The following is a 72,089-nucleotide window of genomic DNA, read 5'->3' on the forward strand; positions in this document are numbered from 1 at the left end:
AAGTGACCAAGGTGTCGCTGACTCAGTCTGCTCTGCTCCCAACAGCTACCACCCACCACTACACACTCACTATCCTGCCAAGACAATAGTCTTCCCATCAATCCAATTAAGCCGTTCGGAAATCGCTGTCTTGTTAGATGGAGCCAGTTCCAGTTCTCTGGAAAGCTTCTTGACCACGATTCAAGACACTCTTTACTGTGCCCTAGACTGGGGTTTTAGATGGAGCCCCAGGAAGCATTCTGATGACCACTGTCTTGTCTCTTATGTCTGCAGCATTTGCTGCCTGTACAGAGAGTTGGAAGATGTTCTTTCGTGTTATTGGGGTTGTTCATTATGAGTTCAGCACAGGCTAAAACGCAACCTTCCAAATGCTAATTTTTGTCTAAATTAGTTACAAATGGGAATATATCTAACAGAACTCATTTAAATGCTCAATATCACCACCAGAGGTGGGGGAAGGAGGGAGGGAGGGAGAGAGAGAGAGAGAGAGAGAGAGAGAGAGAGAGAGAGAGAGAGAGAGAGATCCAGATGTACTGATGCAAGCAGAAACCAGTGACTATAAGATGTTCAGTCAGCTGAGTAGCGTGTGGTGAACCCCTCATTCTCAATGGTCACACTCAGAATGCTCTCGAAGGAGCAAGAAAGCAAATGAATAAATATGAAGTCCTAACTATCATGTTCTCTAGGCTTGGCTACATAAGGCATTGAAATCGTTATTTAATTTACTTATGGTTCTGGTAGGTGCTGTGTTGTTGCTGTGCGGTTGGTTGGTTGGCTTTTCGTTTTGTTTTGTTTTTGCTCTTGCTGTCTGTCAACTTGATACAACTTAGGGCCATTTGGGAAGAGGGAAACTCAATTAAGAAAATGGTCAGCAGGCACTTTCTGGATTTAGAATTGTTGTGAAAGGGCCCAGTCATTGTAGGCAGTGCCATTTCTAGGCAGGAGGCTCTGGGTGATATAAGAAAGCAAACTGAGCAAACCATGGAGAGCAAGTCAGTAAGCAGCACTCCTCCATGGCCTCTGCATCAGCTCCTGCCTCCAGGTTCCTGCTGCCCTGACTTCCCTTCATCATAGACAATAATTGTGAGATGAAATATACATTTTCTCTCCCACTTGCTTTTGATCATGGCCTTTATCCTGGCAATAGAAACTGTAACTAAGACATTTGTATACATGCATATCTCCAAGATAAGGAGCAGTTTCAGATACTAGTAATAAAAGCTTGTGTATAACAATGTTCCAGACCTTTAACCAAAATAAAGGATGATTAAGAAGTTCATGAAGGACCGGCAAGATAGCTTAGTGGGTAAAAGCACATGCTGTTAAGCCTAGGAACCAGAGTTCTCAGAGTTAGATGAGAGAACCCACTCCTGCAAGTGGCCCTCAGTCCCCCACATGTACCCCGTGGCACTGGCAAGCTAATGCACATCCACATGCACAATAAATAAATACAAAAAGTTAAGAGAAAGGCTGTGCCATTTTTAGCCATTCTTTAGTGCTCCTCTGTGGCAGAGCTGTGTGAGTTTATAGAAGCTTCTTTAACCCTTATACACCCCACTTTCCTTGTTTGCAAAACATGAACACTAATTGTACCTATCTCGTTGGAATTAAGAGGCTGATGCTCACTCCAGCAGCACATATACTAAAATTAGAACCAAGTGGCTAATGCAAGTCAATGGATCTAAAGTGCTCAGAACAATGCCTGGCGTATAATGAACTCATCTGGGTTTTTGGTTTTTTTGTTTTTTATAACAACAACAACAACAACAACAACAAAAATAGCTGTAGAGATAGCTCAGTTAAAAAATGCTTGCAGAGTTTGATCCACAAAACCCGAATTTTAAAAAGCCCTGTACAGTGGCTCGTGTTTGTGATCCCAGCACTGGGGAAGGCAGAAGCACGTGGAAAGGAGAAGCACGTGGAAAGGAGAAGCATGTGGAAAGGAGAAGCATGTGGAAAGGAGAAGCATGTGGAAATAGACAAAGAAGCAAACAAATGATGGACAGTGTCTGAGGAATGGTATCTTTCATATAACACAGGAACACACACACACACACACACACACACACACACACACACAAAGGGTCTTTGAAGAGCTAGCAGTGTGTGGTTCATTTGGATCATAACCCTCAGGAGTCAGAATGAGAGCTATTGACCTCCTGTTCTCATCTAAGAAAATGGCCATTAAAAGCATTGGTCGTAGACAATCAATCCCTCCGTTTATGTCCACGAAATAAATATCTGTGCCGGTCCCTTCTGTTATTATGACGTCAATGTCCAACTATCTTCGACCTACAGCAAAGAGGGAATATCTAAGTGGTTCAATGAAACATTAGCGGAAGGAGAAGAACAAGGTTCTTCAGGAAGTAAACCAGTTCCCTTTTCACTTGGCTGAGAACAAATTCTCTGGGATGTTTTGGACACGTAACGACTCAGGGACAGTTATGAGAACTTACCTGTGAGTTACCCCCTAGCCTATAATGATAGAAAATACTCTAAATATACTAGATATAGTATAAAATACTCTAGCCACAGCATTACCTGGAGTTTCACACAAAATATAACGTTTTTCATGTCGTTCTTTAGTTTGCACCCTTAAGGATGCCAAGCTACCTTGGCAGTCCAGGCACAAACTTTAAATGCTCACCAGTGTTAGGTTAAAAAAAATACTGTGTCTCCTAAACCCTGACCAGTTAGAATTATATCCTGATCACTGGGCCAAGTGTCCTGCACACATTGCCTCCTTAAATGCCCTGGGAAGTAGGATCTCTGCCTCTGAGTCACTCAGAGGGGTACAAACAGGTGTCCATGACACCATGTGAGAGATTGGACACAGCATGGATTTTAATGGCGCCAACTCCGTATAAGGGGTTCTGCATGCATATAGACCTCATCTACAATAACCTATGCTCACCTCCATCGGCTGAGGGGAGACCAACTATGTTACCGCTTCATGGGGCACATGAGCCCAGGTCTCTCCACTCGACCCGTGGTGTCCCTAAGACACCTATTGATCCTCTCTTCCTTGGCAAGCGCTTATTTTCCATTGCCAGATTCCTTGTTTTCGCTTTTGTTGTTTTAAGACATAGCCTGCTCTATAGTCCAGGTTGGCCTCAAACTCGTGATCTTCCTCAGACTCCCAAATGCTGAGATTAGAGCTATGGGCCACCACATTCAGTTCGGCGAACCTCTCCATTTTCTTCATGCTTCATCCTCTCCCTTGCTGTGGTTTCTGCCCCGCCCTGCCGTCCAATGGCGACTGCTGAAAAGCCCTGAACAAATCCTTGTCCTAGAAACCTTCCCCATTCTCTAAGGAGAAGGTAGCAGAGTAGCTCTCATCCATCAGTTCAACAGCAACATGCTGCTAATCTTTACCAGCTGTGCGACTCGGCCTCCACTCCTACAGATGTGGACACCAATGCAGAATGAAACACTAAGGGGGTTTCTGAGGGTCACACGCAGCACAGCGGGGATGAAAAGTCACAGGCTTGGAATGCCTCAAGGATTGCTTAGGCTGCCATTCAAGCCTCTTGCGCAGGCATGAAGGGAGGGCTAGCTGTCTCTTTTGACGCGTCCATCACGTGCTTCTGGCTCGCCATGCTGAGGCCACATTGTACAGCGTTTGAACTGTGTGCACTCGCCCCCATGGAACACGGTGGAAACCATCATACGGAGGAAGCAAACTCCAGAAGCTGACTCCAAGATCAAGGCAGACACAGCGGGCTGACTGGGTTGGTGTTCTGAGCTTTGCTTACATTGCAAAGCATGCATAGCGCCACTCAGTAGAGGGCGAGCCCACAGGTAGGAATCTAGCTCAGTGCCCCCGCCTCCTCTCTAAGCCTGCTTCCACACTCTGCTGGTAGGAATGGAACTGCGCCCACTTGCTGGAGGCCAGCGCTTTGACATTTCAAAACCAACTCCTCTTCACTATGACTAAACCAAGATATATATATGTGAAAGTAAAGTGATTGCCATATCTTTGGAAAGCCCACACTTCTGAGAAAATGGTAAATAGGCCTCCTTTCTCCTTTAGCCGAGGATGCGGGGATCTGGGCAACATCACACATTCTAACTTTTGTTTGCTTTTCCACAGAGCAAGAGGGAATGCTCATGGGTTTGAGTTTACATCTTGCCCTAAGCTAGTATTTCCTCTAGGTAGATTCCTGCAGTACCTTCTAGAACTCTCACACACGGTGGGAACTACCCAGTAGTCAAGCTCCCTCGTCCTTCGTGTGGACAGTTTGACCTGGAGTAGGCATAGCTCCCTCACCCACCAGACTGAAGGTCTGAAGGCTCCTGGAATCCCTCGTGCACCCTATCGGTCTGGAAACTTCCCGTTGGTAAAAGGAAGCGCTGAAATACTAGAGTCTTGGAACAGACACAGCCATCGTAACTTCAGACTCAATCTTACTCTTAATAGTTATGTGACTATCTGAACTCACCTTCATGGAATACTTCATTTTTAAAAGCCCTGAGCCCATCCATACTGGATCATGTAACAGGAACGTTTCAGTAAACTTTTTTTTTTCATATTCTTTTTTATTGGATTTTTTTTATATATTTACATTTCAAATGTTATCCCTTCCCGGTTTCCTATCCATAAACTCCCTATCCCATACTCCTTCCCCCTTCTTCTATGAGGGTGTTCCCCCACTCATGTACCCACCCCTTTCCACCTCCCCACCAGAGGTCAAGTCTTGGCAGGACCAAAGGCTTCTCCTCCCATTGGTGCCCAACAAGGCCATTCTCTGCTACATATGCAGCTGGAGCCATGGGTCTGTCCATGTGTAGTCTTTGGATGGTGGTTTAGTCCCTGGGAGCTCTGATTGTTGGCATTGTTGTTCTTATGGGGTTGCAGACCCCTTCAGCTCCTTCAAACCTTTCTCTAACTCCTCCAATGGGGATCCCATTCTCAGTTCAATGGTTGGCTGCGGACAACTGCCTCTGTATTTGTCAGGCTCTGACAGAGCCTCTCAGGAGACAGCTATATCAGGCTCCTGTCAGCATGCACTTCTTGGCATCAGCAATAGTGTCTGGGTTTAGTGGCTATATATGGGCTGGATCCCAGGTGGGGCAGTCTCTGGATGGCCTTTCCTTCAGTCTCTGCTCTATACTTTGTCTCCATATTTCCTCCTTTGAGTATTTTTGTTCCCCCTTCTAAGAAGGACTGATGCATCCGCACTTTGGCCATCCTTCTTCTTGAGCTTCATGTGGTCTGTGGATTGTATCTGGGGTAATCTGAGCTTTTGGGCTATTATCCATTTATCAGTGAGTGCATACCATGTGTGTTTTCTGTGATTGTGAACTCTTAATGGGGCTGCTTACTTTTAGAAGGGAAGGGTTATTGGCAGAGCAGATGCTCAGTGGATTCTTACTCTGTGGGTCATGAACTTGTCAGAGAGTAAAAACATCAAGCCACAATTTTATGGTTATTGTGGTTTAAGAAACAAAAGTGTCTTGTGGTAACTTTATGCACTTATACAACATCACCATCAGACTGTAAATCTGGCAATGGGCTTGAGAGACAACATTCACTCTCAGACTAGGAGTCAGAAGCTTTGGGCAATCAAACAGGTCTACAATTTGTTTGTTTGTTTGTTTGTTTTGACCAAAGGATCATAAATCAGCAAACAGATTTGAGAAGCCATCTTTTATGTAGGATACAAATTTTTGGCTTAAGTCAGAATTCCCCAGTGACAAGACTCTATAATTTACATTAATTTTTTCTAATATAGGATCTCCCTATGAAGTCTAAAGTAGACTCAAAATACCTTTCAATAATCCAAAATACTCGCAATTCGGAATGAGTGACAAAAGTGTCAATGAAGCTATCTAGTCAGACAGCCCCCAGGTGCTAGAACATCGCAGCCTTTAAAACCTTTCAAACACATTGTTCATTTCAATTTTTGGTTAATGCAGTTCACAGAGATCTTGTTTCACTTTGTATTCTTTGAAACTGCATACAAGGTTTCAAGAGTTTCCTGAGACCTCAGATCCACCACCAGCCCTCCTCTGATCCACCCTTTTCTATATATAGCTCCTAAAATGGACTTGCTTGCCCGACTCTAGAATAGACTTCTACACCTTTCTACACAAGGCAAACGGAGAGCAGGAAGAGTACATGATATCTGATTTAAGACATTGGCTTTGCAGAAAATTATTTCATAGATAATCCCCTATCTAAAACCACCCCCCACACCCTAGACCATAATTATTCCCATTTTACAAATGAGAAAAACTGTAACCCCAGAGCTTAAGTGAATTGTTTGTGATTACCCAACATATATAGAGATATATGTATATGTATGTACAGGTATATAAATATATATATCTATGTGTGTACATATATGTATATTGTGCTAGATAATTTTATGTCAATTTGACACAGCTAGAGTCATCTGAGAGGAGGGAGCCTCAACTTTAAAAAAAATTGCCTTTATAGATCAACCTGTAGACAAGCCTTTAAGGAATTTTCTTAATTAGTGATTGATGTGGGAAGGCCAAGCCCATTGTGTTGTGGTGCCAGCCCTGGGTGGTATAAGAAAGTAAGTTGACCAAGTCATGGGAAACAAGCCCGTGAGCATCACTCCTCCCTGACCTCTGCATCAGTTCCTGCCTCCAGGTTCCTGACTGAGTTCCTGCCCTGACATCCTTTGATGATGAACAGTGATATGGAAGGGTAAGCCAAACAAACCCTTTCCTTTGGTCTTAGTATTTTATTACAGTGATAGAAACCCTAACTAAGACAAGTAGGTACCAAGATAGTGGGGTGTTACCGTGACAGACCTGACCATGTTGTTTTGGGGGAGGACTGTGAAGGAACTTTGAAACTTTGGGCTAGAAAAGACAGCAAATGTTGAGAGCTCAGTGAGCTGCTCCATAGGATCTTGGAAGACAAAAACACAGATCCTCCAGTGGCAGGTTGCACCATGGACACCAACATAATTTTGCAACACAGGTCATGGACATCAACATGGCCTCTGGTGGCAGACAGACAACAGACATCAACACTGGAGACTATGTGGAGGTCCAGGATCCATGCTGCCAATGGCTGCTATGGACAAGGAAGCTTCTTTTTCAATGGTATTCATGATTACAGGTTTATAGCTGATGGGACATTGAAGGCTTCTGTGAAAAGCCCCTAATCCCCCTCCCCACAAAAAAAGAAACAGCCCAGACAGGAAGCAGTTGAGGAGAGTCCTTTAAAGCTGTGCTAAAGATGCTGAAGTATAGGTTCTTCACAGGTGATGGCTTCTGGCAGGGGGTGGAAGTCAAAGGGGAAACTCAGCTTCATATTAGGGGTGTGCCACTGAGAGCTTGACCATGTTCCAATGAGTATGTGGTCAACACAATTGGGGGGCAAGAGAGGGTGAACCCAGGTGGAATGGGAAGCAAGTGTGATCAGTAGCATTGAATGAAATTGCTAAATAATTAATAAAGATATCGTGTTGGGAGGGAGAAGAGTGTTGAGAGCAGAGTAGATGATAAAGGCCTGGCCTGTGAAGTCTTAGGGTGAAGCAAAAGTCCCTATCAGGTTTTTCTGTGCAAAGTGTCTGTGTTTCTGGTTAGCTGGAGCTGAAGAATCAGCTGTGATTAACAAAAGACCAGAACCACTAAAGTAAAACCTTTGCTTTGCTGGGACAATCCATGCTGGTCGGCTGGGGCTGAAGGATCAGCTATGATTTCAAAAGAGACCAGCATCACTGAGGTGAACTCTTGTGGGAAGTGTTTCCCGAGAGTCAGCACACAGTAGCTGTGTTGCAGAGGCAGCCAAGGCCGTACCTCCTGCTGGCAGCTGACCTCGGTAGTGTAAGAGTTGCCCAGATGGTTCTGAAGGCATGGAGGGGTCGTGGAGAGCAACTGAGGCTTGGCACTGAGAGAGCTCTGGAGAGGCCATTGGTGAAGTGCAGCTTCACTGGCAGTTGAAGGCCCAGGATTGAAGGGGTCATGGAGAGCAGTTGAGACTTGGCACGGTGACGAAAGCCTAGGAGAGGCTACTGGTGAAAGTGCAGCCCAGTTGTTGCAGAAAAGATGAGCATTTTGGAGATGCCATTGCCACGGGATGACAGCCAAGAACAGTGGGGCCAACCCAGAGCCTAGAAGGCAAGCTATGTGTGCTGAAGAGGGCAGAGACAGAAAATGACCCAAGCCACTTGGAAGAACCCAGAAGATAGTGAGTCCTGGTCAGTGAATCCCAGATATTAGGCATTGAGTTCTATATATTGGAGTTTGGTTTGGATTTGATTTGATTGGGACTGTGAACTGGTTCTTCCTTTGGAAGTAAGAAAGTATTTAGTTTATTTTTGATTTTACAGGAGCCCACAGATGAGAGAATTTGAATTTAAATGACTTTGGATTTTTAAAAGAGATTGGCTATTTTAAAGAGACTGAACTTTTAGTGTGTTCGAACTTGTAAAGATTGTGGGATTTCTTAAAGTTATTTACATTTTTAATGTAAAGATCTTAGGGATGAACGGGGGTTGGGGAAAGGTTGTGGCTTAATGGTGATGTGTTTGTGTGTCCAGTTGACAGGGGTCAGTTGTATCCAATAGTTTTATGTCAACTAGAATCATCTGAGAGAAGGGAGACTCAATTAAGAAAATGCCTCCAAAAAATTGACCAGTAGGCAAAGCTGTAAGGCATTTTCTTAATAAGTGGTTGATGGGAGAGAGCCCAGACCATTGTGGGTGGTGCCATCCCTGGGCTGGTGGTCTTGGGTTCTATAAGAAATCAGGCTGAGCAAGCCAGGGGAAGCAAGACAGTAAGTAACATCCCTCCATAGCCTCTGCATCAGCTCCTGCCTCCAGGTTCCTGATGATATAGAAGTGTAAGCCTAACAAATCCTTTCCTTCTCAAGGGGTGTGTGTGTGTGTGTGTGTGTGTGTGTGTGTGTGTGTGTGTGTGTGTGTGTAAATCTTAGAGCAAAGCCAATGTGGCTTAACCACTCTGGTGATCCATGTGTATTTGGATAAATCCTAAGCACCACTTAAAAAAAATACATTAAATTTGTGCCTACCACCACGGACTACCATCTAGTACCTTAAGTAACTAATTTTCAGTCAGGCAGTGGTGGTGTGCACCTTTAATCGCAGCACCCAGAAGGCAAAGGCAGGTGGATCTCTGAGTTTGAGGTCAGCTTGGTGTACAGAGTGAGCTCCAGGACAGCCAGGGCTACATGGAAAAACAGTGTCCCAATAAAACACAAAAACAAATAAACAAATCAATTGTCTAATTAATCCAATCAGTCACTCTTCTTCCTCCAATAAAGAGCCAATGAGAACCTTTTAGGTTGGAGATTCTGATCTGGATGCTGAGGAAATTATTAGGAAGCAAAAACAGACCTCGCCTTAGTTCTCAGAGAGTAGGGGAGACAGATATTGTTCAAGAAATCACACAAATAATTCCTGAATCACAATTTGAAGGCATTAAGAGAAAAGGCTAGGGAGTGGAGGGATGTGAGTCTTAGAGAAGGACTGTAAAGCTGAGGGAGATGACCTTTAAGATCAGTGTGAACACATCTGACTCCTGAACGTTCATAACTAGATGAGAGCTTGGTCCTCCTACCCAGTTCTCACTTTAAGAGTGACAACATGGAGTCGCTACCTAAAGATGCTTGGTTAAAAATTCAGACAGAAGTCAATTGCTTCTGGAGTTGCTCAAGGCACTGGATTTCTTTCCTTTTCCCGATCTGTCATCTTCTGTCCCTGTCATTTATCTACACCAGTACCGGCCAATTACATCTCTTAGTAGGGCTTCTGTGACCACTTCCCTGCTTTTAGGATTGGCAAAAACTGTGCCAGTGCTGTCGCCTGCTCTCGGCACAGCGTGGCACTGCCAGAGCAGTTTTCATTCTTCCTCTGGTCGCCCCTATCTATCTCTTAGGCTTGGTTAGGTCCCTTCAAGCACAGGACCTCAACCTCTCTCCTGGGCTGCCTTCAGGGTAACACACTGACACCATATATATATATATATATATATATATATATATATATATATATATATATATATATATTACATAAGATCTCTCTCTCTCTCTCTCTCTCTCTCTCTCTCTCTCTCTGTGTGTGTGTGTGTGTGTGTGTGTGTGTGTGTGAAGACCAGAGAGTTGACTCTCTCTATTCTTGTTGGTTCCGAGGATCAAGCTCAAGTTGGTGGGCTTGAACAGCAAGCCCTTTTGCTCAGTAAGCTGTCTCACCAGTCCCAAGTTCATTTATTAATGGGTAAATGTTAAACTTTTCTTAAGGTCTTAAGCCCAGAATACATAGCATTAAACATTAAGACCTGAAGATGAGGACTGGAGAGATGGTTCAGCTGTCAAGGGCAACGGCTGCTGGCTCTCCCAGAAGACCTGGGTTCAATTCCCAGCACCCACATGGCAGCTCACAACTGTCTGTAACTCCAGTCCCAGAAGATGCAGCACTTTCACACAGACACACAGGCAAGCAAAACCCCAATAAATGTGAAATAAAAATAAATAAAGGGTAAAAGCCTGAAAGATGAACAAAAACAAAACTGTAAGATTTTAAACTACTTTAGAAATAATATGTATATATTTGCTATATCAAATATTTGGAATATTTAGAAAAATGGGCACATTCCAGTATATACTTTAAAAAACTCAATCCAATTTCACAATTCATTTTAATGTAACTTAGCTAATTTGATTTATGATTATAAATGGAAAGCTACAATAAAAGCTACGAAGCTTATAAACAATGCAGTCATTTAATCTTTATGGTATTAACAAATGTTTACAGGGGGAGCACTCATGCCGCTGTGAACATGCAGAAAGTGGAGGGCCACTTCTAGGGGACAGCTCTCCCTTCAGACTAGGCGGGTCTTGTGCTTCAAACTAAATCAGGCTTTGCGGCACGCGCCTGTACCCACCGAGCCAGATTGAGATCCACTAATGTGTAAGCTCCTTCTTCATTACATTTAAGGATATATGAGAAAGTTTTTTCTCTCAGACGATTGAAACATTTTTAAAACGCATCATTATAAATACCTTTAAATATTTAAGGCAGTTTAGTTCGGAAGTGAAAAAATCTTGAATGCAGCTGGTAAAAATCTATACAATGTAGAAATAGAGTAACAGGATGCCTTTGTTAAACCTAAGGGCTTGAAAAACTATGCTGTGAATTTTGTAAAATGTTTCAATTTTGATAGATCAAGTATTCCTTTCTCAGACCTCCACAAGAGCCAGAAAGATATTCTCATTGAGAGCTGTATTGATGAGTGATCTGTCAATCTTCCTTACGCTATGAGTGCTGTGGGAGGCCAGGGGTCAAGTCTCACCAAAGTGTTATTTGTGCTTTTTTAAAAATTATTATTAAAAGGTGTTTCCATCAACTATTTTACATTTTTCTTCTGCCGAGTGACTTCCTACTTTGCCCTGCATTTATTTTTTTTTTGTCAGTTCTTTTTTTTTTTTTTTATTAACTTGAGTATTTCTTATATACATTTCAAGTGTTATTCCCTTTCCCGGTATCCAGGCAAACATCCCCCTCCCCCCTCCCCTTCCTTATGGGTGTTCCCCTCCCAACCCTCCCCCCATTGCCGCCCTCCCCCCACCAGTCTAGTTCACTGGGGGTTCAGTCTTAGCAGGACCCAGGGCTTCCCCTTCCACTGGTGCTCTTACTAAGATATTCATTGCTACCTATGAGGTCAGAGTCCAAGGTCAGTCCATGTATAGTCTTTAGGTAGTGGCTTAGTCCCTGGAAGCTCTGGTTGCTTGGCATTGTTGTTCATATGGGGTCTCGAGCCCCTTCAAGCTCTTCCAGTTCTTTCTCTGATTCCTTCAACGGGGGTCCTATTCTCAGTTCAGTGGTTTGCTGCTGGCATTCGCCTCTGTGTTTGCTGTATTCTGGCTGTGTCTCTCAGGAGCGATCTACATCCTTGCCCTGCATTTATAAAAAGGAGAATTAAATACTGAGCTGCCATCGCTTGTTTTCATATTTGAGAAAGGCGAGGCACGTGTAGCCTGGAACCTTGTTTCTTGAAGACGTTGGCTCAGACCCTTGAGAGGAGGAATCCCACAAGGTCCTCCACCTAGATGAAGAGCTAAGCTGATTAATAGCTGCTAAGAGAGAGAGTCAATCTCTTCCAAGGACAAGTCTCTAGATAGGTTATCAAGTCCCAAGTGGCCAGCTTGTCAGCCCTAAACATGTGTGCATATGAGCAAGACTAAACAGACTCACCAGGTGTGTGTGTGTGTGTGTGTGTGTGTGTGTGTGTGTGTGTGTGTGTCTGTGTCTGTGTGTATGTAAAACAATAATAATTGAATTTGAGAGGTAGGGGACACAAAAAGAGTTAGTGGAAAGAGAAGGACAGAAATGATAGAACTATAATACTCATATATAAAATTCTTAAAACATTCAATTAAAAAATAAGCATAAATAAATTTAAGGTAAAAAATTAAGTAACTGAAATCAGAAAGACAGACCTGTCTCAGAACTTGTGGGAAACTCTTTCAAATCAAGACATCTTGAGCACAGTTCTTACTTCTTGAGACCGCCATTTGAAGACAAGGTAGACTCTGAGGCCTGTTGTGGACATAGCAACTGTGAGCATATTTTTGTCTACTTTGTAAGTTCAGCACCCTATGCTGGAGGGCCAAAATAATTGAGCTTATTATCTAGTCCTCCCTAATAATATGCCCGACAGAACTTGCAGTTTTCGCAAATCACAAATAATCTAGACTTAATAAGTCAGGCAGGTCACTTAACAAGAAAACTCGACTAAGAACCTTTAATTAAGATACAATTACACTCAACTTTCCAGGGTCGGGGCCTGGAGTTAGGGCTTGCTTATCAGACATGAGGCCCTGTGCAAAATATTAATTAAATAAAATAAAATCAAATTAAAATGAAAAACAAAGTAAGTAGAATCAGACTTCATCATGACTTTTTATGGGTTCAGCCCCCACTTTCTTGTCCAGTCTCCTTTGCTGGTAATCAAAGCTCTATCTTTACAAGGTTCGGGGTTAGTCTGGCCTCGCAAAGAAAGTGTGCACTGAGCCAGACCCTGTGGACATCAGACTCGCTGCTTAGCCAGGTAACTAAAACAACAGCAGCCAGCACTGGGCATGGGACAAGGTCACTTGTGACTGGCAAGGCGTGGCTTGAGCGAGCTCTTAGAATGAGAGAGTGAGTGCACAGCTCATGCTGGGCTTTGTGGGCCGGATGTGTGCAGGGGGCCCCTGGGCAGCTGCTCAGTCGGTGCCAGAGCAAGTGGGACAGCTGCAGTGGACAGGCCAAAGAGCCACCTCAAAGGCACACTGTGCCCAACTTCAAACATACAGCCTCACGCAGACAGCTGAAGAGCAGCAGCAGCAGCAGCAGCGGCAGCAAGGACAACAAATGGACCCCCAGTACCCTGGCTGGGAGGGTGGGGTGACTCTATTGTGCGGAATCTCCTTTCTGGGCAGCTGCACAGCTCAGAGAGATTTTTACATGTGAATGGCCTGGATGGGGTTCTGGTCACAGGTCACAGGAATGTTTCCTCAGCTCAGACAGGGAAACCGACAGCTCTGGAATCATATTAACTGGTGTCTGGAAGAACGAGCTAGACGGTTTTGCTATGTCCCTCTTCTGCCTGATTTCTGGACAATCCTGTGCAAATCTGCACCTGCCCCCTTGTTTTGCTGGTGATGACTGTAGCCAAGACTCCAGTTCCAGAGAAATGGCTCAGTCAGTAAGGTGCTTATCATCCAATCACATGGCTCTGAGTTCAATCTCCAGCACCCATGTAAAGGTCTGTGACCTTATGAGGAAGGCAGAGATAAGAGGATCCCTGAAGGCTACTGGCTCTGGGATCAATGAGAGACCCTATCTCAAAAATATAAGGTGAAAGGTCATAGAGGAAGACATTTGACATCTGCCTCTGGCCTTCATGTATACATACATGCACAAATGTATGCTTACATATACACACACTGAGAGGGGAAGGGGAGAGGAAGAGAGAGAGAGAGAGAGAGAGAGAGAGAGAGAGAGAGAGAGAGTCCAAGACTCCAGCTCTGTGGCTGTCAGCCTACGTAAATAAACAGAGCCAGGTACGAACACTGTTCTCAACCCCTTTGGGAACCCTCTAGCTCCAAAAGCTACTTACATCATGGTTCATAACCATAGCAAAATTACACTCATGAAGGAGCAACAAAATAACTTTATGGTTGGGGTCGCCACAACGTGAGGATCTGTATTAAAGGCTCATAGCTCTAGGAAGGCTGAGAGCCACTGCTCTGTTCTGTCCACTTCACTTACTAGGATGCAATTGTGTCTTCCCCAAAGCTGCACCCCAGGAGAAATGAGACTTCTTGGTAGATCCGTACCTGCCACTCTGAACTCTTGTGGGGAGCAATGAAAACTTGCAGGAATAAGGTACCCAGGGACTCCACCACTGAAAGATCACTTTGATGTGACTTACTTGGATATCGCTAAGAAGGTGTCGGCCCCCGTTCTCCATCACTGCCCTGTTATTGCTGTAAGCCCTCGGCACCATGCCATCCATACCAAATGTGTGGTGCCAGGGTCACTGTAGTTTGAAAGCCCCTCAGACATTTTTTGTCAGCCTTTCCATCTATGCACTTCCTTGATGCCTCTGAGGATACCTGAGAACAGCTCCAGTTGAGGAGGCAGGGGGGTTTGTTATTGTTTAGTTTGTCCATATTGTTGGACCAAGCTGATGGACTTTGTGGCAGTGTGTCCCAAGTGTGGGAGTCCCCCCACCCCCCACACACTACAATCAACAACAGGAAAAGGTTGGGCCATTTTTTTTCTTCATATTGCAGTCACTTGGCCAGTCAGCACTCAGGAGAAGACAATACAAATTAATCTCATATTGTAATCAAAGCCGAAAACACAGCTCTGGGCACTTGAAAGGAAAAATATGTTCAACTTCTCTTTTCAAGAGTCTAAGAAGAAATACACAGGCAGGAAACACTATCCCTATACACAGAATTTCTGATATCATCAAGTTCCTTATGCGTGGTTTTGTCAGTCATTCTTTGTTTTGAAACTGATTTTTTTTTCTTTTCTTTCTACTGTATATATTTTAACCCCACCACACCTCCCCTGCTCATTCATTATGCAGCTACCTGAGAGTCTCAGAAACAACTTACCTCAATGCCAACTCTGGGTTTGCTCTCCTCAGAATCCCCAGGGCATTTAAGGAGCAGGAATTTAGGAGTTTATCATTAGAATCCAGAGACAGCAAACACAGTTCTGTTCTTTGCTGGTTTTAGATGAGGAAGAGCAGAGGGCAAAATGGGACTGCTCTGTTTGCTTGCTTTCTTGCTTGCTTGGTTGCTTGATTGATTGCTTCCTGATGATTATGCTAAGGCTAAGCTTAACATTGTCACCATGTTTAAGCATACAGCCATGTGGCATTAAGTCTAGTCATGATACCCGGTCACCATGACTTTCTATATATCTGGAGGGTTTTCAACATTCTAAATGGAAGCTCTGGGCTTTGCTTGTTGTGGCCCTAGAGAAGTAAGTGCGGCAGCCACTGAACTCCATCCCCAGCCCTAAGTAGAAACTGTAACCACGAAGTTACATCCTCCCCTAGCCCTGGAGACTCTTCATTGTGTCTTTGTAACAGGTCAAGTCTCTCCTCTAAGTTGTTACACTGAATCTGTCCTTCTGGGAGTGTCTTGTTTCTCTCAGCATAAGGTTTACAAGGTTCATCCCAGGTTGGAGCTTGTGTCAGGATTTCTCACTTTGAGTGGCTAAGTAATATTCCACAGTGTGGTATGCCACAGAGTTCACCCACTTACCTCGTGTGTGGGGATGTTTCCATCCGTATTAGCCACGTTCCTCCTTGCCGTGACAAAGTGCCTGGCAGAAACACCTTAAAGGAGGAGAGCTTTATTTGCACTGAAGATTTAGGAGATCCATTGTGTCAGGGAAGGCATTATGTCTGGGAGCACAGCTTGTTTCAGCTGGCTGGAGCAGGAAGCAGACAGCTTGGGCTGCAAGGGAGGCTCATTCTCTCAATAACCAGCTTCCTCCAGTTACGCTAAAGTTAGCCTGTAAAGGTATTACAATACCCCAATACCCCAAAGCCACATTGTGATCTGGGAAAAAATGTACGGGAGTCCTTTGGGGGATATTCCACGTGCAAACCATGGTGCTGACCCTCTGCTTCTGTGTGAGAGCTGCCAAGTCAGGTGCCTTTTGAGGGAAAACAGCTTAAATCTTACTTGCAACAGAGGTATGTCTTTAGGATGAGGCTTCTTGGAAAAATTCAACTAAACTCACAGTGTGTGTACAGTCTTTAGGTCTATGCAAGTAGCTTTTCTCTTTCTGGCATTAAGTTTCAAATGCTATTAAAAAATCAGAACATAGTGGAGAGAATTTATATGAAGAGGCATTAGCTACAATTTCATGTCTATTAGAGGCAGTCAATATCGCAAGAAACAACATCCAAACATTAGCCTCGGGGCCCCGAGAGTTTTTTCGTGATGGGAGACAGGAGGAAGCCATTGTTTTAGTACAAATATACAATTTTCTGCATGAATTACATAATTCGTCCTGCAATGCCCCCTAATTTTGCATTTTGTGACTAAAACGGTACCTCATGGGTGGAAATCTAGTCCTTTTTCTTCTAAATCATAAGCACCGAGAAGTCTCATCTACTCAGCAGTGATCGCTCAGCTGAAGTCATCGGATTGTCTTCAAGCCCCACCATACCTCCAACCCCACTGAGCTGTTTTCTCAATGGAGGACTTTTCTTCTTGAAAGCAGTAAGCGGGTGGGTAATGCTAAGATATTCCCAGCTGCCTACTTTGTTTCTCTCTACTTCCTTGCCTTACAGCTCCTCTGAGTCCCCTTCCCTTCTCTGCCAGCCCCGTGTCCCTAGCAAATGGAAAGCAGGTTCTCTTACTCACCTGTGAACGGAGACCTTTAACAGCCTGGAACCTTGGGCCCTTGGGTACAGGGGCAGGGAATGCAGGGGGCGGGGCGTGCAGGGGCGGGGCGTGCAGGGGCGGGGCGTGCAGGGGCGGGGCGTAATAACATTCTCTTGACTGTAACTGGCATAAGGGTGGTGGTTTCCTAACCATGTACTTGAATTGTTTGTCTGGGTACTGGAAGACAAGGCTGCATATCTATGTCCCCTGATAGCAGGAGCCTCTCTGGTGGTTTGGCGTTGCATCCTGGTGTATAATGCCGTGTGGTAGGGATTGGAGAAAAATAAGAACAAAGATCTCTATAACAGACTCCTTACTCCTTATTTGGAAGTCACAAGAGTCACTAGTCAGAGTTCCCTGACAGAGCTGCTGTGTATCAATACCCTGCTCTCCCCAGTCCTGTAGGGCCACCCTAGTGACTCATATTACCAAATGCTGGGGTACTCTAAACATTTTACCCAATCCCACCAAAATTACAAAGGAATTCTATCCACACCCAGTTTTAGTGATGAAAAAACTGAAGCTTGACAAAGTTGACCTTTCTGTGGTTACCCAGCTCATGAAGGGCAACAGTGAGATCCAAGCTAGAGGGGTAAATTAAAAAAAAAAAAAAATCCAAGCTAGGTATAAAAAAAAAATCTAAGCTAGCTCAGCCTCCAACTTCTTGGGGGTCATTATTAATGGCTCTCTGAGTGTCCGAGGAACTGCACAATGCTCTGAGGGAGGCCTCTGTGTTTCCTTGTCTGCCCCTCACACTCCACCCCTCCTGTCACAGTCTCGGTAAAGTGACTCTGATCATCTTTTACACCAGGACTCACCATAACTCAGTTCTCCTTCTGTGGAGTCTGTTTTGGTCTTCATGGTTTCCTATGGGTCTGTCAGCCTGCCAGATATCCTACGATGTGAGCCCCAATCTCCTTACGGAGAGTAGAAATCCTCACTGTACCAGCCCTCACTCTCCCCAGGGCCTAGACCTCACCTCTTTAAAAAAAAAAAAATTCCCCTACTCTAACAGCCAAGTGGTAAACATAAACTAAGAATAAGTCAGGTGCCCAGTGAAACGGGCCACTTGGGATAAGAAAACATATTCTTTCCCCTCCTTTAATTTATTTATTTATTTTTATTTTAATAGTACAAATTTGGGGAGTAGTGTCACAATTTGATATATGGACATAGTATGAAATGATCAAAGCAGAAATATTTAATGATTTCCTTAAACTTTTCTGTTTTCTTTTTTCTTTCTCTTTTTCTCTTCCTTCCTTTGTTGTTGTTGTTGTTGCTAAGGGTAGATTCCAGGGCCTTTCACATGCTAAGCACACTGCTATACTGACATCCCTGTCTTGATGATTTTCCACGAGTATATAACATTCCTGTGAGTTCTTGTGAGTGCTGCCAAGGCCTTCTCAGCTCTTGATGAGTTTAACTCAAGGATCTAATGCTGAATAATCAAGCTCACCAGAGCCACCTCCAACCTGCAGCTTCTGAGTTCACACACACACACACACACACACACACACACACACACACACACACACACACACTAAATTAATTAAACTTTAAATAAAAGTGAGAAAGAACTCCTAAGAGTAGAAGGAGTCTCCATGAAGAAAATAAGGCCGTGAAACCCTGCCCAGTGGTCTTCTATGGATCTTACAGAAAGAGCAAGTTTCTCTTTCTGGTTGAGTCGCTTTGCTGACACTGCACATTTTTGAGCACCCAAGGGCCAAGCCAATGTAGAGACCTCACAACTCATCCATTCAGGGGATGGGCCCTGTATACTACCTGACTATCAGGGGGTCCAACACGAACCCCCTACTGTTACTGTACCAGGGGAGCCTAACTCCTACTTCAGAACTTGTACTTATTTACGGGTAATGTAATATTATCCATTCATGTATGCAACATACAAGGTAAAGTGTAAAGTTCATATATAAAATATATAATGACTGAGTTAAGGTAATGACATTTTCCTTTTGTTTCTTTGTGTTTGAAGCCTTCAAGCTCCCCTTTCTCATTATTCTTAGAACATACAACATGCTGTTGTCACCTCCAGTCACCTGCCGTACAGTACAATATGAAGGCTATTTGCTTCCCCCTAAACCACACTTAATACCTATTATCTAACGTCTATAGACTGCACCACAATTTTATTTTCTTTGGTCTACCCTCAAGACTGTGCCACCCATTTAGATGCCACCAACTGTCTACTGTCACCTCTCAGCTCCTGCCTTGCCCCATTACAAAGGTGGAGTGTAGAGCTGAACATCCAATAAGACAGAGAAATCACAAAAGTCTCCCGACTCCTCATACACTGAATGGCCTTAACTATGGAACTATGGTGGAATAGAAAAATCTGCTGCAAGACTTGTTTCACATTCCCTTCTTACAGCACAGATGGCAAGAGCGCACACATGTGTGTGTGTATGTGTGTGTGTATCTGTGTGTATGTGTGTGTATGTGTGTGTGTATCTGTGTGTATGTGTGTGTATGTGTGTATGTGTGTGTGTATGTGTGTGTATGTGTGTGTATGTATGTGTGTGAATGTGTGTGTATGTATGTGTGTGTATGTGTGTGTGTATCTGTGTGTATGTATGTGCGTGTGTGTGTGTATGTACTTCTGTGAGTGTGTGTACTCACGTATGTATGCATTGTGTATATTTCTAAAGCAAGGGCAATGGACTAATTATTGTCTGATCTTTGAATTCCACAAAGGAACGCAAGTGATTTCTGTCTCTTTCCGTGGCTTAAGAAAGGGTTAAGTGTGGGCCTTTGACCTATTGCTTTGTGGGTGGCCCCAGTGTCCACTGTGACCCAAGGTTGGCCCAAGAAAAGGGAATGAATAAGAAGGTAAGGGTTTGTGCTGAACTTAAGCTTGAGGCCCCCACCCCCCAAAAAATGAAGAGAAAAAGAAAGAAAGAAAAGAGAGCCCCGAAGCATAATTCTTCCTCGGTTAATTAAGCGCAGACAGGGAATTTATGGGTCAGTGTGTGGAAACCAGGCAGACATTTTCCATTTTTTCTTACCTATGGCCATGGCACCGGAATGTGGTGGGAGCCTGGTTGTCCATAAATAGTCTGGCTCCGGCTTAACAGAGACAATTTCTTTCACAGACACAGAGTTAGCATGTGCTAAAAATGACAATGCCATCCAGCGTCAATAGTTCCAGGGAGACCCTTCATTCCTAGTCACAGCAATGAAGCCGCTGGTGGGTGGTCCCTGCCGCTGGTCTCTCCCATTATCATCTCATTGTGGCTGCGAGGCCTGCTGCACTTTGGAACTCTCTGGTATGTTAAAAGCCTTTCATGCATTCGAGGGGCTTGACACTCGTATTTATATATCTCGCTTGCATGGCAGCCCGACCTCTATTCTTGGGATCCCCATCCTTTGTGTCTCCGAGGTCACACCCCATTTAAGCAAGAATTGTAATATACCCTGAGAACACCAAGCCGTCATAACTCAGCTCTGTGATCCAGATTCCCCTGGGGGGTTCACACTCTGACTTGTGATTCTCAGAGTCAAAGTGTGGCCTAGAGTAAACTCCTTCAGTTGAAAGAATTTTGAGTTTGACCTTAGAAAGAGGGGGTTTCCTGTGGAAATGGAGCAAATTTTGTAGCCATTACAATATGTGTATAGTATATAATTGTATATTATTATATAAGTATATATTGTATATTATTATATTAGTATATATTAGGTATGTGTGTATAGTAGATAAATTATATATGTCTGTATCAGAAGGCTGGACACCACACCAGACTCCTTACATTTGCTGGGTCGTGGATTTTGCTTAGTTTCGACCCCTCACCTTCATCTCACTGTGCTCTGGCCTTGCTGCTCCGCATTCTGTCCTTACTGACAGGATGAGCTTTTAGCAACAATCAGGCCAGCTTTCCCGCAGCCTCCACAATAAATAGCAGCGTTCACAGAGTAGTCTAGGAGAGTCTCCACTGCTTAGCCTCTGCCTTATCTTCCTTCAGATGGGCACACCCTGTTTTCTCTAACCTGAAAGGTTAGCTCACTCACTTATCTGGACCACACCTCAGATTCTCTTTGTCTTTCATTTCTTTGAGCTTCTATTCCTCCTTGAAATCTGGAGACGTGAAAGTTCTTCCCCTCCCAAAGCATTCCTTTAGGAGGCCTCTGACATTGAATAGGATATCCCTCCAGTATCCCAACATGGCCCTTCCCATACCTCACGACCTGTAAACTGCATTTCCCATTACGCACCAGTCCCTGGAGAGCAGGGATTGCCTCTCTTCTTTCTCTGGCTCTCTAGAGATTCCACAAGGCTGATCTATGGAGAATGAGGAAGACGTTGGTGATCAATATGAGTAAATCATACCCGAAGGAATCCTTCCAGGTGATCGTAGATGTCGAGTCTCAACCCAACAGGGTAATGAATAGGTTTTCATCAGCCCTTGGAAGGATATGACAAGCAGATGCCACTGGAGCCAGGGAGCTCTGAGACATGGAATGACCCAGCAGTTGTGAAATGACAGAGAGCGGGCTCATGGCTGCTTCCAATTGCCTGTGGCATGACATGCTGGCCACCGTTTGCCTGGGCACAGGTTAGTTTGTTTGCTTTTATAGTTCATTTACCATTTCCCTTGTACAGAGATGAGTGGTGGCATTAAAATCCTTCCCCCCTCCAAGGCCACCAAGAGTCCCAAGAAGAGTTTTATACCAAACAGTAGAATGAGTCCCAAGGAGGCCCCAGGAAGCAGGAAAATTACGGGTATACTCAAACTGTTACCCTTGAAATAGACCCTCCTAGTGCTCAGGGTGGTATTTTTATTGGCTGCCTATTAAATATGAAAGCATGCTCTCTTGCCCAGCCTCTGGGTGAGAGCCTGATATTTGGCCGGGTGAAATATTCTGGCAAGAGAGGGGGGAGAATGGGCAGGTTTCTTGATTCTCAAATGGGTGAGTTCCTGTGTCTTCCCCATACTGCTCCTTGGGGTACTAGGTACAACAGGCTGGAAACCTCTCTCTGTCTTTGGATGGCCTTTAAGGGTTACATGGATGCTTGCAAGATTCTTCTAATGAATTCCCACCATTTATTTCAAGCACTTACTGTAGGTGGCTTGGGGAATTTTAAGTAGCATATAAGCTACAGGCAGACCACCTGTCTCCATGCACCGCCTATACCCAGTACTGGTTTCACATTCTCACAAGATGGGATAAGGTAAGTACTTGAGTGTTTGTCAACTGCTCAAGAAGGCTATGGGAACATGGGAAATGCAAACCCTTTTGGTGCCTTCTTAATGCTATGACCTGACTGACTGTGCTCTGAACTTGCTCTGTCATAGATGGCCTCATCTGAAGACCCTTCCTGAGACACCTTTTGAAGGATTCAACAGTGGCATGTGAAAATACTTGGTAGGACGTTTAAAACTTAAGAGTGTAAAATCTCAAATCTCTTTTGAAGTCCATTGTCCTCTGGCAGTGCTGTAAGCAAACTCTGACTCACTTCCCCCCTTGGATAGGATTTCCTCCATGTGAACTCCTAATGCAGTGAGATTCTTGGGATGCCTTTGCAGTTATCCACCTTCCTCCAGTTTGACCGCCTCTGTGTTCTCAGGCTTCACTGAAGGGTTCTAACCACACAACACCATCTTTACAGCACTTGGCACTACCTAAAATGGCCTCCATGCTGGACGGGTCCAGGGGAGCATCACCCGGCACTTCAGATAGTTGTAGTCTGTGCCTGTAGGAGATCCATCATCAGAATGCTTCCTCAAATCTTACGCCTACACCCCAGGTAGTCCTGGATGCACCCTCCAAATCAGTGAAGGCAACCCATGACCCCTAGTGTTAACCAAACAAAAGCTTCCCTTTGGATAGGAGTCAGCCAAGTTTACGGGTCTCATGGGGCTCTCCCCTGACCCATCATGTACTTTGATCTAGTGCTGGCACATGAGCAATTCTTGGGGAAACCTTAGAGTCACTAAACCCAGTCAAAGAAATCGCCACTCTGCTCCAGACACCTGTTTTGGACAATTAATCAACATGAACTACAAGGAAGAGAAGTCGTGTGTACATTAACAGGTCAATGATCTCCTAATATTTCACCTTGAGTAGCACTCTGGAACATATATAGGCATACATATAGATATGTATGTGTTTATATATGCATACGTGCATATGTGTGCATATATATGTATGTATATGTATATACATTTCTGTGAGTACTTGTGATGATTACAAGAGACACATTCATCTTTGACATTGTCCCTTGACTGATGGAAAGAAATACCATCTTATCTTGAATCCATGGGCTATAACAATTTTATAGTGTGATAGAGATAAGGAGCAGATGTAGTAGACAAACCAATGTGACAGCTTTGAGCTTTTTTGTGCACCCTAACAGATGAAATAAGCATTGTCAGAGGGAGAGGCTGTGGGCTGAGGTGGAAACAGGGCACTGCTTGAGCAGGGGAGTCTGCGAGGAGGAGCTGTGTGTGCCGAGGCCTGAAGGAGAGTAGGAGGCCCACACAGACCCGAGGGAAGAAAGCTTCAGACCATCTGTGTAGCAAGTACAATGGTCTTAAGATGGGAATGAATGTGGCTGAGGACAGAAAAGCTGGAGTATACAGAGAAACATCGAAAAGGGGATGACAGGAGCAGAGCCGGGCAGCCATTTTGGATGACTTGAAGCCTACTTCAAAGGCACGGAGAACACTGAGCATGGGAGGCATAACCTGATTTATGCTTCAGGGAAATCTGCCCTGTGCAAGCCGAGCAATAGGCAGGTTGATAGAGGCAGGGGGGCAGGAAGGAAGCAAAGGACTGGATGATGGGGCCTGATACCCTGGCTATAGAGGTGGTGATACTGGGTTGAGGTCAGTGTGGGGATGTGGTTTGAAAGCAGCATCACTAGCAGAATCACTAGGATATATTCATGGGTTGGATGTAGAGTCCAAGGGAAGGAGAAGAGTAAGTAATGAACCCAAGGCTCTTAGTCTGAGCAGTTGGGTGGGTAATTGCTAAGAGGAGGAGAGAAAGCTCAGTTATATTGAGGAAGGAAAAAAAAAACACCCAAGGTTCAGTGTAGACACAGCCAATTGTAAGGAGCCTGCTAGTCATCTGAGAGAGGGTCAGGAGAAGGCAGTTGTGTATTGACTTGAGCTTGAGGAGTGTCAGCGCTGCATAAGCTGATATGACAGTCAGGAAGATTAGCTCGTCCTGAATCTATGGAGATGTGTGCGAGCTGCCTTGGGGGAATGCAAGTGGCCAGAAAGGGAAGGACAGAGTCCACAGTTGAGGAGCACAGCAAAAGAGCCAGGCGGTACAGCACCCTGAAAGCCCCAGGAATAGAGGATTCCAGAGGGAGCTTCGCCTGTGCCCAGCAATGCTGAGATGTCTGAGAGGAGAAGGCAGAGAGCTGATGCAGGCATTTGTGCTGGTAGCAGGGAACAGAGCTCTGCTGGTTCAGTAAAGGAAATGGAAGTTAGATTAGACAGTTTTAAGGAGAGTCTGTGGGATGAAGAAATGGCAATGATGAATAAGATCCTCAACTTGGAGACTTTCCTCTTATGGGAAGCACACAAGCCGAGGCATGGTCTGAGTGGAGATGCTTGTGAATGATGACATCTTGGATTTGGCCATCGCAGTTCAGGGAAAGTACTCATGAACAAAGGAGTTCAGGAGCCAGAGGCCAGGGTGCGAGCTGGATGAGCTCATCTGCTTCACAGGGTGGATGGAAGGAGGAACAAGATGTCAGCAGAGAGGCCGGGGTAGCCAGCCTCCAAGGGTGTGACACACAGATGTGGAGTTGCAGGGAAAACTGGGTCCTCAGAACATCAGGAACACACTTGAGTAGTAAAGTAGACTTTCAGACAGCAAAAAGAGATAATTGAGTTTTGTCAATATTTTTAAGGACAGCTGCGTGGGATACCTGAACATGCTCAGCTTTTACTCCAGTCACACCAGGGATGTTTGCCTGGAGGGCGAAACCTCCATATATTCCACAGACTCAAAATTTCTGTGTGCATGCATAGTGTGTGTGTGTGTGTGTGTGTGTGTGTGTGTGTGTGTGTGTACTTGTCAGTGTGGGCATGTGTGTGTGTGTGTGTGTACTTGTCAGTGTGGGCATGTGTGTGTGTGTGTGTGTGTGTGTGTGTGTGTGTGTGTGTGTGTACTTGTCAGTGTGGGCATGTGCACTCGTGTGCATATGGCAATCAGAGCTCAAGACAGTTGACTTCCTTAGTTGATTTTCACTTGATTGATTGATTTAATTTAACGCCTTTATTTGACAATACTGCAGGTTGAAATCAGGGCCTCATACATGTGAGGCAGGTGCTTTTCCACTGAGTACATCCCAAATCACTTATTTATTTATTTATTTATTTATTTATTTATTTATTTATTTATTTATAATTTAATTTTTTTTAAATTAAGGACTCTCACTGAACCTGAAGTTCATGATTTGTCTAGACTGGCTAGTCAATGAACTTCCAGGATCTGCCTGTCTCTGTCAAAACAGCACTGGGCTTGCAGGTACATGCAGCTAGTTTTTCTACACGGGTGCTGGAGATCTGAACTCTGGTCCTGATGCTGGGATGACAAGTACAACTGAACCATCTCCCTCCCCACTGGTACACACTTCAGACTTTATCTAATTCGTGCTAGACGAATGCTGTGGCTAGGAATTATCTGCACTACACCTCTCAACACACTCAAGAGTATCAGGAGAGCAAATGGTTCTGAAAATTCTGCCACTGGAACCACTGCCAGGCGGCCTGTGAGATGCTATTATCACATGGACTAGGTACACTGGTACCCACTCGAATTCACTGCCAAGGAAGGGAAGACCCCATAGATGCTTCAGGTCCTGGCAGCTGGCTCTGGCCAGGCTCTGTTCCTGGAACTGACCCCAGTCACTGTTACTCAAGCACTGTGCTTTCAGAGAACTCCACAGGAAAAAGAAGGAGCCCAAAAGTTGTTAGTTTTGAGGCCAGACAACACTTTAATGTTTTAGGAAGGTCCTGAACCCATCTAGCCAAGGAGACACTGTTCGTCAGCCTGGCTCTTCTGTTTCCTTGTCAGAAGCAACAGTGATTTTGCTCAGTCTAAATGAGGAATCTCAAGGTCACCGTCAACATCCTGAAAGTCTTCGATGATAAGGATGAGAAACTAGCCATATTTAGTCATAACTTGTAGTGACAAATCCATACACTTTCAACTGGCATCACGTTTCCAAGGACGGATAGAATCTAAGGGACAGAATATAGAGGAAGAACATATAAAATTTTTGCATAAAAGGGGAAATGTACAACAGTTTACCCAATATGATATAAGTCAGAAGTAACTTTAAAGGAAAGTGAGTTCAATACTGTGATCACATATATACATACACATATACACAAATACACAAAAACACACACATATCCATGCACATATATACACCAATGCATATATGTTTATATATGTACATATGTGCATATATATATATTCTTATAAATTGATGGATACATTCAGGCAAATGATCGGTCAATTCAGTCCAATATTTGACTTTAAAAAAAGTTGCTGTCCACATGGACGTAGCATCACGGTGGAGGCATTTGCTCACTTAAAAGGGATGGACCACTTCAATTTACATTAAGTAGATTACACTGATTTAGCCTAATTGAAGAGGTTTGGCAATGTTTAATAACAGTTTTCTAAAAATGGAGAAAGAAAACCAACAACTCTTCAGCTAACATAGAAAACGTTAGCACGCCAGCTCTTGGGGAGCAATAGAGAAGCAACAGCGTTTGACATTCGTGGTGATTTTTAACAGGGGAAAGGAGCTGGGGATGTGAGATCTGAGTCTCGTCAGGTTACCATAGCCGTAGACACCAAAGAGTCCAACAGATGCCACGAGTGTGCCTTGTATTTCCCCACAGTAGTCACCAGTTAGTGACTGCATCCTACAGTCTTTTGTGGGTTTTTTTTTCCTCTGACACTTGTGCAATAGTGAACAAGAATGACTCCCTATGCTAGCGAGCAGACGGTTCCTCCTTTTCAGTCTGCTGAAACTCAGGTTCCTTGGAGTTAGTGGGAATTTTCGGCTCTGGGAGGGTGAGAGCCTAGAACATATGAGCCCAAGGGGAAAGATGGTCTTCTGTGTCCCGTGTTCACATTCAAAGAGTGAGAGCATCTGGGGAGCACTTGAACTTGGGGTGAGGGAGAAGCTGAAGTTAGTTCTCCTAGGAGAGAGCAGGTTTATGCTCCCACCCTGAGCACACACAGAAAGGCATTCCAGATACCTTGGCCCAGCCACCTTAATTTGTTCTTGTTTTCTGAGCAATCTGCCAAGCTGTGTTTTCAACCCTCCCCCACCCCCGATTGCTTGATTCATTTTCTTGTCATATAAAGTTTTGATATAAATATTTTCTTTCTTTCTTTCTTTCTTTCTTTCTTTTTTTTTTTTGAGGCAAAGTTTCTCTGTGTAGCCCTGGTTGTCCTGGAACACACCTTGTAGACCAGGCTGGCCTCAAACACAGAGATCCACCTGCCTCAGCCTCCCAAATGCTGGGATTAAAGGCATGCACAACTAGCACCCAGTTTGAATGAACCTTTAAAAAGAAATTAAGCTCTCTGCTCTCTCTACGTAGCCCTGGCTAGGTCTGGAGCTCTTTGTGTAGACCAGGCTGGCCTCTAACTCACAGAGACCCACAGCCTCTGCCTCCTGAGCACTGAGATTCAAGGTGCCATCACACCCCACTGACTATAGCCTTTTGATTGCTTGTTTCTTCTCCCTCTCATCTCCCTCTCTTCCTCCCTCCCCTCCCACGTTCTCAATTTGTAGCCCTAAACTCCCATTTCTCCTCTCAGATTCCTGGGATGGTAGGAATACACTTCCACACTTGAGCTTAACTTCACCTTGTTCTTGCTGGAAGGCAAATGGAACCATAAACGCTCTTCTCCTCTATTCAGTTTCATGGTGCAAGGTCTCATGGTCCTCCCAAATTCTAGGTTTTGTCCCATTAGGTACAAGAGATTATTCTAAAATCATGTGCATCGTGTGTGTGTGTGTGTGTGTGTGTGTGTGTGTGTGTGTGTGTGCTTGTGTGTGTGCTTGTGTGTGTGCGTGTGTGTGTGTGCTTGTGTGTGTGCTTGTGTATGTGCTTGTGTGTGTGTGTGTGCTTGTGTGTGTGCTTGTGTGTGTGTGCTTGTGTGTGCTTGTGTGTGTGTGCTTGAGTGTGTGCTTGTGTGTGTGTTTGTGTGTGTGTGCTTGTGTGTGTGTGCTTGTGTGTGTGCTTGTGTGTGTGTGCTTGTGTGTGTGTGCTTGTGTGTGTGTGTGCTTATGTGTGTGTGCTTGTGTTTGTGTGTGTGCTTGTGTGTGTGTGTGCTTGTGTGTGTGTGTGCTTGTTTGTGAAGATTAGCCAGCATAAGCATTATTAACAGACATCATCTCTTGGACTTGGATCATTGTAACTTTGCTACTTCTCTGTGTCTTTCCTTCCCCTACATTGTAGCCAAAGTGACCTTTCAAACTTAGGAACTAACCATGTCATTCCACGACTGAAAAATACCAATGGCTTCCCATTGCTACTAGAATATGTTCCATGACTCACTCCATGTTCTCAGTGAATAAGCCCCTGTCTGACACCCAGCAGGATCATTACTCCATGCCCTTCTGGCCCTCAGCTGTGCCAGGGTCATTCTTCATTGATACCTTTGCCTCCTTTTTATCTCTTGCAGCTCTGCTGCCCTTGAAGAACACTGGCTGACTCCTTTCTGCTGATGTGGTCTTAGACCTAATCCTACTTTCTTAAATAATCTCTCCTGGTCAGGCCACTCTCAAGCACAAGGGACAGAACTTCCTAATAATAATAATGATGATGATGATGATGATGATGATGATGATGATGATGATGATGGTACTTTTCAAGGGTGTGAGATGGCCTCAGGGAATAAGAATGCTTTCTACACAAGCATAAGGACCCAAGTTTGAACCCCCAGCATTCCCATAAAGGAGCCATGGATACTCACATATGACTATTGATTACCCTAGTGCTAGAGGATGGAGATAAGTGGATGCTGGGAGCTTGCTGGCCAATCATCCTATCTAAACTCACACCACACTTCTGGTGCAATGAGAAACCCTGTCTCAGGGGAGTAAGACAGAGAATGGTAGAGGAAGACACCTGATACCCTTCTCTGGTCTCTGCATGCATACACATGATCATGCATATACATGCATGGACACACACACACAGAGTCACACAAAACCAAAAAGAAGTTCACGGATTAAAGATGTTTACCATGACGTTTGGATATACACTTAAGAGACTGTATCAGCAAGCTGATTGACAAACACATCACCTTCCATAACTACTGTGTGCGTGTGTGTTTGCATATGTGGGTGCAGATGTCAGTGGAGTCCAGAGGGAGGGTCAGATCCCGGAGAACTAGAGTTACAAGCCTGCACTATAGCTTCTGGGATCGGAACTGAGTCCTCTCTCTGCAAGACTAGCCAGCACTCTCAACCAAGCCATTTCTTCAGCCTCTGCAGCTTTCTGTGAGATAGTAATTTTATTTCCTTTGGATAGATGCCCAGAAGTGGGCCCAAATCCGTCTTGAATGGCTCTCCACCTCCACTACAATGTTCTGCATGTTACGGTTTTATTTCCCTAATAGCACTCTTGCCGTCTACAGTGATCTTGGGAGTCGATTTCATAGCATCCTTCCTCTAACAGAAAACAAACACCGTGAGAGCAGGACTTGGTGTTTGACAAAACAGTAGGTACTCAGTCAAAAGCTGCCAATGAAAGAGTGGATGAGAGGAATGCACCCAGGAGACACCACACAATGGTTACATCTTGAGAACAAGAATAAAATATATGTCCATTAAAATAGTGGTATCGTGTATGTGCAAGACAGAGATTTGTTGGATTTTTTCCTTTTATTTTTATTTTATGGGTATGGTGATTTGTTTGCATTAATATCTATGTACCATGTGCTCACAAAAGAATGCATCAGCTCCCCTAGGACTGGAGTTACAGGTGGTTGTGAGCCACCTTGTATGTGCTGGGGACTGACCCCAGGTCCTCTGCAAGAACAGCTAGTGTTCTTAATTCTTCCTCAAGCCCCCAGACTTGGGGGTTTCTGTTGTTGTTGTTGTTTGTTGGGTTTTTTGTTTTGTTTTGTTTTGTTTTTAGCAGATCTGGGTGATAAATAACAGGGATAGTAATAGGAGTGTTTCTTTTGTTGGTGAGTTGTTACGATTTGTTTCTTTTATCGGTGGGTTGCAACAATTTGGGTGTCTTTGGTTTTTGCTTTTTATGAGATGAAATCTAGTATGCTATGTTGCCCAGGATGGCCTTGAACTCCCTACCTTTCTTCTGCTTCCCAATTCCTGGTATCATAGGAGTGCACCACTGAGCTGGAGACAGCATTTCAAAATTCTAAGAAAACCAGGAGCTCTTGCACTAGAGGCCACAGTCATGGCAAAAGCTCTGTCTTCGATGTATGTGCTGAGCTGGGACTAAATTAAGACTTAGTGTGCACCCTTTGTTCTTGTCATGGCGTGGTTCTACACTCAGGTGAACAGTAACACCGAAGGGGAGAGCAGGGCACAGAGGACCTCTGCCACAGTCCTTGTGTCCTCGGGGTCTAGTTCCATTAAAGAGACAAAGGAACAGGAGGCTTTCTCCATCCGAGGATGGCTGAGCTCCCCCTGTTTCTGTTTTTCCAGTAAGCACACAGCCCCATCCTGAGGGAGGGAGGGACAGGAATACAAATCCACCCTCCCTCGGAGCCCTGTGGAAGAGAAAGAAGCTCAAGGGACGAAGCTCGCCCACGCGTGGACTTGTCTTCCAGCGTGTGGTGTCTCCTGCCTAAATGTACAATGACCTCTGCCTCTTCAAAGGCAAAACTTGATCCATTAATGTTCTCCTGTGTTGGTTTCATAAAACATTTGGATGGGCCCTTCTTCACAAATGAATAAAAATGAGTAAAGTCCTCAGAATAAAAGGAAAGCCAGGACTGGCTTCCAGAAGCACGAGGCAACCCAGAGCGCCCATCTGCAGCCAAACCCTGCAACAGACCCAGACACAGCTTAGAGGTTGGCAACAAGTCTGCCTGCGGGTTCTGCCAAGGAGCCAGATGCTGTTGCTTCCAAAGCTTGGCATCGGGGCCCCTGATTGCCATCCAACAAAGAGGAAAAATAGGAGTGATATAATGTGGTGGGCTAAAACACATCCCACCTCAACCTATTTTATTACTCACTGAAAAAAAATATGGAAGATATTTATGGGAAAGTACCAATGTTTTTGGAAATATTGAACATACATTAGCTACAACACCATTTTTGCCAAATGGGAAATATATTTAAATTATGCAGGCTGCGTCTGTCTAAAAATAAATTGTCATCTTTTCTGATCAATGTATATGTCCAGGATATGGAAATGACTCTGCTAATTGAGGATGCTGTCAACCAGTGCACTTGTAAGTTACCAAGAAGTTGTGAAGATGTCTGTCTGCGGATGAGCATAAAATAGCAATTAATGTTGTTGTAATATAAAGCGAGTTTGAGAAGGACCCATCCAACGAAGGTGGAGTGTTGAGCTCCATGGTTATATAAAGAATTAGGGAGCTATGTTGGGTTGGATGAGATAAGATGTTTACGAAAAAGTAGAATGTGAAATGTGGTGGAGGCCGGAGTTTGCCAAGGCTCCGGGGTAGTATTAATAACCCACTCTATATGGCAAAATGCTGCTATGCACCGAAAGTTCACTGCCGCTCACCGTCTGGGGTTGGGATGAGCAAATGGATGTCACTTTGGACATCCCTGGGGATGTTTCTATTGTCTCCAGAGTGGCTCAGAAGTCTCCATCTAAAAATGAGAACTATAGAGTAAGACGCAGGGTAGTGTCTTCCTGGCCCAGTGAGATGCTGGGAGTCACTTAGACCTCTGCTTCCTCGTTTCCCCTGGATTTGTGTTCACCTCAGCTCCTGCCTTCGAAGTCACCGCTGGGCACAGCAGCATCACAGGAACTGCTTCCAGAGGCGTGAGCTCACACACGTACTGCCTCAGCCCACCAGCACGGGCAAATCTGTCATCTTAGCTCACTGACAGGCATTGGAAACCCGGGGACAATCTGCGAGCGAAACAAGGAGACAGAGAGGACATCGGGTTAAGCCAGGGTTGGGTGGAACAGTAATGCTTTGCTCGAGGTAGGACCACAGAGGAGAAAATGTCCCCTCGTTGCTCCATCAGGCTAAGACACTGAATTTCTGTCTAAACAAAACGTGAATCTAGAAAAGACATTTTGTTTTATTTTTTTTTTAATTTAAACATACATCCATAACATACAGTTGCACCCTTTCGGAAGGTACCATCTAACTGTGAATCGTTGCAAGTCAAATGTTATTTTTACTGGGTGTGCTGTCACCCGCCTGAAATCCCAGCATTTTCAGGACTTGAGGTGGGGGTGAGGACAGCCTGGGCTACATAGCAAGTTCTAGGCCAACCTCGGTTACATAATGAGTCTCTGTTTCGAAAGGGAAAAAAATAAATCATAAATTAATTTTAAATCCAACATCCTCGGATTCTTTATATAAAAGAAATAATAATAATTTGCACTAAATACAAAGGTTATTCCCAAGATAAATGATACAATGTCATTTTTTTTTAATTAGTTACTGTACTTTCTGTAGGAATCGCCCTTTACAGAAAGAAACAGCTTCCAAAGAAATGGGGTGTTTTCCCATAGAACCCCCTCATGTCCTCTTATTCCCATCCATTTCAGGGAGCATGGTTACACTGAGGGGCAGACATAGTATGATTGCACACCCTGCTTTTGGGACAAAAACATCTCTCCACAGAGGCTAGCACTCACCACAGAAGCCTGCAGGCCCTCCGTGTGTGACAGAGAGCTAATGTGCATGCTTCTGGGGTCAGGTCCCTAGACAGGACACTCCCGAGGCCGCCTTTCCTTTAGTGTTCCTGAAGATAGCTGGATGCAGGCTGGTTTCACTGGTCACTCGGCATCTTATTTATGCTGAAAGGAAGTGAGACAAGAAAGAAAATCGAGGACAATTTTTCACCTACAATTAGACCTCGTTTGGCTAATAGGTTGGCACGCTGGTTAAGAGGGCTTGCTAGGAAATCGTGAGGACTAGCGTTCCCACCCCAGCACCCACGTAACAAACTAGACATTCCACAGCTCCAGTTCTGAAGCATCTAATGCCCTCTTGCGGCACCCGCAGGTCCCCACACACATGCGCACATACGCTCACACAGACACACGTATTAGAACAGCTATTTCACCTCCACAACGTTGTCAGAAGAGGACGTTGGATTCGCCGGGGCTGGAGTTACATGCAGTCGTGAGCCACCCACCATGGGTGCTAATAAAACCCAGGTCCTCTGAAAGAGCAGGCAGCACTTTTAACTGCTAAATCATCTCTTCAGACCCGTAAAAGAAATATGGAAAAAATTAAATTAAAAAAATCAATCATTTCACTATTCATATGCCTTCTCATTGGCCCTTCTCAGGGCTGGAAAGGAACTGCTGCTCCCAGCCAGCGGCGGAACCAAAATGCTCGCAAAGTGTGTTTTTTTTGCAGCCTATTTCTGAATTGAAGCAGGCGGTGAAGTCTAACTCAGGTTTAAAATGTTAGGATGCAAACTCGGGGATCCGGCATGCCAGCACATCAAGTTAGGGCCATGATTTGTGTCACCATAGAGAATGATAAATCACATCTGAAGACAGAACAACTGGAATGGCCGCCACCATATCATAGATCATGATGTGCCCCATCCTTTCTAAACATTATTTACAGATAGCAGAGGTCAGGGGCCGCAAGGCACAGATAGGTATTAATCTTTGTTCTCCCGGGGCTCGGCGGACTCCTGTGCCTTCGAGTCCTCCCGTAATTTCCGCAACGTGATAAGCTCTAGTTATGTGCAGTTGGTCCAAAAGGGATCAAATATAAATATTACCAAAAGGAGAGCATGTTTCAAAACCCCATCAATCAAAGTCTTTGAGAACTCTTGCTACTGTGGCATTCTGGAAAGGATTGCTGTGGGAGAATTTGTTCCAGAAAAGTTTCAGAAGTAAATGAAGGAGGCCACGGAGTGATTGGCAGAGGCGGAGGCAGGAGTGCCCACAGGAAGATAGAACCATAAGGCTTTCCTCACCTGGGTCTCCACAGTGGGGCTACTGCTTCATTTTTGCCTGCCTGGCTGCCCAGAATGGGTGGGTGCTTGTCAGAACCTTGCTGACAACTTCTCAATTCCGGACCTAACCCCTCATCTCATATCCAATCTAATGAGTATTTTTTTTCTTTTGCCGCAAAAATACATTTTAAAATGATAATTTTTTTTTTTGCTTTGGAAATGTTTTGGCTACAAGTAATTTAAATGATGACTGGCGGCAGCTTCCTGGCAGTTCTTGAGCCTGCTTAGGAATTCTTGTGGAAAAAAAAAGAAAGAAAACTATAGATTTTGTTGGTTTCAAATGTGTCATTTAATTAACAGCCGGTTGTCCGTATCTGGAAGTTTTGCATGCTGTGTTGGGAGGGAAATACTGAAGGGGGGGTGTCTATAATGAACACATATAGGCTTTAATTTATTTATTTTATATTATCCCTTAAGCAATGCAGAAAAACATTAGCAATTTTGCTCTACACTGCGTGTATAAAGTCATCTAGAGATGATTTAGATTATTTGAGGGTTTTGTATGTTTATACATAAATGTGGTACCATTTTGTACAGCACAGGAATGTCTGATTTAGATGTGGGAGTATTGTCCTGGAGCAGGTCCCCCATGGACACTAAAGGACAATTGTACTAAGCTTAGCAATTAAATCAGTCATTAGGATGCCATTTCCACAAATTGAAATTTTATTAATTCAATTTAATAGTTTTCTTTGGAGGCCAATAAAGTGTTCAATTCTCATCCATTTTTATAGATTCCCAAACACCTGTGTCTGAGGCTGGTGTCTGAACCATAAACCCTCAAGAGTTAAAAGTATCACACAGAGGCGGTGGGGATCCTACTCATTCAGTTCTGCTTCTCCAGGAACTACATCCCACCAGCTCTCTGGTTCCTCTATAATCTCCTCACAGTTAGGCACCCAGAACTCATGTGGGTCCCCAGAAAGCCGCCTGTGTCAGAGGAGCCATCCAGTCAGCCCACAGTCCACAATGGAAACCTAGCATAGGGTGGCCTCTAGGACTCAAAGATAAGGCGTTTCCAGGTCCGTGCGTGTGCCCCTGATGGTTGAGCCCTCTTTCAGTAGATTTGAATCCTTGAGAGGTTGGTGTCTGCTGACAAAGGCTCTGTCCTCCATCAGGAAAGTTTTGGAATCGACATCCTGTCCATTACTCAAGCGTATTAGCTGCTGTTGACCAAAACACAGGGCAGAAACGACAGAAGGGAGGAGACTATCTTGGCTCACGATTTCTGAGGTTTCAGCCCCTTGTGCTGGGGAAAGCAGGGCAGGGTTCAGGGCAGTGCCTCTGTGCAGCTCCCGCATCCCAGCAGATCGGGAAGAGATGAGCAACTGGAACCAGACGTAGATACAGCCTTCCAAGGCTTATTCTCAGTGGCCTGCTTCCAACAGCCAGCCCCCCATACCCCCGAAAGGTTCTATGGCCTACTAAAATAGCACAACCAGCAACTAGAGGACAAGGAACTGACACCTGTGCCTACAGGGACATTTCAGATTCAAAACAGCACGCCATTAGCTTCCTTAGGATTTAGGCCTGAGGCATACACTTCCTGACATATTGAACTGCAACACAAACTGAGAGAAGGTGCCAGCCTCCTTCTAGGCTCAGTCGGAGAATGTAGTGAGAGCATCTCCTTCGCTTGCCTCCCTGGCTTAGTTTGCTCTCAGATCAGTACAGAATATAGAACCCATGACAGATATGCTAACTACACCCTCAAGTAAAATCCACAGAGGTAAGAACCCTTTCCTGACCCTTTTCTTGTCTTTGGATGTCCTGGCAGGTCTTTTCTTGCTTTCTGTGCTGATGAGGTGTTATATTGTGTCAACGCTATGATTCCCGCCGTAGGCAAATCATTCGGGCTATGATTTGACCCTGAGGTTTTGCCTCCATCTTCTAGAGTTTCACACATCCCCCCCCCTCTCTCTCTCGATCTCGCTCTTCCTCCCTCTCTCCCTCTCTCCCTCTCTCCCTCTCCTCTCCACTCCTCTCCTCTCCTCTCCTCCTGCCCCCTCCAATGGATACCATATATTCTTAACTGAGCAGAAACATCACTCACCCAAATTCCCACCAGGATCAAATCCCCAACCCAAAGCAGTAGGTGCACCATGACCAAATCACATTCATTTTAAAGGGAGTCTGAGAAAGACACATCAGCCTCTGGTTTCTACATCTATGCATGTACACACACACACACACACACACACACACACACACACACACACACACACACACAGAGTAAGTAAAGGCAATCTTCCTTGCTGGATGTTGTGACCCATGCCTGTAAGCCCAGCACTTGGGAGACTGAGACAAGTTCCAGGACTCTGTAGAAAAAGTTCCTGTCTCAAACAAACCAACCTTCCAAATAATAACAGCGATAATAACAATCAGATAAAGGCGTCTATCCCATCATGATCCCTCTATGGCTGTTAGAATACTTAAGGCAACCATTTTGTATTTTGGTTTCTCTTGGACTCTTCCTGACCATCTGGTCATTTCTGGTGTATCCCTTGGTTGAACTGTCACATTCTGACACACATTGACCATCTGGACACCCTACCCCTAGTCGTGCAGTTCACCCTCCCTCTCCTCAATCTTTTCCTTCAGGTGATTTCTTTTTATCCAAGTTCCCAGCACTGCCAGCTACAATGCTCTCTGGTCTGTGAAGGATGCAGTACCAAGTCAGGATGCCCTGATGCCCAGGTCTTAGAAGCTCCATTTCCAAATCACCTTCAGCCATCGAGCCATGTACCCTAGTTACATCCCAGTATGCCTGCCCCTAACTGACTCAGTTGTTTTCTTCTTTAAAGATCTCACAATTTGGGGACTGAAGAGATGGCTCGGTGGTGACAGCACTTCCTGCATAAGCATGAGGACCTGAGTCCCAGCCCCTAGCTCCCGTGTTAAAAGCCAGATGTGTCTGCATTCATCGTTAACCCCAGAACTGGGGGACAGGCAAAAGGAGAGGCAGGGATCATCCATGTTTGTTGCCCAACCAGTCTATCCCAGCACTTATAAGCTCCAGATTCAGTAAGAGACCCTGACTGGAGTGAATAAGACCTAAAACAACTGAGTTAGAGACCCAACCTCCTCCTCTGACCCCTACATGTATGTGCATGGGTTTGTGCACCACACACAGGCACACACACACACACACACACACACACACACACACACACACCACATACACACAGAGAGACATGCACAGACACAGAGACACACAAGCACACAGACAGACAGACTGACAGACTGACAGACAGATACACGTACACATGCACACCTGCACACATATGACTTTAAAAGCTTTAAAAAGAGCTTACCACCTTTTACTTATTTATTGACAGTGGGCAGTCATTTGTCTCACACTTCCATATCACTGTTCATCACCAAAGAGAGTGAGGACAGTTGATACACAGGCCATGCGGGGTGCTGCTTCCTGGCTTGCTCCCCATAGCTTGCTCAGCCTGCTCTCTCTTGTTCTATTTTTTTTAATTTTTCTTCTCTTATACAACACACCCTGACCACAGCTTCTCCTCCTTCCACCCTTCCCGGTTCCACCACATCTCCCCTAGATCTATTCTCCTCTCCCTACCCCGCATCTTTCGCCCCAAATGGCAGGCCTCCCAGAGACATCAACAGAACATAGTATCTCAGGATACAGTGAGAGCAGACACAAAGCTTTACATCAAGGGTAAGCAAGGAGCCCACTAGGGAGAAAGGGGTCCCAAGAACAAGCAAGAGAGTCAGAGACACCCTCCAACTCCCACTGCCAGGAGCTCCACAAAACCCCAAAGCCACACAATCATAGCATGTAGGAGCTAATGCAGACCTGCAGGCTCTGATCATGTCAGCCTCTGTGATCTGCCTACTTCCTTACTTTTAATCTTTTTTTCTGGTGCTAGAGATGAACCCAGAGCCTTTCTTCATACACCAAGCAAAGTGCTCTACCTCTGAGATACGTCTCAGCCACGTCATCAACCGACAGTGTAATTTACTTGTTATAATGTCAAGCTACACATTCCGAGAAGATTGCCTTCCCAGAATGTCGGCATTATAAGAGCAGGGGCTTTGTGTCCTTTTCTCTCTTTTCTTTTTCCTCTGTTACATAGCATAAATGTCTACAGCAGTTCATGACGTACAATAGCCGCTCAACAAACACGAGTTGAGCAAGTAAATGAATAGTGTTTCTTTCAGTCACTGAGAGAAAGAGTCACACAGCAAGAAACCCTTCCTAACTAGATTCTTGATATCAAGTGTTAATGTCTGCAAATGGAGCCAAAGGATCTCTATTGAAATCTTAAACAGACTCGGGCCCTTTGCTTCCTGGGCAGACTTTTAAAATGCAGTGATCTCATTAGCTGTGTAAACACTCCAGATGAGAGAAGAATCATCATCCAGGCAGGGTGTAGTGATGTGTGAATCCGAAATGGGGTTACCTCCATCTCAGAAACCTAATGTTTTGAACAAGTGCACCCTACAGGTTTCCCACTTCACTGGAACACATCTTTGTTTGTTTAACTGAGAGCTTGCCAATAGCAGGAGGGACCACCACAAATGCAACGGTGCGTCTGCCCTTCTCGAGACAGTCTTCCTCTGCGTACCTCGAACAACTTGCAAAGAATGCCTATAGAGGAGCAATCAGACCTGAAGAGTCATGATGGCACAAAGAGTCCGTCTGCCTCGCTCTGCTTCAGGCAGCGTGGCTGGGGCACGCAGGTGGAGGGCATGGGAGGATGGCTGAGAGAGGGAGGAAGATTCCAACAGCAACCTGGATCTAGAGATGAAATGAATACTTTGACTATAGATGTCTACAGTCCTAGGAATAGTATACATGGGGCTGACTGCCACTTGCCAGGAATGGCACGAACATTCCTGCTTTGAGCAAAGGGGTCTTTAACAGACTGGGATCCTGTTAGACCAATATGGGTGATAGCAAGTCAGACCCATAACTTGCTGTGTTTGGAGGTCAGAAGGAATACACCATAGCTAGAGGATGAATGTGTGAATTATGTATGAGATGCTCCCAAAAGACATGTGTCACCAGCCCTGGAGCTGTTGGAAAGACACATTTTGGGAGGTAGGACTCAGTGGGAAGGCATTAGGTCATACCCCTTTCGGTGTCTGTTCATCCCCATCCACGCCCTGTCCCTCCCCCCAACTCCATCCCTGTGTTCCCTCTCTGCCTCCCCGATACCATCTGCCATGCCCAAGGGAAACAGCACCAAGAGTAATAGACTGAGAGTCCTGGAGTATTGAACCAATAAACCTTTCTTCTCTTAGTTTATCTCCCCAGGTATTTTGTCACAGCCACGAGAAGATTACTGACATCCACAGCAAGCCTCCTGGCTGGTGAGTAAACTGAGGTATGAGAAAACGAAACAGATGACCCGAATTTTCAGAGTGAAAATTCATGAAAAGAGCCCATATTTCTAAATCCCATTTTTCTTTCACATCGGTTATAATTAGCTTTCAAAGTGAAAAGTATCAATCAAATGTGAAGGGCAAGGCAGAAATGTTTCCATATTCTTTCCACTCAGACGAAAAAGCATCAGCCTCCTAGCAATCAAAATCCACTTCACAGAATCCAAATTAAGTTAAGATAACGTCATGGGGATGAGCAACCATTTCAATTGTCTCTAGGAGTAGTCAAAACCATCCCAAAAGGAAGAAGGCAGGGTCCAGACACTGTGAGTACCAGAAGTTCCCTAGCAACAGCATTAGGTGTTTGAAATTGGGACCTGGAGCAAGCCAACTGAATCACAGAAAGTCAGCACCAAGACCAGTGACACACACTTGTGTAGCATTCTAAATTACACCTCCAATCCCTTACCCCTGCCACATTGAGCTCTCAAAGGGACCCTGGCAAATTGTCTTGAACCTATTTCTAAGTTACATTCGGGTCATCTAATTGGGCATATTAAAAGTGTCTGTTGTCAGTTGTTTTTACCTCTTGTCTCCCTGCCCCTGAGTGTAGTGAAAGGCCCAAGGGGAACTGTGGCAAGTTCTAGGTTCCAAGAATGTCCACTTCTGTCCAAGGTGGAGTAATAAAAGGTGGAAGAGACCCTCACCTCAGAGTTGGAAGGGACACTAAAGAATATCCTTCATGGCTCTTTATTTCTTCTTGCATATATTTCCAGGTGATCCCAAAATCACGAGACTGAGAAGTATTTTCATTGGGCAATCTGGGGCTTAGGCATCTTGAAAGCCATGCCTCTTTGGAAAGAGAAGAGGCATCTCCTACCAGAAAGACACAAAGTCTACAGACAAAACCATGCCACTGATGAACTCGGCCTCTTGAAGTTGGAGAAATGGCTCAGTGCTAGAGTGTATGCTCCTTTCACAGAGGACAGAAGTCCAGCAGGCACAGTGAATACCTCACAAATGCCTATAACCCCGGAGATCGGAGGACACCTGAACTCGTGCACATGCTCACACATTTAAACATAATCCAAACCTAAAATACCTCTTTAAAAGGAAGTGGCTGCTTTGAAGCTCTATCATGATGAGGTCTTTAGATTCTAACCTGAAAAGCCATGCAAACCCATCGGTACTGGTATTAAGTTCCTTTAAGCTGGTTTTGTGTTTGTGTTTGTTGGTTTTTGTTTCTTGAGACAGTGTGTAGCCTAGGCTGGCCTCAACCCATGATCTTCCTCTCTCAGCCTCACTAGTACTAGGATTCCAGGTGTGCACTACTACCATGAATGACTTGAAGTCCTTTCTCTTTACATCATTGTGCATTGTCTGAGCAAAGGGCTTTGGGGACTCCTATTAATTCTCCCTCCATCTCTGTCCTTCAGGAACCTTCATTGCCCACATCTCCTGCTGACTTGCTACACAGACATACAGGATTAAGCAGCAAACTGAGGTTAAATATACCTGTTTTCCTCTGAGTAGGTAAAGGGGAGGCTCTGGGGAGGGAGTTCTTGTGACTAACTACTTTAGTTCTAGAATAGCTATGATCTGGATGCCCTCAAAATTAGGAAGAAGTCGACTGTGGAGATTGGAAAGTTTACACGCACCACCACTGGCCACACCAGTCTTTTCCCTTTTTATCTTATTCATTCATTCATTTATTTGTTCGTTTATTTAGTATGTGAGAGAGAGTTGGGGAGAGAGGGAAGGAGTGTGTGTTCATGCCACCGTGCACATGTGGGTTTCAGAAGACAACTTGAGAGAGTGAGTTCTCTTTTTCAGTGTGGGTCCGAGGGTTGAACTTAGTGCATCAGGTTTGCCACACACTTTTACCCAGTCAGCCATCCTAGAGGTATCAGCAGCCTACATGGAGGATTGTTACAGCACTGGAAAGGTGGCGTTGTTTCTGGTCTCTTCACTTCCCATTCCTTCCCCTCCCCTTCTTTCCTCTCCAAGTCCTCTTTGGGTGACTTCTTTCTGTTCTGATTTACACTGTTGCCATTCTCCTTCTGTTCACTCTCTGAAGGGCACAGCCCAGAGCCTTAGTTGCTCCGATGCCCTGATGTTAGGAGGATGACAAAATACCAACCACTGGCTCTAACACAGAGGTATGTTTGAAAGAAAAATACCAAGACCAGAGTCAGCAAGCCATGGCTTGTGGACCAACGAGGGCTGCCACCTGCTTTCACAAATACCATTTTACTGGAATACAGCCATGCACGTTTGTCTGTGAGCTGTCAGTGGCTATGATGGGTTACAACAGGCTGTGTGGCCTACTGAGTCTATCTGGCCCTTTATAGGAAGAGTTCGCTGACCTCTGTCAGTACCTCATGAATACCATATGGTGGAAACAGCTCTTGATAGGAAGAAAAAAGTTAGCAGCCAAGACCCCGCTCTATCTTTAATTACCTCTGTGGCTCTGGATCTATTGGTTTCCTCTTCCTGCTCTTCCTCCAGATGCTTCTCCCCCTCCAGATGCTCCCACTCCTCCTGCACCTCCCCAAGTGCTCCTCTTCCTCCAGCTCCTCTTGCTCCTCCTCCTGCTCCTTCTTCTCTTCCTCCTGATCCCCCTCTAGCTGTTCCTCCTCTAGCTGCTTCTTCTCCTCCAGCTCCTTGTCTTCCTCCAGCTGCTCCTCCTTTTCCAGTTACTCCTTCTCCTCCAGCTGCTCCCCCTCTCTGCTCCATCTCCTCTAGCTGATCCTGCTTCTTCTGCTCCTCCCCCTCTTTGTCATTTTCCTTCTCCTCTTCTTTGTCTTCCTACTTCTTTATGTTTCTGGTTGCTCATCTGTAAAACAAGAAAGGTAGTCTATATGTTCCTGGGGTTTCCCCTCAAGACAAAAAAAAATGCAGTCAGTTATGAGTAAGATGTATCCTGCTGCCTTTTTTCCAGCTAACAGTAAAGCCTCCCAATGTGCATCCTCAATTGGAACATACCCCACCTCTAGTCCACAAGTCCCTCCTCTCAGAGGCAGTGAATCTCAAACAGGTCCCCTACCCTGTTTCCATCTCCTTTCTTTTAGTTCTTACCCTGCCAGTGCAGGCTGTGACAGACCCAAGTCACTCCCCACACAGGGACAGCATGCAAAGCTTTGCTTCTCTGTGAGCACTCCATAAATGCATGGAGAAAGGCAGACAGACTCCGCATAGCCAATCCTTGACACTGCTTTTCCTTCTGAGTCTCTCTACAGAGTAGCTCTGCTGAGTCACTTTCCCCAAGTCCTCGGGGCATCCCGGAATAGGGCGTCAAGTGCAACAGCTGGCCATACCTTCCCTTCCTGTCTATTTTTGGAGACTCTTTGCTACCGAGTTCAAACACTTACCAGGTGTCTCGCTGTGAGGCCAGCTGTGGGCTGCCCTTCCTGTTCAGGCCTCACGCTGCTGTATGCACAGAGTAGAGATGATGGTGCCCATCTCGCAGGCTTTCCCCTGTCTGTCTCCTTACTGGGCAGATTGCTGGCCTCCCTTACTCCGTGAGGTCCTTAGGGGGACTGCAAGATCAAGAGAGTCTGGAGCAAATGTCATTAGACATTAAGGAACCAAACCCCTTCCAGTTTGTTACACGTGTCACCTCCCTGGACACAAAATACAAAGTCACCTCATGGGGCATTGCATTCATTTACATAACATCACTGTGGCAAATTACTAGCAACAAACAAATTATAATGGGGTGTGGTGGTCTGAATGAAAATGGCCCCCGTAGACACATAGGGAGGCGCATTATTGGAGGTACAGCCTTATTGGAAGAGGTATGGCTTGGTTGAGGGAAGTGTGTCACTGGGGATGTGGGCTTTGAGGTTTCAGAAACTCAAGCCAGGCCCAGAGGCTGATTCTCTCTTCCTGCTGCCTGAAGATCCAGATGTAGAACTCTCAGCTACATCTCTAGCACCATGTCTGCCTGGATGCTGCCATGATTCCCACCATGAGGATAACGGACTGAACCTCTGAACTGTAAGCCAGCCCCAATTAAATGTTTTCTCCTTGTACAGATTGCCATGGTTATGATGTCTCTTCACAGCAATAGAAACTTAAAGACAGGAGGGAAAGTTTATTTCAATTTTTGGCTTTAGATTGTGGTTGCTTGGCTCTGTGACTTTGGGGCTATGAGGACACAGTACCTTGTGGTGGGGGTCCATGACAAAGAAGACATACTCATGACTTCACGAAACAGAGAGAAGAGGAGCTGAGGTCCCAATATCCACTCTAACAACATGCTCCCAATAACCTAACTTCCTTCCAAATCCTAAGGTGTCATTCTATCCCAACAGGGTCAAAAGCTGGTGACCAGAGCCTTTTCACATGGCCTTTGGGAGACATTCTAACTCTGCAGGGATCTACCCTTTCAACAGTTCGATGTGGTGTGCTCATTTACAAGGTTTGTGTTTGAGAATTGCACAGTTAGATTACAAAAGAAAAATCGTCTGGTTCAAAAACACCACAAAGATATCCAATACCTTGTATGCTAATAAAAAGTGGAAAAAAATTGTATCAAAAACCAACTCATAAAGTTTTAATTATGTTTATGAGTTTGGCTTCATTCACAGCTATCCTGAGAGGCATGCAGACCACAGGCCCAAAAAGCTGTCTTTGTCTCAGGGGTACAGTGGTTCTCAGAACTTTGTTTCTTTATTCTTTGCCCATCACTTGCTTTGACCTAGATAAATCTCAGCACTCCTTGTGGGGGAGGGGTGTGTGTCCTGTATTTACAGAACCTAGCATGGGCAGAGCTTACAGTCAGGGAGCAGCAGTCCCTAAGCATGTGAGTGATCTCCACTGATTTATGGATGAGTTCATAACTGGATGTTGGGAAGCAGAGACCCTGGGACATTCAGCCTCATCTCTCCTATAGAACAATAAAGACACCATGAGCAGAGAAGACTCTGAAAAAAAGTAACAGCTTTCAGCAAAAGCCGGAACTAGAAGCCCGACTGTGAACAGACCAGGCTGTGGGCGCCAAACCCTGCTCGGAGTCTGGGCCGCTGCCGGGAGCAGTCATGCATGTTACCTCAGCAGCTCAGGCCATGAGGAGCCCTGCCAACTTACCTTCAGCTACCAGGGTCGAGTCGCTTCACTGAGCACCTCTCTCTAGTCCCCATCCCTCCATGACACTGGGGATGGGGTGGTCAACTCAAGCACCTGTGAGCAAAGTCAAGAAAACTCAAAACAGAAACCCTATCCCTTGGGCTAAGGAGGATGACCACAGCATAAGGGCCATTTCTTGACTCTGATGAAGTAGTTGTGTGTGGTTTTGGAGTTTCATAGGACTTCTTCTTTCTTAGTGGGTCCCACACCCACCCTCTCAGATCTTTTGCCCTCAGTCTTGATTACTGACTAGAGTAGAGATGGCCATACCCCCAGCTTATCTTTAATTATTGTAATTTTTAGAATGTTTTTATCGTGGTGCTGGGGATGGAACCCAGGGCTTTCAGCCTGGGAGGCAGGTGCTTGATCACTCAGCCTCAACCCCAGCCTTCTGTTCCTATTCCAAATACCTCTGTTCTTTTCTTCTGAAGAAGATGGGGAGTTAACGTTCTTGCCACGGATGAGTGGCATTATGTTTCAGCGATGTAAGACTGTAAGATTCCAGGACACTGCATTCTCCAGGACTTTCCATCCATCCCTGGTGTTGATCTCTTAGGGGAAATACTAGATGGCTGTCCTTAGCTCTGTATCTCACAGGCCATGTGTTCATGAAGAGGACAAGGTTGTTCTGTTCCTGGTTTTTGCACAAATACATACAAAGTGATAGCCATGGCCATGAAGTTGTGGGAGGAATCAAAGAAGGTCACACCCATGCAAGAGCTCTGTGAACAGCACAAAGCTATACAAAGGCCGCATGATGGATAATACTGTCAGGAGCAGGTGATGTGTCTGTCCTTAGTGGAGGAAAAAACAATCTCTTCTGGAGGGATCCCAGAATTTACACCAATTGTAGGTTGATACTTGTTATCCAGAGGCAAAGTTCTCCATGTTCCTTTAACATGAGGTCTCAATTTTGGTTCTTGCTATAGTCACAACATTTGATTCTTTTAAAATACTTCTTGAAATTTGTCTTCTGAGATTATAGTTACATTATTTTCTCACTTTCTCTCTCCAACTCCTCCCTTGCTGTCTCTCAAAGTCATGACCCTTTTCTTTAATTGTTGTTGTTGGTGGTGGTGGTGGTGGTGTGTCTGTCTTTCTGTCTGTATATATGTATGGCATATGTGTGTGTGTGTGTGTGTGTGTGTATAATATATATATGTGTGTGTATGTTTAAATATATAAATATAACCTGTTCAGTCCATACAATGTTACTTGCATGTTTATGTTTTCAGGGTTGAAATGATCCCTCAGTCTCAGAATTAAATAACTGAATGTTATTAAATAATCAGTCAAAACATAATTGATCAATGTCATCTACCCTGGGGGACATGACTTCTCTTTTCTTAGTTACCTATAGGTTCTTTGTATAGGGCTGAGCTCATCCTTTTCACATTAGCGTCTGTTGATGTTGTCTTTTTTTTGTTTGCTTAAGCAGCCATGTTGGTGAAACTTTATGATATGATAAGAAAAGAGGGCTCATCAAGAAGAAAGCCTTCCCCAAGCATGGTGTAGCTTTTCTGAGCCAACTCCTGAGAGACACAGCGAACTTCCTGTGCCTCTGGTTCTCACCACCTTTCTACCATCTCTTCTGAAACGATCCCTCGGGTCAGGAGTCAGGACCAAGTTCTACATCTGCATTTTTAGGGGCTTTGTGGCTCTCCCTAATGGGCCTCATCTGTTCTAAAGAGAAGCTTCCTTGATGAGAGGTGTCATGTTAAGAATTAATCCCCAACATTATATGTGACAGAGGTTGGATCTTTGTGAGGTCATGAGGGTGGGAGCCCTATGATGGTGCTGTGGCTTTATGAGAGATAAAAGGGACATGTACCCAAGTCAACATGCTCATCTTGTCTGAGAGAACCAAGTTCATAGACAAGACAGCCTTCCTGAAGCACAGCCTCACAGACTCACAAACTAAACATACCTGTATTCTTTATAAATCATCCAACCTGTGTCATTCAGTTACAACAGAAAGCAGACTATTGTAGTCATAAGAAAATGAGCAGAAATTGGTCATTGCTACCTTATCCAATAGGAATGAGTGAGAATATCCAGGCAGGGGACAGCATGCCTCAGTCCAGGCTTCCAAGCTGTCTGTGTGTCTCCTCAGCCTCAGCCTCTACAAGCAGTCAGCTCTTCCTTGATCAAGGTCTCCCCGTCATGGAAGTGTTGTGGCATGGTCTTTTGTTCAGCACCTGTTTATTGAAGCCTTTTCTGCCATCTGCCTTTCTGGGGTGTGAAGGTTATTATGCCACTGAGAAAAGTGACTGGATGCTCCAGATGAAACCTGTCAGGTCCTTCAACTACTGTCTCATTCAATACCTGCAAGTGCAATTACTTAGATAAAACATTTAAAGGCATCGCAAACCCACTGTGATAGCGAGATTGAAGTGGTATAGAGGCTACCAAGTGGTACCCAGAACCATGGGGACACTGTTACTAGGGGGGTTGTTTACTTCACTTTGCCTATCAGTGTCTGCTGATCAGTAACATTCCAAAGTGATCAACTCCTTGGGAGACACCCAGTCTCTGGAGTCTAGGATCCTGGGACATTTCCACATGGCAAGAACACTCTGGTTTGAATTTGGATCTGATGGAGGGTGATGGTCCTGGAGAGGGCATGAAAACTCCATATTCCTCTATGCCCCACTCTGAGCAGCTCCTCATGTGTGTGCTTCGTTACTAATACCCTTTGTCATCAACCAAGCCAGGCAGAAGAAAACTCTGGTCTGAGCTCTTCGGCCCCTCAACTCTAGCCCTCACCTGAGGAAAATTGCCCTGGTATGTATCAGTCCTGCACAGCATGTGGGAATACATGTCCCTCTTGGTCACAGTGCAAGCCGAGTGATCAAGTCCTTGGGATGGAGAAAGGCAACCACTTTCATGGTTTTCTGTATCTCAGACCCAGGTCCCTCTGGAGATAATGCAGTCTTGCATCGTTGCCTTTCCATACCTAGATTGCTAAGCCAGGTGGACAGCCTGGACTGCAGTCACAACCTCCCCTTCCACTTCCAGCAGCCCACTAAGGGAATCCTGAAGTCCAGGTTGGAGAATACCCAGGTCTCAGCATGCAGCAGCAGTCAGTAAGCCTTCCTGCCCGGAAATGCCATGTCTGGAGGCCAAGTCTTAGTAGTGCTTGTTTTAACTGGCTGGTAGCAAGCTCCCTTCTGGGCCATTCTACTGGGTGGCAGGTGTGTGGGGGCGGTCATTTGCCAACCACACGGTAGGCTGGATGCTCCACTAGGCCACAAGTGGCGAGGAACGGAAGCAGGGCGTACATGAAGGCAGATGGGAAATGACTGTGGAGAAAAGGGCAGGTAGGGCAAACGAGAGGTGAAAGGGACAGCCTTTGTGAGAACAAATAAGGGATAATAAACATTCAAGGTGACTTTGATGAGACAAAACACCTCCTCCCTCATCCGTACCCTCTACCAACTCCACACATTGGGTTTGCTTTCCAGTTCTTGGAGAACCAAACAGTTGCAGGTAGCAAGGATGCAAAGACAATTGAATCTCTTGAAGGTATAGCTTAGAAAGGCTGAGGGCATGGTTCTGGTCTGAGGTAGACTATTTCCTTAGCATGTTTGATGCCCTGGAGTTAGGGAGGGAGAGAGAGAGAACCAAAGACTACCCAAAGGTGAACTGTTTAACATCTGGGGGTTCAATTAAAAATACATAAATAATCCAAAGACATGGATTTTTATGTACTCAATATGGTACCTCGATGATGAAGACATAGTACTACAGAGCTGTCCAAATGTACAGGACACGCGCACATCCGTGAGTAAGTGAGCTATTCTATAAGCTACGGAGTCTGGGCTACAATAGCAGCCATCCTGCACTGTAATGAGCATGCTGATCTAGTCTAGGAGGGCAGACAGCAATGGAATCATAGACAGATGTAGAGGTGTGGATGTTTAACCCAGATAGCCAGAAATCGTGGAATGACTTTGCCCATTATGACATTACTAGAATGATCTGCTCAACCATTCAAGAGATAGCAATGATGGAGGCTGAGGCGGCAACTGTGTGATGAAGTGTTTACCTGGCAAGTGCAAGGTCCTGAGTTTGACACACACCCCATGCTAGAAGAAGAGATAATGTGTTCTATGATAATATACGAAGACATGCACACGAATCACACTTGTCCACCAAGAGAAGCACAAAGTAGGTACCTAGCGGTGTCAAAATGCATGAGTGTGCAACTTCAGGCCATGAAGACAAACTTGGAGATCTATGAGTACACGCAACTTTTAACTCCGTACCGCCTCCCTATCAAGCATTTAAGGCCACAATGCAAACCAAACTCACGAAGGAGAAGTGAGGGTGTATGTGGTATAAGCCAAGAGAACGTTGAAGATTCAGAATGAGGTAAGAATGGGTTTCCTAGTCTCCCTACCCTCATCCCCTGCCCTTTGTCCTGGTTTCCAGGTTAACTCTGGTCCCTGGCAGCACCCCCTGCCCCAACCCACCTTCATTTCTCATTTATATTTTTCAATCTTTAATGAGAAAGACTGAACGTCAGTGTTATGTTGACTGCTACCTATAACACAGGTTCTGGAGGTTTCCATGAGAGCAGGCCCCTTGTCTGATGGTCCACGCTCTCTCAGAACTGACTTTTGAGAGAAAGAAAAACACACTTCACAGGCCCAGAGTCTGGGTTCTCCACTGGCAGCAGGTCCCAGGGCCCGTGATCCAAATGTGGGCTCCTCTGGTCCAGCCACAAAGCATCCGTAACCTCTCCAAGCAGTCCTCTGGCAGAGGGAAGCAACCGGTGAGCTCAGGAAGCTAATGACCTTGAAACTATCCATTTATCTTGGCCTTCCCCCTCCGCGAGAGATGCCACAAAAAGTGCCAGTCTCTCTCTTTCTCTCTGAAGAAGAGTGAACACCGCCAGAATGCCGTACCTCGGTCTCACTTCTCCTCCTGGGCCAGGCCCAGGGCTGGAATATTGAGGGAGCCAGAGGGGAGAGTAAATCATTCTCTATCATTCCTGAGCCCTCTACCTCAGGGAGAGCGCTCACCTGAGGTCTGCGTCAGAGCCTAATGTCTGTCGGCTTTTCCATAAATCTTCATAAGTAGGCAGTCTTGCTTCCTAACAAATGTGTTTAGAGCCAGAGACCGGTGACAGCTCTCTGAAGCTGAGCTGAGCTGGCGGCCAGCGGTGGGCAGCCCAGCCCCAGCCACCTCCAACCTCCCACCAAGAGAAGAAGGAAGGTGCCCACCACAAGGAATTGGAGCGTCTGAAACCAATCGTTCCTCTCAGCTGCCCAGCATCTGCTTCGGTGGCTGCCCTCACCCTGGCACGGGGACTTCAGATTCCCACTGGGCTCAACTAAAGCCAAGAGCTGGCACCGCCAGACTCCCCTTTGTTCATGGCGCTGGCCACTTGGGTGTGGGATGTTTCCTCTACCCTCTCCCACAGCATTCAATGGGATTTGGGTTAAACACCAATTCATGGACTATGGCTGAGTTGAGAAGGCGACTTGTCCCAGCCTGGAATACAAACAAATAAACAAACAAAACCAAAGTCAACAAAGAAAAATGAATGCCTGTACTCTCGGAAAGGCACCGCCAATTTGGAGATAAGGACGCGCCTCCCCCTCTAGTCACTGCACCTTGCTTTTGGGAAGTCCTTCATGTACTTCCTCACTAAAGCTGTGTCTGTCTTCTCCAGTGGAGTCCTACCACAGAGACCATCCAGGATGCCTTATCTTTTGGGTCCTGAGTACCTCATCGCCAAGTGACATCCAAAGCGGATGTTGGGGTGAGAGAAAGGGACCAGAAGCCGAAGCGATGGTCTTCTCTCACTCAAATTGCTAGGACGGCATTTATACCCTAAGTATGGCTTTAAGGATTAAACAATGCAGTACAGTATTGTCAGGGAAAGCCACAGTTTGCCACAGTTTTAGTTCACATTTCCAGGCTGCCTTGGGTACATGAAAAGGAGAGTCCGTGTTTGCTACTGTGCTGATGTGTGAAAGGGCTAAATTAATCCTTCCATATGATGTCTGAATAGGTTATTATAAGGTGCTTAGAGACTTGGCAGGCTGAGCTCCATCCTTCTTTCAAGATGCTAAGAAAATAAATGTAAATGCAGAAAGCCCGGCATGTGGGGCACCTGCCGTCCAAATTCATAATCTGAATGTCAGTGCAATACTTCGGGAAAGTTAAGCACAAGACCAAGAGTACAGGGTCCTTACTGTAGTCAGTGCTGCTTCTGACCCCAAGGGACTTGAGGCCTCATCACCTTCCAGTCCTTCAGTCCCTTTGTCTGATTTGAAGACTTTTTTTTTTTTTTTTTTTTGGTCTTCTAATGAAAACCAACTTGACCTAGTTTTGAACCAAGAGGAGAATTTATTAAAAAGTTACTGGGTCATCTCACAGGACCCACAGGCAGTGGGGCCTCTCCAAGAGCACAAATAAGAACTGGAGAGTTGTCAAGGATCCAGGCTGGGCTCTTGTTTCGTTTGTTTTTCTCTGTTCCCCGTTCACTCTACTCTTCTCTGGAGGTTGGCTTTCTCTCCTGCCTCTTTCACGGAGGGGAAACTGCAGCATGCATGTAGCCCTAGGTTTCACTCCCAGCGCTAAAAGCAAATCTCTAATCTGATGGTACTGATCTTTGGCAAAAATAAGGTTCCCAAAGGCAAAATTTACCACATAATCTGTAGGATACATAAGAAAAAGGTATATGGTCTCTTGTTTAACAGTGACTATAAAATGTCAGAATGATGCAGCAGGGCATTAAATGAGCCTTTTCAGAGAGAGGCAGTCCCAAATGACAATGTAGGTCATATGCCCATGAAGTCTCTGGCTAGAGACTGACTTCTGTGTTAGGCTCTCTTACTCATCTTGTTTACCTGGGAGTGGCACATAAGATAGCAGGAGTGAGGTTTGCCAACTACCACAGGAGTATGTGTGGAAGAAGATGGCACTCTCTTCTTACTCAACCCTCCCAATAGGACCTCCAATGGTGACAGCCTTGGATGATACAATGTCACGAGTTCCCAACATTCACTGAGGGGCTAACGTTGGGTATGCCAAGTTATAACTTTGTTAGTAGAAATTTGTTATAAATTGGTGGTCATTTATTCCCATCTTTGAGGATTTGCTGTCATTTACACATCGGCAGCTGAGTAACTGCATGGGTTACATACTCTTGTTTTCACAAAATTTGCCCTAAGTATGGACAAATGGTTTTTAAAAGATTCCCACAAAGAATATGAATTTTCCCAAGAAAATGGCTCTGCAGCAAACACATTTAAGGGAAAAAAATAGCAGTTACTAATCAAATTTGACAAGATGATGCCAAGAATGTTAGCATTTTTGTTGTTGTTATAGATTGTTTTTGTTTGTTTGTTTGCTTGTTTGTTTGTTTGAGATAGGGTCTCACTATGTAGCTCTAGTTGACCTCCAACTCACAGAGATCTGCCTTCCTCCTGAGTACTCGGATTAAAGGCATACATAACGTCCAGCCAGCAATTTTCAATTATTGGCTTATCATTCCCTTGAAATGCCAGGTAACAACATTGGTACACATATAAAAATTATAAATAAGCAAATATTTATATATTTGGGCATGTTCCTCCTGATTTGTCTCTTCAGTTTATTCTATTTGTGCACTGATGAACTGCATGATCAAAAAGTTTAGTAACTGCTAAGTCCCTGCTTTGAAGAGAGCAGCAGGAAGAAGCACCTGTTCTTGGCTGGGATATCACCTGAATGCAGCAGCATTATGGCCAGGGATGGTAGTGGCCTAGTGGCCCAGCCTAGATAGTCAGGATTCCCGAAGGAAGGCATTTGATGCAATGGGAGCTGCACTCCTCACAGTTGTCCACAATGGCACCTCACCCTTCTATGAATATGAAAAGAAAGAGTAATCACAAAAGACTGGGAATCTGTAGGAAGACCCAAGTTCTACTGCACTTTTTAAGATGTTGAAAAATATACTATTCAGTAAAAATTAAAGTACATATACACTGCATAGTAAATGAGTGAAATTCTTTCTAGGTAATGTTATTCTTTGGGAAATTTTATGCAATGCATTTTAATCACACGCACACACACACACAAACACACACACACACACACACACACACAGAGAGAGAGAGAGAGAGAGAGAGAGAGAGAGAGAGAGAGAGGTCCTCTTAGTCCCCCTGCACCTCCATACCTACCCAGTTTTATGCCCTCTATTTTCTTAAAACCACCTGTGTTGCCCAAATTCTCTTGAGTGTGGAGCCTGCCCTGGGAAGTGGTTGACTTACTAGGGGCCACAGCCTTAAAGAAAACTAACTCTTCCTCACCCAACCACTCTCAATTGTCGACAGATCCTCAGCTAGCGCTGGGAATTTGTGCCTACCTCCTCCTCCTCTCCATGGTAGGATTTCACCTGATTGAACTTTCACAGGCCCTGTGCATGCTGTGACAACTACCATGAGGTCATGTGTGTAACTGCCCAGCTGTGTCCAGAAAACCATTGCCTTGTGGCTGTGGACCACCCAGAGCCTTATAAGAGCCAGAGCTCCTGTTATCCTTCTGCTTCCTCTTCTTGTGAAGATCCCTGAGCCTTGAAGGGAGGGGTGTTGATTTAGGGGTGAGCACCTCAAAGTCTTGACCATTTGTGGGTCCCTGTGTTGTGTGATCTACAAAAAAAAGCTCCCGTAATGAAGGTTCAGAGATGCTCTAATCTATGCCAACTAGTCATTAATTATTTTACTATTATGCTAGTTTAGCAGAAAAATAGTAGTAGTTCTTGCCTAGGGCCACTGACCCAGGTTAGAATAAACTGAAGAGACAAAAGCAGGAGGAACATGAATAGAGACCTTATTGTGTGTACTTTTCTAAGTATTTGTTTTTAATTATGCATGTGGATTTTTACCTGCGTGGACATCTGTGTATCATGTCATGTAACATGCATGTGTTGGCCATTAGGTCAAAAGAGTTAGATAATCTGGATTTGGAGTTACAGAGGGCTGTTAGCAGTCAGATGAGTGCTCAGAATCTCAAACCTGGACCCCCCGAAGAGCAGCCAGCTCTCTGAGCCATCTCTTCAGCCCGTAGCACGTATTCTTAGTCTGCTGTTCAGCCCTGTTACAAATAATGCATTTATTTTTAATGATAATTGGTCTTCCTTTGCAAGAATACCCAATTTATATAAGGAAAATGCGATTTATATATAGACACACAATGGAGTATTATTTTTTTTTTGTTGTATAAAAATTTTATTTTTTCTGGCCCAAATCAAATTTTGTAATTCTAAAAGAATTTGACATATGGTACTACTCGACCGAATTGGCCCTGCAATTTCTTTTTTTTTTTTTCGTTTTTATTTTTTTTTATTTATTTATTTATTTTATTAACTTGAGTATTTCTTATATACATTTCGAGTGTTATTCCCTTTCCCGGTTTCCGGGCAAACATCCCCCTCCCCCCTCCCCTTCCTTATGGGTGTTCCCTTCCCAACCCTCCCCCCATTGCCGCCCTCCCCCCATAGACTAGTTCACTGGGGGTTCAGTCTTAGCAGGACCCAGGGCTTCCCCTTCCACTGGTGCTCTTACTAGGATATTCATTGCTACCTATGGGGTCAGAGTCCAGGGTCAGTCCATGTATAGTCTTTAGGTAGTGGCTTAGTCCCTGGAAGCTCTGGTTGCTTGGCATTGTTGTACTTTTGGGGTCTCGAGCCCCTTCAAGCTCTTCCAGTTCTTTCTCTGATTCCTTCAATAGGGGACCTATTCTCAGTTCAGTGGTTTGCTGCTGGCATTCGCCTCTATATTTGCTGTATTCTGGCTGTGTCTCTCAGGAGGGATCTACATCCGGCTCCTGTCGGTCTGCACTTCTTTGCTTCATCCATCTTTTCTAATTGGGTGGCTGTATATGTATGGGCCACATGTGGGGCAGGCTCTGAATGGGTGTTCCTTCAGTCTCTGTTTTAATCTTTGCCTCTCCCTTCCCTGCCAAGGGTATTCTTTTTCCTCATTTAAAGAAGGAGTGAAGCATTCACATTTTGATCATCCGTCTTGAGTTTCGTTTGTTCTAGGGATCTAGGGAAATTCAAGCATTTGGGCTAATAGCCACTTATCAATGAGTGCATACCATGTATGTCTTTCTGTGATTGGGTTAGCTCACTCAGGATGATATTTTCCAGTTCCAACCATTTGCCTACGAATTTCATAAACTCGTTGTTTTTGATAGCTGAGTAATATTCCATTGTGTAGATGTACCACATTTTCTGTATCCATTCCTCTGTTGAAGGGCATCTGGGTTCTTTCCATTTTCTGGCTATTATAAATAAGGCTGCGATGAACATAGTGGAGCACGTGTCTCTTTTATATGTTGAGGCATCTTTTGGGTATATGCCCAAGAGAGGTATAGCTGGATCCTCAGGCAGTTCAATGTCCAATTTTCTGAGGAACCTCCAGACTGATTTCCAGAATGGTTTTACCAGTCTGCAATCCCACCAACAATGGAGGAGTGTTCCTCTTTCTCCACATCCTCGCCAGCATCTACTGTCACCTGAGTTTTTGATCTTAGCCAATCGCACTGGTGTGAGGTGAAATCTCAGGGTTGTTTTGATTTGCATTTCCCTTATGACTAAAGATGTTGAACATTTCTTTAGGTGTTTCTCAGCCATTTGGCATTCCTCAGCTGTGAATTCTTTGTTTAGCTCTGAACCCCATTTTTTAATAGGGTTATTTGTTTCCCTGCGGTCTAACTTCTTGAGTTCTTTGTATATTTTGGATATAAGGCCTCTATCTGTTGTAGGATTGGTAAAGATCTTTTCCCAATCTGTTGGTTGCCGTTTTGTCCTAACCACAGTGTCCTTTGCCTTACAGAAGCTTTGCAGTTTTATGAGATCCCATTTGTCGATTCTTGATCTTAGAGCATAAGCCATTGGTGTTTTGTTCAGGAAATTTTTTCCAGTGCCCATGTGTTCCAGATGCTTCCCTAGTTTTTCTTCTATTAGTTTGAGTGTGTCTGGTTTGATGTGGAGGTCCTTGATCCACTTGGACTTAAGCTTTGTACAGGGTGATAGGCATGGATCGATCTGCATTCTTCTACATGTTGCCCTCCAGTTGAACCAGCACCATTTGCTGAAAATGCTATCTTTTTTCCATTGGATGGTTTTGGCTCCTTTGTCAAAAATCAAGTGACCATAGGTGTGTGGGTTCATTTCTGGGTCTTCAATTCTATTCCATTGGTCTATCTGTCTGTCTCTGTACCAATACCATGCAGTTTTTATCACTATTGCTCTGTAATACTGCTTGAGTTCAGGGATAGTGATTCCCCCTGAAGTCCTTTTATTGTTGAGGATAGTTTTAGCTATCCTGGGTTTTTTGTTATTCCAGATGAATTTGCAAATTGTTCTGTCTAACTCTTTGAAGAATTGGATTGGTATTTTGATGGGGATTGCATTGAATCTGTAGATTGCTTTTGGTAAAATGGCCATTTTTACTATATTAATCCTGCCAATCCATGAGCATGGGAGATCTTTCCATCTTCTGAGGTCTTCTTCAATTTCTTTCTTCAGTGTCTTGAAGTTCTTATTGTACAGATCTTTTACTTGCTTGGTTAAAGTCACACCGAGGTACTTTATATTATTTGGGTCTATTATGAAGGGTGTTGTTTCCCTAATTTCTTTCTCGGCTTGTTTCTCTTTTGTATAGAGGAAGGCAACTGATTTATTTGAGTTAATTTTATACCCAGCCACTTTGCTGAAGTTGTTTATCAGCTTTAGTAGTTCTCTGGTGGAACTTTTAGGATCACTTAAATATACTATCATGTCATCTGCAAATAGTGATATTTTGACCTCTTCTTTTCCAATCTGTATCCCTTTGATCTCCTTTTGTTGTCTGATTGCTCTGGCTAGAACTTCAAGAACTATATTGAATAAGTAGGGAGAGAGTGGGCAGCCTTGTCTAGTCCCTGATTTTAGTGGGATTGCTTCAAGTTTCTCTCCATTTAGTTTAATGTTAGCAACTGGTTTGCTGTATATGGCTTTTACTATGTTTAGGTATGGGCCTTGAATTCCTATTCTTTCCAGGACTTTTATCATGAAGGGGTGTTGAATTTTGTCAAATGCTTTCTCAGCATCTAATGAAATGATCATGTGGTTCTGTTCTTTCAGTTTGTTTATATAATGGATCACGTTGATGGTTTTCCGTATATTAAACCATCCCTGCATGCCTGGGATGAAGCCTACTTGATCATGGTGGATGATTGTTTTGATGTGCTCTTGAATTCGGTTTGCCAGAATTTTATTGAGTATTTTTGCATCGATATTCATAAGGGAAATTGGTCTGAAGTTCTCTTTCTTTGTTGTGTCTTTGTGTGGTTTAGGTATAAGAGTAATTGTGGCTTCGTAGAAGGAATTCGGTAGGGCTCCATCTGTTTCAATTTTGTGGAATAGTTTGGATAATATTGGTATGAGGTCTTCTATGAAGGTTTGATAGAATTCTGCACTAAACCCGTCTGGACCTGGGCTCTTTTTGGTTGGGAGACCTTTAATGACTGCTTCTATTTCCTTAGGAGTTATGGGGTTGTTTAACTGGTTTATCTGTTCCTGATTTAACTTCGATACCTGGTATCTGTCTAGGAAATTGTCCATTTCCTGCAGATTTTCAAATTTTGTTGAATATAGGTTTTTATAGTAAGATCTGATGATTTTTTGAATTTCCTCCGAATCTGTAGTTATGTCTCCCTTTTCATTTCTGATTTTGTTAATTTGGACACACTCTCTGTGTCCTCTCGTTAGTCTGGCTAAGGGTTTATCTATCTTGTTGATTTTCTCAAAGAACCAACTTTTGGTTCTGTTGATTCTTTCTATGGCCCTTTTTGTTTCTACTTGGTTGATTTCAGCTCTGAGTTTGATTATTTCCTGCCTTCTACTCCTCCTGGGTGTATTTGCTTCTTTTTGTTTTAGAGCTTTTAGGTGTGCTGTCAAGCTGCTGACATATGCTCTTTCCTGTTTCTTTCTGCAGGCACTCAGCGCTATGAGTTTTCCTCTTAGCACAGCTTTCATTGTGTCCCATAAGTTTGAGTATGTTGTATCTTCATTTTCATTAAATTCTAAAAAGTTTTTAATTTCTTTCTTTATTTCTTCCTTGACCAGGTTATCATTGAGTAGAGCATTGTTCAATTTCCACGTATATGTGGGCATTCTTCCCTTATTGTTATTGAAGACCAGTTTTAGGCCGTGGTGGTCCGATAGCACGCATGGGATTATTTCTATCTTTCTGTACCTGTTGAGGCCCGTTTTTTGACCAATTATATGGTCAATTTTGGAGAAAGTACCATGAGGAGCTGAGAAGAAGGTATATCCTTTTGCTTTAGGATAGAATGTTCTATAAATATCCGTTAAGTCCATTTGGCTCATGACTTCTCTTAGTCTGTCTACATCACTGTTTAATTTCTGTTTCCATGATCTGTCCATTGATGAGAGTGGGGTGTTGAAATCTCCCACTATTATTGTGTGAGGTGCAATGTGTGTTTTGAGCTTTAGTAAGGTTTCTTTTACGTATGTAGGTGCCCTTGTATTTGGGGCATAGATATTTAGGATTGAGAGTTCATCTTGGTTGATTTTTCCTTTGATGAATATGAAGTGTCCTTCCTTATCTTTTTTGATGACTTTTAGTTGGAAATTGATTTTATTTGATATTAGAATGGCTACTCCAGCTTGCTTCTTCTGACCATTTGCTTGGAAAGTTGTTTTCCAGCCTTTCACTCTGAGGTAGTGTCTGTCTTTGTCTCTGAGGTGTGTTTCCTGTAGGCAGCAGAAAGCAGGGTCCTCGTTGCGTATCCAGTTTGTTAATCTATGTCTTTTTATTGGGGAGTTGAGGCCATTGATATTGAGAGATATTAATGAATAGTGATTATTGCTTCCCGTTATTTTCATATTTGGATGTGAGGTTATGTTTGTGTGCTTTCATTCTCTTTGTTTTGTTGCCAAGACGATTAGTTTCTTGCTTCTTCTAGGGTATAGCTTGCCTCCTTATGTTGGGCTTTACCATTTATTATCCTTTGTAGTGCTGGATTTGTAGAAAGATATTGTGTAAATTTGGTTTTGTCATGGAATATCTTGGTTTCTCCATCAATGTTAATTGAGAGTTTTGCTGGATACAGTAACCTGGGCTGGCATTTGTGTTCTCTTAGGGTCTGTATGACATCAGTCCAGGATCTTCTGGCCTTCATAGTTTCTGGCGAGAAGTCTGGTGTGATTCTGATAGGTCTCCCTTTATATGTTACTTGACCTTTTTCCCTTACTGCTTTTAATATTCTTTCTTTATTTTGTGCGTTTGGTGTTTTGACAATTATGTGACGGGAGGTGTTTCTTTTCTGGTCCAATCTATTTGGAGTTCTGTAGGCTTCTTGTATGTCTATGGGTATCTCTTTTTTTTAGGTTAGGGAAGTTTTCTTCTATGATTTTGTTGAAGATATTTACTGGTCCTTTGAGCTGGGAGTCTTCACTCTCTTCTATACCTATTATCCTTAGGTTTGATCTTCTCATTGAGTCCTGGATTTCCTGTATGTTTTGGACCAGTAGCTTTTTCCGCTTTACATTATCTTTGACAGTTGAGTCAATGATTTCTATGGAATCTTCTGCTCCTGAGATTCTCTCTTCCATCTCTTGTATTCTGTTGGTGAAGCTTGTATCTACAGCTCCTTCTCTCTTCTTTTGGTTTTCTATATCCAGGGTTGTTTCCATGTGTTCTTTCTTGATTGCTTCTATTTCCATTTTTAATTCCTTCAACTGTTTGATTGTGTTTTCCTGGAATTCTTTCAGGGATTTTTGCGATTCCTCTCTGTAGGCTTTTACTTGTTTATTAATGTTTTCCTGTGCTTCCCTAAGTGTGTTCATGTCTTTCTTGAAGTCCTCCAGCATCATGATCAAATATGATTTTGAAACTAGATCTTGCTTTTCTGGTGTGTTTGGATATTCCATGTTTGTTTTGGTGGGAGAATTGGGCTCCGATGATGGCATGTAGTCTTGGTTTCTGTTGCTTGAGTTCCTGCGCTTGCCTCTTGCCATCAGATTATCTCTAGTGTTACTTTGTTCTGCTATTTCTGACAGTGGCTAGACTGTCCTATAAGCCTGTGTGTCAGGAGTGCTGTAGACCTGTTTTCCTCTCTTTCAGTCAGTTATGGGGACAGAGTGTTCTGCTTTCGGGTGTGTAGTTTTTCCTCTCTACAGGTCTTCAGCTGTTCCTGTGGGCCTGTGTCTTGAGTTCACCAGGCAGCTTTCTTGCAGCAGAAAATTTGGTCTTACCTGTGGTCCCGAGGCTCAGGTTCGCTCGTGGGGTGCTGCCCAGGGGCTCTCTGCAGCGGCAGCAACCAGGAAGACCTGTGCCGCCCCTTCCGGGAGCTTCAGTGCACCAGGGTTCCAGATGGTCTTTGGCTTTTTCCTCTGGCGTCCGAGATGTGTGTGCAGGGAGCAGTCTCTTCTGGTTTCCCAGGCTTGTCTGCCTCTCTGAAGGTTTAGCTCTCCCTCCCACGGGATTTGGGTGCAGAGAACTGTTTATTCGGTCTGTTTCCTTCAGGTTCCGGCGGTGTCTCTGGCAGGGGTCCTGCCGCTCCTGGGCCCTCCCCCACGGGAGCCCAGAGGCCTTATACAGTTTCCTCTTGGGCCAGGGATGTGGGCAGGGGTGAGCAGTGTTGGTGGTCTCTTCTGCTCTGCAGCCTCAGGAGTGCCCACCTGACCAGGCAGTTGGGTCTCTCTCTCACCGGGTCTGGGAGCAGAGAGCTGCTGCGGGCCGGGATCCGCGGGTGTGGCGTATTATTTTGACATTAAAAAAAAATTGACATTTCCAGCAACATAGATGGAGCTAAGAGGACGCTGTGTTAAGTGAAATAAGCCAGGTACAGAAAGAGAAATACTGTATGTGGTTTTTATGTGTCAAGGCCAAGAAATGGATCCCATGGAAGTAAGGAGTGGAATGGTAGTCACCAGAGGTTATGAAGGACTTGGGGCAGGGAGAGATGGAGAAAGGATCGTGAATGCCTGCAGAGGTACCATTGAATAGAATGCATGGCTTCTCGTGTATGATAATTATTATTGATAATCACTGATTGGATTCTTTCAAAAATAGCTTAGAAGAAGGAACTGTGAATGTTCCCAGAACAGATAAAGATCTGAGGGGTGGGATACACTGATACACTGGTTACTCATATCTTACGTGGAATGAAACATCACGGTGTTCTGCCATAAATAAGTGCGATTGCTATGTGCTAATTAAAACTTTTAAATGTATTTAAAACCAAGGTTTTAAACTGTGTATTTATTCTTTCCTGTAGAAGGACATTTGGCTTGGTTTTCAGTTATGATAAACAAGTTTACCTGGTACATAGGAGCTTGAGCGCACACGTATGTTTCTCTATGATGGGAGCCCTGGAAGTGCTGACCTATGGGTCCCTCTTAAACCATAGTGGGTAATATCCAATTGTCTTCCAAGGCAGTTACCTCAGCTTTCTCCCGGCCCTCACCAGCAGATTACAAGGCTTCCTGGCATGACACATCACACCGTTACCAACTGAGTTGTCGGCAACCTGTGTTGTTGAAATCACCCCCTGCCTACCTGAGAGTTATCTCTTTGTGGTATCCTTGTATTTTATCATTTTGTGATTTTGATTTGCATTTCCCCCATTAGCAATAAAGGTCTTTACACATATTGATTGGTCATTTAAATGTCTTCTTGAGTAACTTGCTGGGGTTTGCACAGTTGCTCAATAATTTTCAAAATTGAGTTGTAGTCGTTCTTTACACACTCTGGATTTATCTTCAGTTTATTATGTAGTTTCAATACCTCATGGTGTTCATGATATAAAACAGCTTAGCCCCCCTGGATTTGACTTTCTACTATGTTCACTGTACCTTTTGACAGACACATGTTTTGATTTAATTTTATTTATTTAAAAGTCATTTTACACTTGTTTATGGTGGGTGTGGGTGCTGGTGTCATGGCTCATGTGTGGAGGACAGAGGACAACTTCTAGGACTCAGTTCTTTCTTTCCGTCTTGTGGATTCTGAGGACTGAGCTCAGGTTGTCAGGTTGGGTGACAAGGGCCCTTATCTACAGAGCAATCCCACCGGCACATTCTAGCAGTAATGTAATAAACTCACACATATCTCATACTTGAGTCTCAAGGAGAGATTGCATATACTCCCTCCATGAAGATAACCTGTTATTACTCTCTGAAATCTTACATTTTACCATCACATTTAAGTCTTTACCTAGACTGTTGTTGTCAAGGCGTTCTTTTTCCCTTTGACCAACTGTGAACCTCTGACAGGTGTTGAGTGTCCCTTTCTGCCTTTCATGTTCTGTTCCACTGCCAATCTGTCTTCCCACTGAGCTAACAAGAGTCTAGCTGAGATTTGGGTTAAGATTAGAAAACATGGTACCTACAAATCAATTAAGGATGATCCGTACCTTTATCAAATCAGGTCTTCTCATTCATGGATATGGTATACCTCTGGATTTCAGCTTCATTCGGTCATGATATCATAACATATGCATTTGGTTTTCATTTGTGGTTCCTGGCTCATAGATCCCTCCCCTTAGCAGGGAATTTCTCTTCCCTGACCAAGGCAAATCACATGAACTCTGATATTTTTGCATCTTTCTGTCTCAGAAATGACCATCAAGAACCTCTCTGGCACACCCATGTAAGACAGTATATCATAAGACCTTCCTCATTCCAGAGGAGCCCTGCCCCATGCTCGGCGTACAGAAACACTGCGGAGAAAAGCCAAGAAAACTGACTAAGTAGACCTGCTGGCCTTCCCATCTAAGTGATTTACAGTCACACCTATGCAACGAGGTCTCAGTGAAAGCCCAGAAGGACAGGGTCCACCTGTGCTGTGGATATACCTTTTATACTGACCCATGGACCATGAGTGCTGCCCTCAGCCACTCGAGCAAATGAACTGAAGCAGAGGAGTCGCTCGTGGAAATCTCAACTTACAGACGTTATCTGTAAAAGTCAAGCTGGGCATTCCTCCCCAGGAAGCACTCAATAATGCTCACCTTTTATGTGAAAGCAGAAATAAATAAATTATTTCAAAAACAACAACAACAACAAACCAACCGGTGCTGGAAGTGGGGAGGAGTCTGTCTCCGAAGAAGCCAACTCTAAGTTGTACTTTCCTTCCATGTGCCTTTAAATGTGGTCCATGGAGGTCTCATCTTAAAAAAAAAAAAAGGTAGGTGTGTGTGTGTGTGTGTGTGTGTGTGTGTGTATTCATGCTGTGTTTTGTATCTTAAGATATATTTTGTTTCTGCTTTATGGAAATACAGATGACTTTGCATCTACCCTAGGTTGGACCTTAAAAGCACCCCAAAGGCCAACATAGTAGTTAGTACCCAGCAGGGCTGTGCACCCCTAAGTACGGTACTTAGTACCTACTAGTATAGCTGTAGTGAGCAGGGTGACAGATCCCATAAGGATTAGAGCCTGGTAGGACTTCTACTCATGGGGCATGTCCTGAAAGGAAACTATGGAACGCTGACCCCCTACCTCCTCCCACTCTGCTCCCTGACCATGAAGTAAATCATGTTGCTTTACTGTGTCTCCCACCGTGTGTCTACTTCACCACGGGCCCAAACACATTGGAACCAATACGGCCAGCAATCCACAAAACTGTGAACCATAGTATACTCGCTCTATCTCAGATATTTGGTGCAGTAACAGAGTTGACCAACAACATCCAGCAGTTAGGGTGACATACCTTACTAACTCTAAAATGTGATCTGTATTTTCTGGGTGTCCTATTAACATCCTTTTTCTTTTGTGTCCTTCTTCTGTCTTAGCCTCCTTCCTCCCTAGAGTCACGGCTACCACGTTCATCGTCGTATTCTTTATGCATGTTTCTTTTACCTTCCCGGTGCTGTCAGCTCAGTGAGGTGCATTGGTTACTCTTCTGTTGCCGTGACAAAACACCAGGGCCAAAAGCAACTCTTGGAGGAGTCCATTTTGGCTTACAGAAGGCTGCATCCATCCCAGAGTGGAAGAGGCTCTGCGGCAAGTGGCAGCGTGGGAGCGGGAGCAGGAAGTTGAGAGTAGAGGGTGAGCTGGAAGCGGAGTGGCATCTGAACTCTCAGCCTCTACTGCTGTACCTCCTCCAGCAAGGCTGCACCACCTTCCCACACGACACCGTCAACTGGGGGCCTCACGTTCCAATATCTGAGCCTATGGAGGGACACTTCTCATTCAAACCACTCCACGGATAGAACGTTCCAGACTTTCATGGCAGCACTACTTCCTGTCTCCCCTCATTTTCCCATGCCTCCTAGCGCTCCCTCCTTGCCCTGTTTTTCCCTCCATCACACAACAAACCACGCCCACTTCCGTCCCTTCAGGCCCGTGCTGACTTCATCTTCACATTCTCAACACCTGCAGGGGCACAGGCACGGGGTAAGCACTGAATGAGTAAGGAAGAAAAGTGGGCTACGCGGGTGTGCTCGTAACGAGAATTTGAGAGTCCTCTGGCATGGAACATTCTTTGGGACGGAGCTAACTAAACGCAAGTTAATCTCTCTCTGTGAGGACAACACCTGGTTGGGAACCAGAGCCTGCAGAGTACAGCAGAACAGAGAAGATGTGGTGTGGTGTGTGCCACGCATGGATGTGTATGTCATAGCTCATATACATATTTTTTTCCTCAAAAAAGAAGAAAAAAAAGAAAAAGAAAAAGAAAAAACCTTAGAAAAATAAAGAAAATGTCAAAGCCTTTTAAAGGGCGTGATCACGCTGAGTAATAGGCCCTTCCTTGATTTTTTTACATTATTTCAGTGAAGATGTTTTTATGGCAGTGGTTAAAAATAAAAGACATTTTGGAGCTTCTCAGTAAATGAAGCACCACAGACTCTTGAGTTTTGTTGTTTTTCCCCCTAAAATTAATATAATTAATTAAAGCCCAATGTTAGTCTGATCTACAATCTGTGAGTCAATGAATCACAGCATCTTATGCTAATAGGCCTGTGCCACACTCTCAGCTCCCGACTGACTGAAAACTGCAGAAGCCAGAAGCTGTCCCAAGCACAGGGGGATGGAGGGTGCTAGAGACTCAAGGAGTGGGCGATCCCCCTCACTGGGCCATGGTGGTTTGCACAGTGCGTTTGGAGTGGAGGAATGTGGGAATAACTTGGACAGACAACTGCTTTTATCAAGTGTGAGAAATTAGCCTAAGTGAATTTAAATGTAATTGCAGGAGCAGCTGGTAGAGGCTAATGTCTGTTCGTGTGTGCTTTCTCGGGAACGGCACCTCCGTTCTGTTCCCTGGGAACAGATGAGGAAATCTCAAGCTTTACAGCTCTGATGTCAACTCTCACAGGCTGGCCTTGGCCTGGGGTCATGCCAGGGCCACAGGGAGAGACTGGTTCTTCCCTGGGAGGCTTATCTTCTGTTTCCCTCCCCCACAGCTTTGCAAACAACCAATGATGGACTGCTGGCATTGACCTCTAAAGCTCCAGGTCTTTCGAGGTCCATTAGAATGGGAACTACTCTCTAGATGGCACCCGGTCTAGCATCCTGAGTTCTCCTGATTCATCGTGGTGGGACCTCATACTGACTTTAAGAATTAACATTCTTGGGCTGGGGACATAGCTCAGTTGGTAGAGTATTTGTCTAGAATGCATGAAGTCCTGAGTTCAATACCCAGTGCTACATAAACCCAGGAAGTAGAAGCAGTAAGGTTGGGAGATCAAGGTCATCTCCAGTTACATAGTGAGCTCGAGGCCAGCATGACTCACATTAAGCTGTCTCCAAAAAAAAAAAAAAAAATGATGTTTTGAAGACTCTTCTTAGACCAAACCACTTGCTGTCTGGAGACCCATGACCTCTGCTGGGACAGGAAGTCATGCTATTTAGGTAGAGCCTAATTCTTATAATGATCTCCTAGGATACACGAAACCACACAGTATTCAGGAGGTTATTTGACGCTACCCCAATTTCACCCAATTAGGTGAAGATTTTTGTCCTTCTTAAAATCATGGAGAATGGGGGTTGGGGATTTAGCTCAGTGGTAGAGCACTTGCCTAGCAAGCGCAAGGCCCTGGGTTCGGTCCCCAGCTTCGGGAAAAAAAAATCATGGAGAATGCCAGGCATGGAGGCATATGCCTGTAATTCCAGCCCTCAGGGGGCAGAGGAAGGTGGATCTGAGGCCAGCAGATTCTGGGAGTTCCAGGACAACCAGGGCTACATAGAGAAACCCTGTCTTGCAGGGAGGGAGGTACATGAAGAATTTTTTATAGAAGAAAGGATTTCTACAGAGAAAAGGAAAGAGCTAAGATCCCGAGATACTGGGGAGGCTCTGGAGGAATTGGAGCAGAGATACAACCATGAGACAAGGTCAGTGTCAGCTCTCAGTGTAGGGTTTGCCTTGGCTAACCCCAACCCTGAGCCTACATCCTGCCATCCCCAAAGCCCAGGGCTACCAGAGGAGCCATCAGGACCTCCTGGGAACCATCTGGCCTCAGCGCTGAGCTGGTGGCTCCAGCTTGACCTGCCATGTCCTTTCTCATGAACAAACTTTCTGGAGCTTCAGCTATCAGAGATGCTGGGGGAGGAGGGGTGTTCTTATCTCTAAGAATGACTCTGGATGACAGACAGCATCCAGCCCCTGTCCCGGATGTTTCCAAAAAGACTGCTGAGCTCTCTTTTTTTCGTTTTCAGTGAGGGCCTCCAACCAGCAACAGGGCTTTCCCTGGGTACTGGCTGGGAATGCAAAGCCCCTGCCTAGCCCAGCCCTGCCAATGTTACAGCCATGTTTTTATGAGCTGCCTCTATAGTGCAAGAGGACATTAAAATGGAGAAGCATGGACCAGGTTCACTTTGGCCTCTGGGCCATGCTGAACTGTGGGTCATCATCATTCCCACACTGAAAGCCAGGCGAACATGGCACCTGTGGCCGCTGTTTGGTGGAGAGGAGAAGTCACCACAACATGATCTAGGAGAGGGAAACGAGTTGGCAATAGAAGAGGCAGAAAGGCTAGGGGAAAGGCACACATCTGACTTAGCCTCCTCTCCTCTCTCACCTGAGAGCCTTCCCTGCCCTTTCCATACACTGCAGCCTGCCCAGACATCTTTAAGTGACCAACTGATATGACCCATGGCAAGGATCTAGGCTGTACCCCAGAACTGTCTTGCAGGGAGTGTTCTCCAACCCCAGCTCTCGGCTGGCCTTTCTTCACTCTCATCCCTTAGTTTGTGTGTAGAGCTGCCCTGGCTGTTTCTCTCATTCAGGGACCCTCACTGAGTTAGAGCTTGGGTTACCTCTCTGATGTGCACACACAGAGGACAGTGAGGGATGTGTACACACTTCATTCCTGGTTTACATATGGATTCTCCAGGCTCTCTGGGCCTCTTTGGAAGACTCCTTTTATCTCAATACTTACCCTCAGGGTCCTCTCCTTCTGCCTTGGCAATACCCCTGACTCTATGATACCCAAGGGATCCTCTGGGTGGTTGAAGCTGAGTTTATGGATGACAAAGAACTGACCCCAGAGGGGGAAGAACCAGCCTTTTGCCCTGAGTCAAATCTCCCACCGGTCATGGTTGAAACTTTGTTGCCTCCAACTTGGAGTTCCATACAAAAGAGATTCAGAGTTGCCCTGATAGGGATCTGCTCAGTTTTAAATTCCGCAGTGGTTTGCCCCCAGACACGTACAAATGTTAATATGTGTTACTAAAACGTGTGGGTGGAGAATCCCACCGCAAACACCTGCCACTTACAACGGGCCTTCTGTCCCTAAGGAGGAGGGGGAAGCATACCTTACCAGAGGGTCCTCTTTAGTTCTGTGATTTTTGCTGTGTAGCAACTGCCATTTGCCTAGAAGGTACAGGGCCTTGGAGGTGGGGGCAGCGGGGGGGGGGGGGGGACGAGGACACTGTCTTTAATCTTGAAGGGGGCCATTTAGCTGGGGGCCATGATAGCTCTTACAGCCCCAGAAGCTACTTGGTGGAGAAGCTTGCCAGTGTTTGTAGTAAGTTTATTATTACCCCCTCCAACACAGCATCCTACTTTATCCGTTTTTTTTTTTTCAACATAAAATGACTTCTCCATAAAGTCTCTTTGTTCAACGCCTGCAAAATCCATCACTACCAGCCTTCCATAAGTAAGCTGCACACAAGACAATGGGTGGGTGGGGAGTGGGCAAAGAGCCGAGTGGGCTGGGATGGAGTCACAGTCTGCAGAACAAGCATGAGAGCTCTCGGGGTCAGCTGCAAAGCTCAGGCTTCAGGCTCAGCCGGTGAAGGCCTGCACAGGTCTGGACAGTAGGAGCCCTTTAAAATCAGACAAGCTCGAGTTTTGTTCCGGGAGGACGAACCCGTGGCTCAGCCGTGTGCGAGCTGTTCACCGAGGTGTCTTGGCCAGGTGGTAATTTCTCCTGTTGTCCTGTAACTTGGCTTGAAGCGGAAGATGACCCATGTCACCTGGCGCCCTGATAACAGAAAGCAAATTCCAGCAAAAAGTGCCCATGCCTCGGTTGGCCATTACCATGCCCAGCAGGCTGCTCCCTGCCATCTGGCCACCTCAGAGAGCGCACAGCCGCTCTGCTCCTCGCCCACCTGGCTTCAGCTGCCTCCCAACCCCAGTGACAGGGCAGCATGGCCAACACTGGGCACAAACTGGGCTCTGATTTACCTGTTTTCCTGCTCCAGGGATTCTGGGTCCAGAACTCCTAATGTGTCTGTGCCCCAGTTTTCCACTGAATTGATGTGTCCCTCTCTTGGGAGGAGCAATCTTTTTTTCAATTTTATTTACAAATACCGAGAAAGTCAAAGCTCAAATGCATTTGCAGAATTCAAGTTCGACTCATTGTCAGAGGACTTTAGCAGAAATTTCCAAAGGTATTAAGTGTAGAAAATATGTCCTGGATACAGAGACCTTCAAGGGCAAGTTACATACCACACTGACATCTAAACCTTCCCTAATTTTGACATTGTGTTACAAAGATAGGAACCAGGGAGAGCCCATTCACAGCCACTGGGCAGGAAGTGACCCGACACACTATTGCACATGCTCTTTAGAGAGGACTTGAAAGATGGCCAGGCAAGTTCCTTGTACTCTCCCTGCCACCAAGAGCAGCCTATGTGGCCTCAGTACACAAGTGGATTACAAAGATATATACAAGAAAATAAAATACATAGGTATGTAAAAGCCAGGGGCTGAACAGTAAAATTAAAGGAAAAGCTCTAGCATCAGAAATGTGGATGGCAGACAGGGGACTCCCAGGAGCCATAGGGAACACAGATGTGTGAGCTGGTTAGAGATGGATGTTTGTGAAAGGTCCTTCTCACCAACCTTGGTGGTGTTGATCAGTATCTGCATATGCAATGAATACTCATGTTCATGTGGAGTTAAAATGTGTTTCTGCCTTCAAGAAGCTCAGGAATCCCTCCTGTCCTTTCCCACACCTGATCCTGGACCACCACACCATGGGGATAGTCCCAAAAGCTGTTGCCCGTACGTATGTGGGATATGTTTTAGCTGGGCTTCCTTGTCTGGCCTCGGTGGGAGAGGATGCACCTAACCCTTCAGAGACTTGATGTGTCAAAGTGAGGGGATATCCAGGGCCCCCCCACCTGCTCAGAGGAGAGGGGAAGGGGAAGGATTGTGGGAGGGTGATAGGGGTGATCAGAATGTAAAGTAAATAAGTAAAAATAAAAATAAACAATCTCAGGAATTGGAAGCAAATAAAAAGATTTCTCTCTCTCTCTCTCTCTCTCTCTCTCTCTCTCTTTCTCTCCACCTGGTAGCCTGTGGTCATTTGTTCACTTATCCGTGGGGCTCCATAGTCTCTCAGCCATATAGGCCTACACAGCAAGACACTTCCTTCCCCAGTCCTAGGTAGATCCCTCCTGCTGACCCCAGATCCTCAGATGTACAATGCAGTGGTTGAGGAAGCCTTTCTGTAGAGTAACAGATTGCTCAGGTTCCACACAGGTTTGTTCACTTGCTGAATTGATTTGAAAACACCCTCACCCCCAAACAGTGTGTAAAGATGGTGGAAAGAAGGCTGGAGAAGTGCGGAATCCTCTAGGGGATCCACCCACACCAAGGTTTTGGGATGTCTGGAAGCCATCTTAGCACACTTGAACCTCATCTTGCAGGGAAGGGAATTCTGAATGTCAGGATAGGGAGGAACAGATGTTGCCCTGCTTCTCTCTGTGTGGCTAAACCAACATGTCCACATCCACTGTCACGTAGGCAGCTAAAATCATTCCACTGAATATTTCTCGGTTCCATTCACTTGTCTCAGGTAAGACCCCTGGGACTTGGTCTCAGCAGTTTGGGAGCTCCATTTCAGCACCTTAGCTTTACTCTGCATTTCTCTCTGTGATTCCCCAACCCTAAGCACCCAAAGGTCTTGTGGTGTCCGATGAACATTCAGTCTCTTCCTATGACAGACCTTAGGAAGACTGTTTTTTGCACTCATCTTAATAGGAATCAATGTGACTCCCAACTCCTAACAAAGGCAATTTGGAGAGAACAGTCTTAATATTTTTCTAGCTAGCATGTGGTTGTTTTAGACATAGTTTAAGGCTGCACTCTCTTTTAGTAATAAATTACTAAGGATTTTTCTAAATCAGAACCCTGATGGAGAGCAGGTGCTATCTCAACTTGCCGGAGTTTAGAGCTTCCAGATCCTGCTGCTAAGTGCTTCTGCAGTTTGGATACAAAGTATCCCCCAAACATGCCCTCAGGGGATACATTGGTACCCTGTTCCCTCCACTTCTTTGTTTCTTTGCAACATGGTACAACTTGTTTACTACATATTACCTACCAGGAAATAGTATTTTATATGGGTCTACTGACCATAGATTGAAACCTCTGAATCCCTGAAACGATACAAACCTTGTCTCTTTTTAACTTGATGACCTCATGTGTATTGTTACAGTAATGGCAAAGCTTAGATGGGGGTTTTCATCTATACTTGAGTTCTCCTCCAGTCACAGTGTATTGTTTCATCATCAGAGAAAGAAAGGTGTAAACTCTGATGCAATCACTTGGTTCCTGTCTGGGCCTCGATTTCCTCATTTGTAAAATAATGTTCATTACACCTACTTTTTTGAAAGATTAAATCAAATAATAAATGTGAAGGGCTCATCAGGGATCCTAAGACTCAGTGTTTGAGGCCAGCAGCAGCACCATCACTGGCTCCATAATTTCTTTTTAAGCATCATCATCACAGTCAACTCCAATTCTCAAAATCCAGCCATGCTTTCTGGTCAACATTTTCAGACCCTATGGAAAGCAGGTCCTGCAGGAAAACAGTGAATCTGTCCCACTCGTGATTCTGGTCTTGGATGGATTGAGGGCTCTTCCAATCCTCACACTTCATCAAAATGGGAAAATAAGTGACCACAAAAATTCTACCAGAGAACCTGATAAATAACTTGAGAAAAGTGGCTGGATATAAAATTAACTCAAACAAATCAGTAGCCTTCTTCTACTCAAAGGATAAAAAGGTTGAGAAAGAAGTTAGGGAAACATCACTCTTCACAGTAGTCACAAATAATATAAAATACCTCGGTGTGACTCTAACCAAGCAAGTGAAAGATCTGTATGACAAGAACTGCAAGTCTCTGAAGAAAGAAATTGAGCATCTCAGAAGATGGAAAGATCTCCCACGCTCATGGATTGGCAGGATTAATATTGTAAAAATGTCCATCTTGCTGAAAGCAATCTACAGATTCGATGCAATCCCCATCAAAATTCCAACTCAATTCTTCATAGAGCTAGAAAGAGCAATTTTCAAATTCATTTGAAATAACAAAAAAAAACCCAGGATATCAAAAAATACTCTCAACAACAAAAGAACTTCTAGGGGAATCACCATCCCTGACCTCAAGCTGTATTACAGAGCAATCATGGTAAAAACTGCCTGGTATTGGTGCAGAGACAGGCAGGCAGATCAATGGAATATAATTGAAGACCCAGAAATAAACCCACCCAACTATGATCACTTGATCTTTGACAAAGAAGCTAAAACCACCCAGTGGAAAAAAAGATATCATTTTCAACAAATGGTACTGGCTCAACTGACAGTCAGCATGTAGAATGCAAATCAACCCATTCTTATCTCCTTGTACAAAACCCAAGTCCAAGTGGATCAAGGACCTCCACATAAAACCAGATGCACTGAAACTAATAGAAGAGAAAGTGGGGAGGAGCCTCAAACACATAGGCACAAGGAGAAATATCCTGAAAAGAACATCAGTGGCCTATGCTCTAAGATCAAGAATTGACAAATGGGATCTCATAAAATTGCAAAGCTTCTGTAAGGCAAAGGACAATGTTGTTAGGACAAAATAGCAACCAACAAATTGGGGAAAGATCTTTACCAATCCTACATCCAATAGAGGGCTAATATCCAATACATAAAAAGAACTCACAAAGTTAGACTCCAGAGAACCAAATAACCTTATTAAAAAATGGGTACAGAGTTGAACAAAGAATTCTCAGCTGAGGAATACCAAATGACTGTGAAGCATCTAAAGAAATGTTCAATATCCTTAGTCAT

The 72,089-nt window shown here is 44.7% G+C and overlaps 2 long non-coding RNA genes across 6 annotated transcripts; both read right to left on the reverse strand.

The window, feature by feature from the left end:
- Positions 1 to 10,622: 10,622 nt before the first annotated feature.
- On the reverse strand, positions 10,623 to 16,957 carry LOC102549965 (uncharacterized). Of its 2 annotated transcripts, XR_005492372.2 has the most exons (4): positions 16,886 to 16,957; positions 15,773 to 15,846; positions 12,443 to 12,542; positions 10,623 to 11,900 (listed from the first exon to the last, which is right to left on the reverse strand). It is a non-coding gene; the product is annotated as an uncharacterized LOC102549965 (long non-coding RNA). The 2 variants fall into 2 exon arrangements; XR_005492373.2 differs by lacking the exons at positions 15,773 to 15,846; positions 16,886 to 16,957 and adding an exon at positions 15,116 to 15,739.
- Positions 16,958 to 25,850: 8,893 nt separating this feature from the next.
- LOC103692343 (uncharacterized) lies at positions 25,851 to 33,010 on the reverse strand. Of its 4 annotated transcripts, XR_005492665.2 has the most exons (4): positions 32,737 to 33,010; positions 31,842 to 31,995; positions 31,642 to 31,730; positions 25,851 to 26,121 (listed from the first exon to the last, which is right to left on the reverse strand). It is a non-coding gene; the product is annotated as an uncharacterized LOC103692343 (long non-coding RNA). The 4 variants fall into 4 exon arrangements; XR_005492666.2 differs by lacking the exon at positions 31,642 to 31,730 and having other exon boundaries at positions 32,737 to 33,003; XR_595582.3 differs by having other exon boundaries at positions 31,642 to 31,995; positions 32,737 to 33,003.
- Positions 33,011 to 72,089: the final 39,079 nt, after the last annotated feature.

Source organism: Rattus norvegicus, chromosome 13 (assembly GCF_036323735.1).
Source record: "Rattus norvegicus strain BN/NHsdMcwi chromosome 13, GRCr8, whole genome shotgun sequence".
NCBI classification, from domain to species: Eukaryota; Metazoa; Chordata; class Mammalia; order Rodentia; family Muridae; genus Rattus; species Rattus norvegicus.